The following is a 71,202-nucleotide window of genomic DNA, read 5'->3' as shown; positions in this document are numbered from 1 at the left end:
TCTGTAACCCCCTCCCTCCCCTAAACCCCTCCCTGTCTCTGTAACCCCCTCTCTCCCCTACACCCCTCCGTGGCTCTGTAATTCCCTCGCTCCCCTACACCCCTTCCCGTCTCTGTAACCAACTCTCTCCCTTAAACCCCTCCCCGTCTCTGTAACCTCCTCCCTCCCTGTCTCTGTAACTCCCTCTCTCCCCTACACCCCTCCCCGTCTCTGTAACCCCCTCTCTCCCCTACACCCCTCCCTTTCTCCGTAACCCCCTCTCTCCCATACACCCCTCCCTGTCTCTGTAACCCACTCTCTCCCTTAAACCCCTCCCCGTCTCTGTAACCTCCTCCCTCTCTGTCTCTGTAACTCCCTCTCTCCCCTACACCGCTTCCCGTCTCTGTAACCCATTCTCTCCCTTAAACCCCTCCCCGTCTCTGTAACTTCCTCCCTCCCTGTCTCTGTAACTCCCTCTCTCCCCTACACCCCTCCCCGTCTCTGTAACCCCCTCTCTCCCCTACACCCCTCCCTGTCTCTGTAACCCCCTCCCTCCCCTACACCCCTCCCTGTCTCTGTAACCCCCTCTCTCCCCTACACCCCTCCCCGTCTCTGTAACCCCTTCTCTCCCCTACAGCCTTCCCCGTCTCTGTAACCCACTCTCTCCCCTACACACCTCCCTGTCTCTGTAAACCCCTCCCTCCCCTACACCCCTCCCTGTCTCTGTAACCCCCTCACTCCCCTACACCCCTCCCTGTCTCTATAACCCCCTCTCTCCCCTACACCCCTCCCCATCTCTGTAACCCCCTCTCTCCCCTACTCCCCTCCCCGTCTCTGTAACACCCTCTATCTCCTACACCCCTCGCTGTCTCTGTAACCCCCTCCCTCCCCTACACCCCTCCCTGTCTCTGTAACCCACTCTCTCCCCTACACCCCTCCCCGTCTCTGTAACCCCCTCCCTTCCCTAAACCCCTCCCTGTCTCTGTAACCCCCTCTCTCCCCTACACCCCTCCGTGGCTCTGTAATTCCCTCTCTCCCCTACACCCCTTCCCGTCTCTGTAACCCATTCTCTCCCTTAAACCCCTCCCCGTCTCTGTAACCTCCTCCCTCCCTGTCTCTGTAACTCCCTCTCTCCCCTACACCCCTCCCCGTCTCTGTAACCCCCTCTCTCCCCTACACCCCTCCCTTTCTCTGTAACCCCCTCCCTCCCATACACCCCTCCCTGTCTCTGTAACCCACTCTCTCCCTTAAACCCCTCCCCGTCTCTGTAACCTCCTCCCTCTCTGTCTCTGTAACTCCTTCTCTCCCCTACACCCCTTCCCGTCTCTGTAACCCATTCTTTCCCTTAAACCCCTCCCCGTCTCTGTAACTTCCTCCCTCCCTGTCTCTGTAACCCCCTCCCTCCCCTACACCCCTCCCTGTCTCTGTAACCCCCTCTCTCCCCTACACCCCTCCCTGTCTCTATAACCCCTCTCTCCCCTACACCCCTCCCCGTCTCTGTAACACCCTCTCTCCCCTACACCCCTCGCTGTCACTGTAACTCCCTCCCTCCCCTACACCCCTTCCTGTCTCTGTAACCCACTCTCTCCCCTACACCCCTCCCCATCTCTATATGCCCCTACCTCCCCTTCACCACTCCCTGTCTCTGTAAATCCCTCCCTCCCCATTTCTGTAACCCCCTCACTCCCTGACTCTGTATCCCCCTCTTTCCCCGTCTCTGTAAGCCCCTCCCTCTCCTACTCCTCTCCCTGTCTCTGTAACCCCCTTCCTCCTTGTCTCTGTAACCCCCTCTCTCCCCTATACCCCTCCCTGTCTCTGTAACTCCCTCTCTCCCGTACACCCCTCCCCGTCTATGTAACCCCCTCTCTCCCCTACACCCCTACCTGTCTCTGTAACCCCCTCCATCCCCTACACCCCTCCCTGTCTCTGTAAACCCCTCCCTCCCCTACACCACTCCCTGTCTCTGTAACCCCCTCTCTCCCCTACACCCTTCGCTCTCACTGTAACCCCCTCCCTCCCATACAGCACTCCCCGTCTCTGTAATCCCCTCTCTCCCCTACACCCCTCCCTGTCTCTGTAACCCCCACTCTCCCCTACACACCTCCCCATCTCTGTAACCCCCTCCCTCCCCTTTTCTGTTACCCCCTCACTGCCCGACTCTCTACCCCCCTTTCCCCGTCTCTGTAAGCCCCTCCTTCCCCTACGCCTCTCCCTGTCTCTGTAACCGCCACCCACCCCATCTCGGTAACTCTCTCACTCCCCTACACCATTCCCTGTCTCTATAACCCCTCTCTCCCCTACACCATTCCCTGTCTCTGTAACCCCTCTCTCCCCTACACCCCTCCCCGTCTCTGAAACCCCTCCCTCCCCTACACCTCTCCCTGTCTCTGTAACCCGCTCTGTCCCCTACACCCCTCCCTGTCTCTGTAAACCCCTCTCTCCCCTACACCCCTCCCCGTCTCTGTAACCCGCTCTCTCCCCTACACCCCTCCCTGTCACTGTAACCCCCTCTCTCCCCTCCAGCCCTCCCCTTCTCTGTCACCCCCTCTCTCCCCTACACCCCTCCCTGTCTCTGTAACCCACCGCCTCCCCTACACCTCTCCCTGTCTCTGTAACCCCCTCTCTCCCCTACACCGCTCCCCGTCTCTGTAACACCCTCTCTCCCTTACACCCTTCGCTCTCACTGTAAACCCCTGCATCACCTACACCCCTCCCTGTCACTGTAACCCCCTCTCTCCCCTACACCCCTCCCTGTCTCTGTAAACCCTCCCTCCCCTACACCGCTCCCTGTCTCTGTAACCCCTCTCTCCCCTCCAGCCCTCCGCTTCTCTGTCACCCCCTCTCTCCCCTACACCCCTCCCTGTCTCTGTAACCCACCGCCTCCCCTACACCTCTCCCTGTCTCTGTAACCCCCTCTCTCCCCTACACCGCTCCCCGTCTCTGTAACACCCTCTCTCCCTTACACCCTTCGCTCTCACTGTAAACCCCTCCATCACCTACACCCCTCCCTGTCACTGTAACCCCCTCTCTCCCCTACACCCCTCCCTGTCTCTGTAAACCCCTCCCTCCCCTACACCGCTCCCTGTCTCTGTAACCCCTTTCTCCCCTCCAGCCCTCCCCTTCTCTGTCACCCCCTCTCTCCCCTACACCCCTCCCTGTCTCTGTAACCCACCGCCTCCCCTGCACCTCTCCCTGTCTCTGTAACCCCCTCTCTCCCCTACACCGCTCCCCGTCTCTGTAACACCCTCTCTCCCTTACACCCTTCGCTCTCACTGTAAACCCCTCCATCCCCTACACCCCTCCCTGTCTCTGTAACCCCCTCTCTCCCCTACAGCACTCCCCGTCTCTGTAGTCCCCTCTCTCCCCTACACCCCTCCCTGTCTCTGTAACCCCCACTCTCCCCTACACACCTCCCCATCTCTGTAACCACCTCCCTCCCCTACACTCCTCCCCGTTTCTGTAACCCCCTCCCTCCCCTACACCCCTCCCTGTCTCTGTAACCCCCTCTCTCCCCTACACCCCTCCCCGTCTCTGTAAGCCCCTCCTTCCCCTACGCCTCTCCCTGTCTCTGTAACCGCCACCCACCCCATCTCGGTAACTCTCTCACTCCCCTACACCCCTCCCCGTCTCTGTAACCCCCTCTCTCCCCTACACCATTCCCTGTCTCTGAAACCCCTCCCTCCCCTACACCTCTCCCTGTCTCTGTAACCCGCTCTGTCCCCTACACCCCTCCCTGTCTCTGTAAACCCCTCTCTCCCCTACACCCCTCCCCGTCTCTGTAATCCGCTCTCTCCCCTACACCCCTCCCTGTCACTGTAACCCCCTCTCTCCCCTACACCCCTCCCTGTCTCTGTAACCCCCTCCCTCCCCTACACCGCTCCCTGTCTCTGTAACCCCTCTCTCCCCTCCAGCCCTCCCCTTCTCTGTCACCCCCTCTCTCCCCTACACCCCTCCCTGTCTCTGTAACCCACCGCCTCCCCTACACCTCTCCCTGTCTCTGTAACCCCCTCTCTCCCCTACACCGCTCCACGTCTCTGTAACACCCTCTCTCCCTTACACCCTTCGCTCTCACTGTAAACCCCTCCATCCCCTACACCCCTCCCTGTCTCTGTAACCCCCTCTCTCCCCTACAGCACTCCCCGTCTCTGTAGTCCCCTCTCTCCCCTACACCCCTCCCTGTCTCTGTAACCCCCACTCTCCCCTACACACCTCCCCATCTCTGTAACCACCTCCCTCCCCTACACTCCTCCCCGTTTCTGTAACCCCCTCCCTCCCCTACACCCCTCCCTGTCTCTGTAACCCCCTCTCTCCCCTACACCCCTCCCCGTCTCTGTAAGCCCCTCCTTCCCCTACGCCTCTCCCTGTCTCTGTAACCGCCACCCACCCCATCTCGGTAACTCTCTCACTCCCCTACACCCCTCCCCGTCTCTGTAACCCCCTCTCTCCCCTACACCATTCCCTGTCTCTGAAACCCCTCCCTCCCCTACACCTCTCCCTGTCTCTGTAACCCGCTCTGTCCCCTACACCCCTCCCTGTCTCTGTAAACCCCTCTCTCCCCTACACCCCTCCCCGTCTCTGTAACCCGCTCTCTCCCCTACACCCCTCCCTGTCACTGTAACCCCCTCTCTCCCCTACACCCCTCCGTCTCTGTAAACCCCTCCCTCCCCTACACCGCTCCCTGTCTCTGTAACCCCTCTCTCCCCTCCAGCCCTCCCCTTCTCTGTCACCCCCTCTCTCCCCTACACCCCTCCCTGTCTCTGTAACCCACCGCCTCCCCTACACCTCTCCCTGTCTCTGTAACCCCCTCTCTCCCCTACACCGCTCCCCGTCTCTGTAACACCCTCTCTCCCTTACACCCTTCGCTCTCACTGTAAACCCCTCCATCCCCTACACCCCTCCCTGTCTCTGTAACCCCCTCTCTTCCCTACAGCACTCCCCGTCTCTGTAGTCCCCTCTCTCCCCTACACCCCTCCCTGTCTCTGTAACCCCCACTCTCCCCTACACACGTCCCCATCTCTGTAACCACCTCCCTCCCCTACACTCCTCCCCGTTTCTGTAACCCCCTCCCTCCCCTACACCCCTCCCTGTCTCTGTAACCCCCTCTCTCCCCTACACCCCTCCCTGTCTCTATAACCCCCTCTCTCCCATACACCCCTCCCCGTCTCTGTAACCCCCTCTCTCCCCTACACCCCTCCCCGTCTCTGTAACACCCTCTCTCCCCTACACCCCTCGCTGTCACTGTAACTCCCTCCCTCCCCTACACCCCTTCCTGTCTCTGTAACCCACTCTCTCCCCTACACCTCTCCCCGTCTCTATATGCCCCTACCTCCCCTTCACCACTCCCTGTCTCTGTAAATCCCTCCCTCCCCATTTCTGTAACCCCCTCACTCCCTGACTCTGTATCCCCCTCTTTCCCCGTCTCTGTAAGCCCCTCCCTCTCCTACTCCTCTCCCTGTCTCTGTAACCCCCTTCCTCCTTGTCTCTGTAACCCCCTCTCTCCCCTACACCCCTCCCTGTCTCTGTAACTCCCTCTCTCCCCTACACCCCACCCCATCTATGTAACCCCCTTTCTCCCCTACACCCCTCCCTGTCTCTGTAACCCCCTCCCTCCCCTACACCACTCCCTGTCTCTGTAACCCCCTCTCTCCCCTACACCCTTCGCTCTCACTGTAACCCCCTCCCTCGCCTACACCCCTCCCTGTCTCTGTAACCCCCTCTCTCCCCTACAGCACTCCCCGTCTCTGTAATCCCCTCTCTCCCCTACACCCCTCCCTGTCTCTGTAACCCCCACTCTCCCCTACACACCTCCCCATCTCTGTAACCCCCTCCCTCCCCTTTTCTATTACCCCCTCACTGCCCGACTCTCTACCCCCCGTCTCTGTAAGCCCCTCCTTCCCCTACGCCTCTACCTGTCTCTGTAACCCCCCTCCCTCCCTGTCTCTGTAACCGCCACCCACCCCATCTCGGTAACTCTCTCACTCCCCTACACCCCTCCCCGTCTCTGTAACCTCCTCTCTCCCCGATTCTGTAACCCCCTCACTCCCCGACTCTACACCCCCCTCTTTCCCCGTCTCTGTTAGCCCTCCCTCCCCTAATACTCTCCCTGTCTCTCTAACCCCTCTCCCTCCCTGTCTCTGTAACCCTCTCCTTCCCCATCTCTGTAACTCCCTCTCTCCCCTACACCCCTCCCTGTCTCTGTAACCCCCTCTCTCCCCTACACCCCTCCCCGCCTCTGTCACCCCGCCTTCCCTCCCCAACACCCCGCCCTGTCTCTCTAACCCCCTCTCTCCCCTGCTCCCCTCCCCGTCTCTGTATGCCCCTCCCTCCCCTACTCCTCTCCCTGTCTCTGTAACCCCCTTCCTCCCAGTCTGTGTAACCCCCTCTCTCCCCTACACCCCTCCCTGTCTCTGTAACTCCCTCTCTCCCCTACACCTCTCCCCGTCTCTGTAACCCCCTCTCTCCCCTACACACCTCCCTGTCTCTGTAAACCCCTCCCTCCCCTACACCCCTCCCTGTCTCTGTAACCCCCTCACTCCCCTACACACCTCCCTGTCTCTGTAACCCCCTCTCTCCCCTACACCCCTCCCCGTCTCTGTAACCCCCTCTCTCCCCTACTCCCCTCCCCGTCTCTGTAACACCCTCTATCTCCTACACCCCTCGCTGTCTCTGTAACCCCCTCCCTCCCCTACACCCCTCCCTGTCTCTGTAACCCACTCTCTCCCCTACACCCCTCCCCTTCTCTGTAACCCCCTCCCTCCCCTACACCCCTCCCTGTCTCTGTAACCCCCTCTCTCCCCTACACCCCTCCGTGGCTCTGTAATTCCCTCTCTCCCCTACACCCCTTCCCGTCTCTGTAACCCACTCTCTCCCTTAAACCCCTCCCCATCTCTGTAACCTCCTCCCTCCCTGTCTCTGTAACTCCCTCTCTCCCCTACACCCCTCCCCGTCTCTGTAACCCCCTCTCTCCCCTACACCCCTCCCTTTCTCTGTAACCCCCTCCCTCCCATACACCCCTCCCTGTCTCTGTAACCCACTCTCTCCCTTAAACACCTCCCCGTCTCTGTAACCTCCTCCTTCTCTGTCTCTGTAACTCCCTCTCTCCCCTACACCCCTTCCCGTCTCTGTAACCCATTCTCTCCCTTAAACCCCTCCCCGTCTCTGTAACTTCCTCCCTCCCTGTCTCTGTAACTCCCTCTCTCCCCTACACCCCTCCCCGTCTCTGTAACCCCCTCTCTCCCCTACACCCCTCCCTGTCTCTGTAACTCCCTCTCTCCCCTACACCCCTCCCCATCTCTGCAACCCTCTCTCTCCCCTACACTCCTCCCTGTCTCTGTAACCCCCTCCCTCCCCTACACCCCTCCCTGTCTCTGTAACCCCCTCTCTCCCCTACACCCCTCCCTGTCTCTATAACCCCCTCTCTCCCCTACACCCCTCCCCGTCTCTGTAACCCCCTCTCTCCCCTACTCCCCTCCCCGTCTCTGTAACCCCCTCTCTCCCCTACACCCCTCCCCATCTCTGCAACCCTCTCTCTCCCCTACACCCCTCGCTCTCTCTGTAACCCCCTCCCTCCCCTACACCCCTCCCTGTCTCTGTAACCCACTCTCTCCCCTACACCCCTCCCTGTCTCTGTAACCCCCTTCCTCCCCTACACCCCTCCCCATCTTTGTAAATCCCTCCCTCCCCGTTTCTGTAACCCCCTCACTCCCCAACTCTGTATCCCCCTCTTTCCCCGTCTCTGTAACTCCCTCTCTCCCCTACTCCTCTCCCTGTCTCTGTAACCCCCCTCCCTTCCTGTCTCTGTAACTCCCTCTCTCCCCTACACCCCTCCCCGTCTCTGTAACCCCCCTCTCCCCTAAGCTCCTCTCTATTTCTGTAACCCTCTCCCTCCCCTACATCTTTCCCCATCTCTGTAATCCCCTCCTGTCCCTATACCCCTCCCCGTCTCCCTCCACCGACCCCTGTCTCTGTAACCCACTATATCCACTACACCCCTCCCCATCTCCATAGCCCCTCCGTGTCTCCGAGGCCACACCCGCGTGGTGAGGCCCAGGACCTGGTGCGATGCGTTGCACAGGCAGGTGAACCCACCCAGGCGCCGGCTTCTCTTCCCACATTCTGGCTGCCTGGCATAAATTAGGGAGTGTCTCTCAATCACCAGCAGCCAACAAGCAGGAGCAGACCCTCAGGGGTCCTTCCCGGTGACGCTTGCCCGAACGGAGGGCTCTCGCCTCGTCCTGGCCCCGCAGACTGGGTCACTGTTCCCCAGCCCGGGGCGGGGAGGGTATGCGTGTTTGACACACAGGTCGGGCGCCACAATAACAGTGCGATGCCAATACAGCTTGAGGGGTGATAGGTCGTAGTTCACTTCCGACGCCAGTTGTGTGGAGCTTTCACGGTCTCCCCATGACTATGTGCGTTTCCTCCCACAGTCCAAAGACCAATTAGTAGTTTAGCTGGTCATTGGATACTATCCTGTGATTCATCATCATCATCAGGTGCCATGCCCGGTTTGAGCTTTGACTGCCATGGCCCACACACTCCTGTTTCAGGTCAGGTGGATCAATTCATTGGCATTCACTTCCAATTCTCTGGCTGCTGTCTCCATCATCATTTGTCTTTCTCTTCCTCTTGCGTTCTTCCCTTCAATCTTTCCCATAATTACCGTGCATTCTAACTCCTCTTTCCTAATCACATGTCCAATGAAGTTACGTTGCCTTTTCATGATCTCATACATTATTTCTCTTTTTGTGTTTGCTCTTTTCATGACATCCTCATTAGATATTTGTTTCATCCATGATATTCTTTGCATCCTCCTCAAAAACCACGTCTCTGCCGCTACAATTCGTTTCCTCATGTTACTGGATATTGTCCAACGTTCTGAGCCATATAACATAACTGGATAAACGTAACATTTCAGTGCTCTGAGGTGGGTTGTCATGCCTAGTTTAGTATTGGTCAGTATACTCTTCATTCTCGTAAAGGTGTCTTTTGCCATCCCTATTCTTCTTTTGATGTCCAAGTCGCACCTGCCATCTGATGTCACCCAGCTTCCAAAATAGCAAAAGTTCTGTACTTGTTTTATGTCTTCCCCGTCTTGCGATTAGGCTGGGGTTTAATAAGTGGGTTGTTGAGTGATGCAGGTTACCAGACCAGTAGGGCCTGTTCTGAGTAGTTTTTCTAAATAAACAGGAATATATATAACTGCTGGGAGTAACTGTTGTGTGAAATCAGAGTCTCAGGTTCCGTGAGAGGAGGCAGAAGACACACACTACCTGTAAGGTCCCTAACTCATCGAAAGCAGCCTCACAGGTAGATAGGGTCGTAAAGAAACTGCTGGCACATCGGCCTTTGTAAATCGAAGTGCTGATTACAGGAGCTGGGGTGTTGTGTTGACGTTGTAGGAGACGTTGGTGCGGCCCAGTTTGGAGTATTGTCTTCAGTTTTTGGGTCGCCTGCCTGCAGGGAAGTCGTAAAGAAGGTTGAAAGAGGAGATTTGATAGAGGTTATCCAAAACGACACAAGGTTGAGCTGGGGGGGAACGAGCTGCCTGCGCAAATGGTGCATGCAAGCCCTTCAGCACGTCGAATCCGTGCAGAACTATTTAAACTGTCTACGCACCGGCACCGCAGCTCTCTATACCCCTACCATCCATGTACCTATCCAAAACTTCTCTAAAACATTGAAAACAAGCTCGCATGCACCACTTGCATTGGCAGCTCATTCCACACTCCCACGACCGTCCGAGTGAAGAAGTTTCCTTCATGTTCCCTTTAATGGCTTTCACCCTTAACGCATGACCTCTGGTTGTAGTCCCACCCAACCTCAGTGGAAAAAGCCTGCTTGCATTTACCTTATCTATACCCCTCACAATTTTCTATACCTCTATCAAATCTCCCCTCAATCTTCTGCATTCCAAGGTATAAAGTCCTAACCTATTCAATCTTACTTTATACTTTATTGTCGCCGAACAATTGATACTAGAACGTACACAGCGATATTTGATTCTGTGCTTCCCGCTCCCTGGATTACAAATATTAAATATTAAAAATATTAAAATCTTTCCTTATAACTCAGGTCTCCAAGTCCCGGCAGCATCCTTGTAATTGTTCTCTGTACTCTTTCAAACTTATTTACAATTTTCCTGTAAGTGGGTGACCAAAACCGCACGCAATACTCCAAATTAGGCCTCGTGAACATCTTATACAACTTCAATGTAACATCCCATCTCCTGTACTCAGTACTTTGATTTTAGAAGGCCAATGTGCCAAAAGCTTTCTTTATGAAACCTATGGCACTCTCAATGAATTATGGACCTGTTTTCCCAAATCCTTTTGTTCTACCACACTCCTCAGTGCCCTACCGTTCACTGTGTAAAACCTACCCTGGGGTGGTCTTACCAAACTGCAACACCTCACACTTGTCTGCGTTAAATTCCATCTGCCACTTTTCAGCCCATTTTCCCAGCTGGTCCAGATCTCACTGTAGGCCGTGGTAGTCTTCCTCACTGTTCACTATACCCCCAGTCCTGGTGTCATCCTCCAATCTGCTGATCCATTATCATCCAGATCATTGATATAGATGACAAACTACAGCAGACCCGGCACTGGTCCCTGGGCCACACCACTGGCCACAGGCCTGCAGTCAGAAAACGCAGCCACTCAGTGGCTTCTCCCACAAAGTCCATGTCTAATCCAACCTACGACCTCATCTTGAATCCCAAGCAACTGTACCTCCTTGAGTACCCTCCCATGCAGGACCTTGTCGAATGCCTTGCTAAAGTCCATGTAGACAACGTCGACTTTCCTGGTAATTTCTCAAAGAGCTCCATAAGATTGGTTAGACACAACCTACCAAACACAAAGCCATGTGACTATCCTTAATCAGTCCATGTCTATCCAAATACAGTCCTTTTAGAATGCTTTCTAATAATTTTCCCAATACTGGTGTCAGGCTCATTTGCCTGTAAATTACCGGTTATTTTTAGAGATTTTCTTAAACAGCAGAACAAAACTGGCTATTCTCCAATTCTCTGGTACCTCACCTGCCACTAAGGATGATTTAAATATCTCAGCTAGGGTTCCGGCAAGTTGTACACTTGTCTCCCTCAGGATCCGAGGGAACACTTTGTCATGCCCTGGGGATTTATCCAACTTGATTTGCATCAAGGCAGCAAACGTCTCCTCCTGTGGAATCTTACACGGTCCATGAGGTTGGTGCCACTTGGCCTCACTTCTGTAGACTCTGCGCCCATCTCCTGAGAAAATACAGATGCAAAAACTTTATTTAAGATCTCCTCCATCCCTTTTGGTTCCACACATTGATTACCATCCTGATCTTCCAGAGGACCAATTTTGTCCCTTCTGTAGAAGCCCTTAGGATTCTCACAGAAACATAGAAAACCGACAGCACAATACAGGCCCTTCGGCCCACAAAGCTGTGCTGAAATTACTAGATTTATCTATAGCCCTCTATTTTACTAAGCTCCATGTACCTATCTAAAAGTCTCTTAAAAGACCTTATCATATCCGCCTCCTCCACCATTGCCAGCAGTTCATTCCATACACTTATCACTCTCAGAGTAAAAAACTTACCCCTGACATCTCCTCTGTACTTACTCCCCAGCACCTTAAACCTGTGTCCTCTTGTGGCAACCATCTCAGCCCTGGGAAAAAGCCTCTGACTATCCACATGATTAATGCCTCTCATCATTCTTATACACCTCTATCAGGTCACCTCTCATCCTCTGTCACTCCAAGGAGAAAAGGCTGAGTTCACTCAACCTATTCTCATAAAGCATGCTCCCCAATCCAGGCAACATCCTTGAAATGACAATCAAAAGTGACTCGACTTGACTAAATCTCCTCTGCATCCTCTCTATGGCTTCCACATCCTTCCTGTAGTGAGGTGACCAGAACTGAGCACAGCACTCCAAGTGTGGTCTGACCAGGGTCCTATATAGCTACAACATTACCTCTTGGCTCCTAAATTCAATTCCATGATTGATGAAGGCCAATACATCGTATGCCCTCTTAACCACAGAGTCAACCTGCGCAGCTGATTTGAGTGTCCTATGGACTCGGACCCCAAGATCCCTCTGATCTTCCACACTGCCAAGAGTCTTACCATTAATACTATATTCTGCCATCATATTTGACCTACCAAAATGAACCACTTCACACTTATCTGGGTTGAACTCCATCTGCCACTTCTCAGGCCAGTTTTGCATCCTATCAATGTCCCACTGTAACCTCTGACAGCCGTCCACACTATCCACAACACCTCCAACCTTTTTGTCATCAGCAAATTTACTAAAACATTCCTCCACTTCCTCATCAAGGTCATTTATAAAAATCATGAAGAGTAAGTGTTCCAGAACAGATCCCTGAGGCACACTACTGGTGACCAACCTCCATGCAGAATATGACCCGTCCACAACCACTCTTTGCCTTCTGTGGGCAAGCCAGCTCTGGATCCACAAAGCAATGTCCCCTTGGATTCCATGCCTCCTTACTTTCTCAATAAGCCTTGCATGGAGTACCTTATCAAATGCCTTGCTGAAATCCATATACACTACATCTACTGTTCTTCCTTCATCAATGTGTTTAGTCACATCCTCAAAAAATTCAATCAGGCTCGTAAGGCATGACCTGCCCTTGACAAATCCATGCTGACTACCCCTAATCATATTATACCTCTCCAAATGTTCATAAATCCTGCCTCTCAGGATCTTCTCCATCAACTTACCAACCACTGAGGTAAGACTCACTGGTCTATAATTTCCTGGGCTATCTCTACTCCCTTTCCTGAATAAAGGAACAACATCCGCAAACCTCCAATCCTCCGGAACCTCTCCCGTCCCCCCTGATGATGCAAAAATCATCGCAGAGGCTCAGCAATCTCCTCCCTCACCTCCCACAGTAGCCTGGGGTACATCTCATCCGGTTCCAGCGACTTATCCAACTTGATGCTTTCCAAAAGCTCCAGCACATCCTTTTTCTTAATATCTACATGCTCAAGCTTTTCAGTCTGCTGCAAGTCATCCCTACAATCACCAAGATCCTTTTCCACAGTGAATACTGAAGCAAAGTATTCATTAAGTACCTCTGCTATCTCCTCCAATTCCATACACACTTTTCCACTGTAACATTTGATTGGTCCTATTCTTTCACGTCTTATCCTCTTGCTCTTCACATACTTGTAGAATGCTTTGGGGTTTTCCTTAATCCTGCCCACCAAGGCCTTCTCATGGCCCCTTCTGGCTCTCCTAATTTCCTTCTTAAGCTCCTTCCTATTAACCTTATAATCTTTTAGATCTCTAATATTACCTAGTTCTCTGAACCTTCTGTAAGCTTTTCTTTTCTTCTTGACTAGATTTATTACAGCCTTTGTACACCATGGTTCCTGTACCATACCATAACTTCCCTGTCTCATTGGAACGTACCTATGCAGAACTCCACACAAATATCCCCTGAATATTTGCCACATTTCTTCCGTACTTATCCCTGAGAACATCTGTTTCCAATTTAAGCCTCCATTTTCCTGCCTGATAGCCTCAGAATTCCCCTTACTCCAATTAAACACTTTTCTAACTTGTCTGTTCCTATCTCCCTCCAATGCTATTGTAAAGGAGATAGAATTATGATCACTACCTCCAAAATGCTCTCTGACTGAGAGATCTGACACCTGCCCAGCTTCATTTTCCAATACCAAATCAAGTACAGCCTCTCCTCTTGTAGGCTTATTTACATATTGTGTCAAGAAACCTTCCTGAACACACCTAACAAACCCCACCCCATCTAAACCCCTTGCTCTAGGGAGATGCCAATCGATATTTGGGAAATTAAAATCTCCCATCTTGAAAATTCTGTTATTATTACACATTTCCAGGATCTGTTTCCCTATCTACTCCTTGATATCCCTGTTACTATTGGGCAGCCTATAGAAAACACCCAGTAGAGTCATTGACCCCTTCCTGTTCCTAACCTCCACCCACAGAGACTCAGTAGACAATCCCTCCATGGCATCCACCTTTTCTGCAGCCGTGACACTATCTCTAATCAGCAGTGCCCCACCCCCACCTCTTTTGCCTCCCTCCCTCTCCTTTCTGAAACATCTAAAACCCAGCACTTGAAGTAACCACTCCTGTCCCTGAGTCATCCAAGTCTCTGTAATGGCCATAACATCATAGCTCCAAGTACTGAACTATGCTCTAAGCTCATCTGCTTTGTTCATAATACTCCTTGCGTTCTCCTTCACATTGTCTGCGAGAGCAATCTCATGCCTTTTTTTATCCCTCCTGATTTCTTTCTTAAGTATTCTCTTGCATTTCTTATACTAGTCAGGGACCTCATTTTTTCCTACCTACCTATACCTCCTTTTTTTTTCTTAACCAAGGCCTCAATATCTCTCGAAAACCAAGTTTCCCTACACCTGCTATCCGTGCCTTTTATTCTGACAGGCACATACAAGCCTTCTACTCTCAAAATGTCAGTTTTGAAGCCCTGACACTTACCAAGTACACCTTTGCCAGAAGACAGTCTATCCAATCTACACTTGCCACATCCTTTCTGATACCATCAAAATTGGCCTTTCTCCAATTTAGAATCTCAACCTGTTGACCAGACTCGTCTTTTTGCATATTTATTTTGAAATTAATGGCATTGTGATCACTAGATGCAACAAGTTCCCCTAAAGAAACTTGTGTCACCTGCCCTATCTCATTTCCAAATAGCAGATCAAGTGTCGCACACTCTGTTGTTGGGACGTCTACGTACCAGTTAAGAAAACTTTCCTGAACAGATTTGCCGAACTCTATCCCATCTTTTACAGAATGGGATTCACAGTCAATATGTGGAAAATTAAAATCACCTACTATAACAACCTTATGTTTCTTGCAACAGTCTGCAATCTCTTTATGAACTTGTTCCTCTAAATCCCTCGGACTGTTGGATGGTCTGTAATATAGTGCATTAACATGGTCATACCTTTCTTATTCCTCATTTCCACCCTGAATGATTCACTAGACGACTTTTCCAGTCTGTCCTAACTGAGCACTGCCGTGACATTTTCCCTGACTAGAAATGCCACCTCTCCTCATTTAAACCGCACCCCCCCCCGCTCTGTCACATCTAAGACAATGGAACCTCAGAATACTGAGCTGCCATTACTGTCCCTCTTGTAACCAACTCTCACTAATGGCTACAATATCATATTTCCAGGTGTTGATCCATGCCCTGAGTTCATCTGCCTTTCCTATGATACTTCTTGCATTGAAATATACGCAGCTCGCACCATGCTCAACCTTTTGATTCCTGACTTTGCGTCTCTCTCCACTAACTGCTCTGGCACTCTGGTTCCCATCCCCCTGCAAATCTAGTTTAAACCCCCACGGTGAAGCACTAGCAAACCTTCCCACTAGGATACAAGTCCCCTTCCAGTTCAGGTGCAACCTATCTCTTCTGTACGAGTCCCTCCTTCCCTGGGAGCGAGCCCAATGATCCAGAAATCTGATGCTCTCCCCCTCCTACACCTGCTCCTTAGCCACGTGTTAAACTGTATAATCCCCCTATTTCTGGCCTCACTAGCAGAGGTCACGATCAAATCTGGTTCTCAGGAGCGGGGAGGAAGAATTTCGGTGGGGGCAGGGACCTGAAACTCCTGAGGGTGACTCAGCCTCACGAACGGGGAGATGGAGACGGGCAAAGTGGCGAGGCCTTGTCGCGAGGGCCGGCACGAATTCGATGGGTGAACCGCTCTCCCGCGGGCGTCGGGCTTGCTCCCGGCGCGCACCTGCGGCCGCCTCCCAGTCTCCACGCACCCCGCCGCTCGTTCCACACTCGTCGCCTGCAGCCTATTTAAACCCCAGCTGGCAGCCACAGTCCCTGTCCGCTCATCGAACCAGCCAGCCTCAACCGGCTGCTCCTAGCCTGCGCTCTCCCTGCCAGAGGTTTGCCTCATTTCATGTTGTGTTTAGTTCCTGCCCCCTCTTCCTGCGTGGCCCCCTCGTGGCATGCTATTTTGTGGACAATTTATTAAAGTTGTCGTACGCCGCTGAACCGTCTGTATTGCTCTACTTTTGGGTCAAGTCTTCTCCACATTTCCTGACAGTGGGAGGTACGTGCATTTGAAGTCCACTCCCTGAGAAAGCTGTTTACCCGGTTCTGTGCCTGGCATTCGTCCTGGGAATAAAGAGAGTAAGAACAAAATAAGAATTTGCATGCAAGCTATGCAGATCTTTTGTGCACATCATGGAATGAACCATTGCCCAGCCTTGGTAAGGTCCCAGGCACCTGTTATTGTTGGGGCTGGGTGTGTGTGTGGTGTATATGAGGACACTATCAGCATCTTATCACTTCGTATTGCCCTCTGCTATTGCTCTGGAATTGACGCTGTTGGTAAGTCTGACTTCTCCCTGCAACCTTTGACGCCCTTACTAAACAAGAACCTATCTACCTCCAGTTTAAATATAACCAATGACTTGGCCTCCACAGCCACCTGTAGCAATGAATTCCACAGATTCACCACCCTCTGGCTAAAGAAATTCCTCCTCATCTCTGTTCTAAAGGGACATCCTTGTATTCTGAGGCTGCGGCCCCTGGTCCTAGACTTTCCCACTATAGGAAACCTCCTCCAAACCCTCTCCAATGCCAGCACATCTTTTTTTAGATAAGGGGCCCAGTTTTGCTGACAAAATTCCGAGTGCGGTCTGACCTGCGTCTTATGAAGCCTCAGCATTACACTCTTGCTTTGATGTTCTGGTCCCCTCGAAAGGAATGCAAACATGGCATTTGCCTTCCTTACCATTGACTCAACCTGCAAGTTCACCTTTAGGGAATCCTGCACAAAGACTCCGGGCCCCTTTGCACCTCTGATTTTTGAGTTCGCTCCCCGTTTAGAAGATAATGTATACCTTTATTCCTTCTATCAAAGTGCAGGACCATACATTTCCCTGCACCGTATTCCATCTGCCACTTCTTTGTCCATTCTCCCGATCTGTCCAAGTCTTTCTGCAGACTCCCTGCTTCCTCAACTCTACCTTCCCCCGACCTATCTTCGTTTTGTCCGCAAACTTGACCACAAAGCCATCAATTGCACCATCCAAATCATTGACATATAATGCACAAAGAATCGGTCACAACAGTGACCCCTGCAGAACACCACTAGTCACTGGCAGCCAATCAGAAGAGGCTCCCTTTATTCCCACTCCTTGCCTCCTGCCAATCAGCCAGTGCTCTACCCATGCCTGTAATACCATGGGCTCTGTCTTGTTAAGCAGCCTCATGTAGGACACCTGGTCAGAGGCCTTCTGAAAATCCAAGTACACAACATCCACTGACTCCCCTTTGTCTATTCTGTTTGTCATTTCCTCAAAAAATTCCAGCAGATTTGTCAGGTAAGGTTTCCCCTTGAGGAAACAATGCTGACTTTGGCTTATTTTATCATGTGCCTCCAAGTACACCAAAACCTCATCCTTAATAATGGACTCCAACGTCTTCCCAACCACTGAAGTCAGGCTGACCTTAAATTTCCTTTCTTCGACCTCCCTCCCTTCTGAAAGAGTGAAGTGACACTTGCAATTTTCCAGTCCTCCAGAAACTATTCCAGAATTGTTCCCTCCTGCCAGTCAGCCAATCATCTGCTCAGCACGGAAACAGGCCCAGGCCTAACTGCTCCACGCTGGGCCAGGGTGCCCCACCTAAGCATTTCCCACTTTACCACTTTCTTTACCCTGTACTTGGCCGCGTCTTTTAGCTCCAGTAACCTTAGCTGGGGTGCCGCTGTCGTGGTTGGCGCGCGCAGGGCGCTGGAGTTCAGGTTTCAGTTCCAGCACCCTCCGTAAGCAAACTCGCGCGTTCCGTCTCGTGACCGCGTGGGTTTCCCCCGGTGCTCCCGTCTCCTCCCACAGCCCAAAGACGTACCGGTTAGTAGGTCAAAGAGTGTGGGGTGACTTCAGTGAAGCCCATCGAATGGTGAAAACCCTCGATAGAGCGGGTGTGGAGAGGATGTTTCCCATGGCGGGAGAGTCTACTCTGAGGCTGCGTCCCTTTAGAACGGAGATGAGGAGGAATTTCTTCAGCCAGAGGGTGGGGAATCTGTGGAATTCATTGCCACACGCGGCTGAGGAGACCAAGTCATTGTAATGTTTAAAGCGGAGCTTGATAGATTCTCGATTGGTCGGGGTGGGAAGGGATACGGGGAGAAGGCAGGAGATTGGGACCGAGGGGAAGATGGACCAGCCACCATGAAATGGCAGAGTAGACTCGATGGGCCAAATGGCCAAACTCTGCTCCAATATCTAATGGTGTCTTGGTCAAAATTGCTCAGTGTAAATTGTCCTGTGATTAGGCCAGGATTAAATCAGTGCGTTGCTGGACGGAGAGGCTGAAAGGGTCAGACGGTATTCCACACGGTATCCTTAACTAACTAACTAACTAACTAACTGATTAAATAAATAGATAGATAGATAGATAGATATATAGATACATAGATAGATAGTTAATTAGACAGACATATAGGTAGATGGATAGATAGATAGATATGTACATAGGCAGATAGATAGATAAACAGATAGATAGATAGATAGATAGACAGACAGACAAATAGACAGACAGATGGACAGATAGATACATACATAGGCAGATAGATAGTTAATTAGACGGACAGATAGATACATAGATAAACACCTGCTTCCTCTGGCAGTTTGTTCTGTATAGTGAGCACAATCTGGGTGAAAATATGGCTCCATCTCCTGACAGTGCTTTCAGTGCATTCCAGATCCCTAACGGGACACTCCCTCACATCCTCTCGAACTCCTCACCTGAAAACTCAGACAACCTCAGGTCTGTGCAAGTCCCGAGGCCTAAAGACCTGGCCAGCAAACCCCAGAGAGAAGCCTTAAGGTGGACGCACGACGCCTGCGTGTGTGAGTCCAGGGAGAAGGACTGGAAGCCCAGACGAGGCTCATCCTGGAGTTGGAGACCTGTCGATGTTGGTGCAATGCTGGTGCTGGAATAGGTGGAGACCCTAACGGGCTGCCCCCACCCAGTCGGTAATTGGTTGTTAACGCAAACAACGCAGGTCACTGTATGTTTCAATGTACTTGTGTTACATAAATCTGAATCTGAGACAGACAGAAGCTCACCACACTGTCCCATCACACACTCCCAGGGTCAGACACAGAGTGAAACTCCCTCTGCACCATCCCATCACACACTCCCGGGGTCAGACACAGAGTGAAACTCCCTCTGCACCATCCCATCACACACTCCCGGGGTCAGACACAGAATAAGCTGATCCCGAACGGCACATCAGAGACAGACATGCGAGGGTCGTGTTGGTGTTGTGAGGGGATTCTCCTGTTGATGTTGTGCCGATGACAGATTGACGAGGCTTAATTAAAGAACAAAGAGAACAAGCCAACTGCACTATGCCAGCTGGAATGCTTACAAAGGTCTTCGAGCACAGAAACTGATTTTATTCAACTAGGAATCATGCTCCCAGAACCTGCTGCCTAACCCCGGGTACTTTCCTCTTCGATGTTGTGGGGGGAGGGGTCTGTGTCCACCACCTTCCCCACCCGCCCCCGCCTCCATCTTTGGGCAGAATAAAATCACAATCTCCTTCTCTAAATCAATCAAAGGCCAAAGGCTGACTGGAGGTCAAGATCAAGGCCCAAAGGCCAGTTGGAGGCCCAGGCCTAGGCCTGATGGCTGAACAGAAGAGACGATCTAGGCCTGAAGGCCAATCAGAGGCCCAGATCAAGGCCCAAAGGCCGATAAGAGGTCCAGATCGAGGCCCGAAGGCCAGTCAGCGGTCCATATCAAAGACCACTGACTGATCAGAGGCCTAGATCAAATCCTGAAGGTCGATCGGAAGTCCAGAAGTTGAGGCTCAAAGGCTGGAACCTCAAGTCTGTGAATCTCTGCTGCTCAGCTAGAAAAAACGGGGCCCATTTTGTGTGAATCCACAAATTTGCTGGAGCTGGAAGCCGAAGGTGGCCTGTACAGGGTTAGCGGACTGTTTCTCTGTGTGTGCGGGACAGAGGCCTTGTCTTGCTGTTGTTACTTAGTATGTTCTGCATTCGTTGTGCTCTGTGCTGTTCTGCCGAGCATTTTGGCACCAGAATGTGTTGCGGCCCTTGGCCAGCTGCCCTCCAGCGCGTCCTTGGGTGGGTTGCTTGCTAGCACAAATGGTACATTTCGTTGTCAGTTTTAACGTGCACGCAATAAATTGACCTGAGTCTGAAAATACCAGGGTACAGCGAAAAGCCTGTCCTGGAGACAGATCAGGTCATTACACAGAGCAGTGAGGTAGAACAAGGTAAAACCAATAACTGCCCGCTGTCCCATGGGGGCCTGGTGTACGGGGGCACCCTGGTCCCCTCTTGTACAACCTCCCAAAATCTGGTTTAATATCACTTGCATATGTTATGAGACACGCTGCTCTGCGAGAGCAGAACATAATTTTTTTTAAACTGTACATTATAATTAAAATATATATTTTGAAAAATAAATGAAATAAGGAAACAACATCAGAGTGCGGAATAAAGTTCCGTCGCCACAGCGAGAGCACAGTGCAGGCAGGCAGGGGGTGCGAGATCGCACCGAGGTGGACCGTGAGGTCAGGACTCCATCTTATCGACCTTGGGTGACGTTCGATGTCTGGAGGCAGCGGGGTGGGTGAGCCTGGTGGCACGTGCTGGTGGGGCTCTCGGGTGTCCGGCCCGATGGGAGAGGGGCGGGGCGAGACCGTCCAGGGAGGGTGGCGTCTTGGGAGGGGGTGCGCGGTCCAGGGAACCTTGGTCCCACCCTGAAGTTGTCTCCGTTCTGATCCGGCTGTGAGGGACGGAGGGGTGGTGGGGTCAGAGGGAAAAGTCTGACAGTGGGGGACATCTCTCTGGAGGTTGGTGAGCTAGAGCAAAGCATTCCAGCACTGTACAGGCTCCTTAAACTACTCTAAGATCAATCTAACCCTTCCCTCCTACATAACCCTCCCTTCTTCTATCAGCTCTGCGTCTTTCTAAGAGGCTCTTAAACGTCCCTAATGTATCGTCTCTACCACCACCTCTGGCAGGGCGTTCCTACCACCTTCTGTGTAAGTTAAAACCTACCTCTGGCAACCCTTCTATACTTTCCTCCAAGCACCTTAAAATCGGGCTCCCTCGTATTCACCACTTCTGCCCTGGGGGGAAAAGGAGTCTCTGACCATCCACCCTATTGATGCATCTCACCATCTTGTCAAGTCAACTCTCATCCCGCTTTGCACCAGCGAGTAAAGCTCTAACTCGCTCGGCCTATCCTCATAAAACGTGCTCGCTAATCCAAGACCACATCCTGGTAAATCTCCTCTGAACCTTCTCTAAAGCTCCCACATCCTTCCTATAAGGAGGCGAGCAGAATGGAACACAATACTCCAGGTGTGGCCTGACCAGGGCTTTTGTGGAGCTGCAACATTACCTCACGGTTCCTGGACTGAGTCTGAGCTTTCAGTCAGCCTGTCATCAGATTTCCTCAGGAGTCACACCCCTCAGTGTAGAGGATTAATAAGCTGACAACTCCTTCGCGGAGTCTGGATTGGCACTGCTGCTCGCTCTCTCGCTCTCTCTCCCTCTCGGTACCAGGTATGTGCCAACTTGTGGCTTCTCTGCAACCGGTCACAGAGCGCCTGGCGGACATCGCGGGGTCTGGCGATGGTGGGGTGCTCAGGGCTCTCCGGGGAGGGAGCGCCGCACCGCAGGAGGTGGAGGGTGGTTGGAAAGGGGGGAGGTCGGCTGGGTAGGAAGCTGCAGTGGGTTCCTACCTCGCGAGAAGAGGCAACGGGGAGTGGGGTACGCCGCGCTGTCTCATCGCGGCTGATGGTCTGACCCGCCGATGCAGCTGAGGGAGGCAGGTTGGCTGCATTGAATTTCAACGCGATGGGTAGAGCTGATCCTCCACAGCGCCAGAGATTCTGATTCCACCTCGAATTCCACCTCTCACCATCAGAGTGTGTCTGTCTGTCTGTCTGTCTCACTCTGTGTGTGTTTCTCTCTCTGTCTGTCTCACTGTGTGATTCTCTCTGTCTCACTCTGTGTGTGTGAGTCTCTCTCTCTGTCTCACTCTGTGTGTGTCTCTCTCTCTGTCTCACTCTGTGTGTGTCTCTCTCTCTGTCTCACTCTCTCTCACACTGTGTGAGTGTGACTCTCTCTCTGTCTCACTCTCTCACTCTGTGTGTGAGTGTGTGTGTGTGCCTGTCTCTCTGTATGTGTCTCTCTCTATGTCTCACTCTATCTCACTGTGCGTGTGTGTGTGATTCTCTCTCTGTCTCACTCTGTGTGTCTCTCTCTCTTTGCCTCACCCTCTCTCACTGCGTGTGTGATTCTCTCTCTCTCTCTCTCTCTCTCTCTGTCTGCATGTGTATGTGTCTGTCTCTCTCTGTCTCTCTTTCCCCTTTTCTCTGTCTCTGCAAGCTGAGGGTCAGACCGGGTCAGACCGGGCGATACATTCACGTTGGGTCCACAACACTGAACTCCTCTTCAGCTGGGACCCTGCGGACGCGGGAACCCAGAACGCGACGCACACGATCCCTGTGCGGCGACCAGAGGCTGATCGGCTCTCTTGAGTTCTTCAGTCGCCCTCTGCCCGGACTGGATTCACTCAGACAGCCCCCTGTCCCCCTGCTCCGGGCGGCAATCACTCAAAGTCGGGTCCGTCCGAGCAGGTCGCCGGGGTCCGGGAAGCCGAGAGAACCCCCGCGATTAACCCTCCCTCTTCCATGGATGAGGGTCGGGGGTGGGGGTGGGGGGGGAACCCCAGAGAGCAGCATGAGACCATTTGGCCCATTTCTGTCATCAGGACTGATTTACTATCCCTCTCGACTCCATTCTCCCCGCAACCTTTGAAGCCCTCTCTAATCAAGAATTATCAACCTCCGATTTAAAAATACCCAAAGACTTGGCCTCCACGGCCGCCTGTGGCAGTGAATTCCACAGATTCACCACCCAGTGATGTCTCCATTTTTCCATTGAAAGCTGCAGGACAGAGCACCGCTCCGGGCAGGAAACATTCACACGGCCTGAAAACTGGGCTGCGGGGGTGGCGGGCGCAATTTTAAATGTTTTTCTTTGTAACATGCATACAATGGATATTTTAGAATGAAAATTGGGGGAAAAAACATACTTTTGATTTTATTTATTCATCAAAGGGTATGGTGAAATACAAGCAAGAAATCTTACAGGTTTTGTAAACCCTTTTGTCGCCCGTCTGCATTCCAGCAACAAAGGCTATGTGGGTGGGAGCATTTCAGTTACTGTGCGGCCGTGTACCTGCTCAGTTTAGAGGGAGCAGTGCATCTGGCTAAAGAAATGTCCCCCTTATCTCTGTCCTAAAGGGACGTGCTTCTATTCTGAGGCTGTGCCCTCTGGTCCTCGACTCCCCCCAGATGTTGAAAACATCCTCTCCACATCTGCTCTGTTGAGGCCTTTCAATATTCAATATGTTTCAACAAGATCCCCCCGCTTCCCGCCGAGTCTTCCAAACTTCAGTGAGTACAGGCCCAGACCCATCGATGTTCCTCAAATATCAGCCCCAGTATTCCCGTGAACCTCCTCTGGACCCTCTCCAATGCCAACATATCCTTTCTCAGATAAATAGGCATCCGTTAGTCTCATGAGACCATGGGTTTGCGCCTTGGAAGGTTTCCAGGGCGCAGGCCTGTGCAAGGTTGTATGGAAGACCGGCAGTTGCCCATGCTGTAAGTCTCCCCTCTCCACGGCACCGATGTTGTCCAAGGGAGGGGCATTAGGACCCATGCAGCTTGGCACCGGTGTCGTCACAGAGCAATGTGTGGTTAAGTGCCTTGCTCAAGGACACAACACGCTGCCTCACCCAAGACTCGAACTAGCGACCTTCAGATCACAAGACCAATGCCTTAACCACTTGGTCACTTGCCAACACTTCTGAACCCCAGGGAAATCCACTTAGGAATGCAGGGATGGGTGTGGAGGGGGACTAGAGACCCAACTCCGTGTGCCCCTGACCCTGTGCGACCCCTGCCTTGCGTGTGTGTGGAGTTGGAGTCTCCTCCTCCTGGGTGCTGCCTTTAAAAGATTAGCGATTGGTCAGGTACATATTGAAACATCGCACAAACAGTGAAGAGCACCATTTTGCATCAACAACCAGCACAGTGTGAGGATTACGCTGGGGAGGGGGATGGCAGCCCACGAGAGTCACCACACCTCCAGCTCCACCATTCACTAACGCACATGTCTTCAGACTGTGGGAGGAAACCGCGGCACCCGGAGGAGACCTCCGCGGCCACGGGGGAGGACATGCACAGTCCTCACAGGCGGCAGAGGGGAATTGAACCTGGGTTGCCAGCGCTGCAAAGAGATGCGCTAACCGTGTTGCCACATCCCAGCGGTGTCCGAGGTGCCCAGTGGGTTAAACCATTCCCCTGGTGTGTGGCCGGGAGCTGGAGAGGGCAGTGGAATGGCGGAAAATGTAGGGAAGATGAAAGATGAGATTGCATGGATTGGGTACCCAGTAACATCGGTGGGGATTGGATGGACTGGATGCCCAGTAACATCAGTGGGGATTGGATAGACTGGGTGCCCGGTAACATCACTGGGGATTGGTGTCATAAGGTGGTGGCTGGGAACGGACCCAAGTGCAAGACACAGGCAGGATGAGGCTGAAGTCTTCAGGCTTGAGGCGAGGCTGGAGGCAGGAGGCTGGAGTCTTGAGGTGAGGCGAGGTGAGGCTGGAGGCAGGAGACTAGAGACAAGGCGAGGCTGGAGGCTGGAGGCAGGAGACTAGAGGCGAGGCGAGGCTGGAGGCTGGAGGCAGGAGACTAGAGGTGAGGCGAGGCTGGAGGCTGGAGGCAGGAGACTGGAGGCGAGGCGAGGCTGGAGGCTGGAGGCAGGAGACGAGGCGAGGTGATACTGGAGGCTGGAGGCAGGAGACGAGGTGAGGCTGGAGGCTGGAGGCAGGAGACGAGGCGAGGTGAGGCTGGAGGCTGGAGGCAGGAGATGAGGCGAGGTGAGGCTGGAGGCAGGAGATTTGAGGCGAGACTTGGCTCCTCCTGGGCAGGGCGCGGATCACCACCGAACAGAGGCAAGGGACAGGAAGGGACAGAACCAATCCCAGGTAATGGCAAGACGGCCTGGCTTAGCTGGGCGGAGGCAAGGGACAGGAAAGGAGCTAGGTACAGGGTGGCTCCAGGACCGGACAGCAAGACAAGGCAAGGCTACTGGCAAAGCAGGGCAAGACGAGAACTTCAGGCGAGGCGAGAGTTACTGGTAAGACAAGGCAGGGCATCAGGCAGGAAACAGAAGGCAGAGGAAAGGATACAAGGATTAAGGACAAGAACAATCCAGCCACCACGCCCTGGTCTCTGGAGGTATTTATGCAGCCAGACCCAACGAGCATCAGCTGCCTCAATTAGCTCAACAAGAACAGAAACAGGGTAGATAGGAAAACCTGGAGCAAGAGTCGATAGACCGGACCGTGAACCGGAATATGGACTTCACGGACCAGACTATGACAATTGGATGGACTGATGCCCAGTAACATCAGCGAGGATTGGATGGACTGGGTGCCCGGTAACATCACTGGGGATTGGATGGACTAGGTGCTCGGTAACATCACTGGGGATTGGATGGAATGGGTGCCCGGTAACATCGATGGGGATTGGATGGAATGGGTGCCTGGTAACATCTCTGGGGTTGGATGGACTGGATGCCCAGTAACATCACTGGGGATTGGACGGTTTGGTGCCCGGTAATATCAGTGGGGATTGGATGGACTGGATGCCTGGTAACATCACTGGGGATTGGACGGTCTGGGTGCCCGGTAACATAGAAACATAGAAAATAGGTGCAGGAGTAGGCCATTCGGCCCTTCGAGCCTGCACTGCCATTCAGTATGATCATGGCTGATCATCCAACTCAGAACCCTGTACCTGCCTTCCCTCCATACCCTCTGATCCCTTTAGCCACAAGGTCCATATCTAACTCCCTCTTAAATATAGCCAATGAACTGGCCTCAGCTGTTTCCTGTGGCAGAGAATTCCACAGATTCATCACTCTCTGTGTGAAGAAGTTTTTCCTCATCTCGGTCCTAAAAGGCTTCCCCTTTATCCTCAAACTGTGACCCCTCGTTCTGGATTTCCCCAACATAGGGAACAATCTTCCTGCATCTAGCCTGTCCAATCCCCTTAGGATTTTATACATTTCAATAAGATCCCCCCTCAATCTTCTAAATTCCAGAGAATATAAGCCTAGTCGATCCAGTCTTTCTTCATATGAAAGTCCTGCCATCCCAGGAATCAATCTGGTGAACCTTCTTTGTACTCCCTCTCTGGCAAGAATGTCTTTCCTCAGATTAGGGAATCAAAACTGCACACAATACTCCAGGTGTGGTCTCACCAAGGCCTTGTACAACTGCAGTAGTACCTCCATGCTCCTGTACTCGAATCCTCTCGCTATAAATGCCAGCATACCATTCGCCTTTTTCACCGCCTGCTGTACCTGCATGCCCACTTTCAATGACTGGTGTATAATGACACCCAGGTCTCGTTGCACCTCCCCTTTTCCTAATCGGCCACCGTTCAGATAATAATCTGTTTTCCTGTTCTTGCCACCTAAGTGGATAACTTCACATTTATCCACATTAAATTGCATCTGCCATGAATTTTCCCATTCACCTAACCTATCCAAGTCACCCTGCATCCTCTTAGCATCCTCCTCACAGCTAACACTGCCGCCCAGCTTCATGTCATCCGCAAACTTGGAGATGCTGCATTTAATTCCCTCATCCAAGTCATTAATATATATTGTAAACAACTGGGGTCCCAGCACTGAGCCTTGCGGTACCCCACTAGTCACCGCCTGCCATTCTGAAAAGGTCCCGTTTATTCCCACTCTTTGCTTCCTGTCTGCCAACCAATTCTCTATCCACATCAATACCTTACCCCCAATACCGTGTGCTTTAAGTTTGCACACTAATCTTCTGTGTGGGACCTTGTCAAAAGGCTTTTGAAAATCCAAATATACCACATCCACTGGTTCTCCCCTATCCACTCTACTAGTTACATCCTCAAAAAATTCTATGAGATTCGTCTGACATGATTTTCCTTTCACAAATCCATGCTGACTTTGTCGGATGATTTCACTGCTTTCCAAATGTGCTGTTATCACATCTTTGATAACTGACTCTAGCATTTTCCCCACCACCGATGTCAGGCTAACCGGTCTATAATTCCCCAGTTTCTCTCTCCCTCCTTTTTTAAAAAGTGGGGTTACATTAGCCACCCTCCAATCCTCAGGAACTTATCCAGAATCTAAAGAGTTTTGAAAAATTATCACTAATGCATCCACTATTTCTTGGGCTACTTCCTTAAGCACTCTGGGATGCAGACCATCCGGCCCTGGGGATTTATCCGCCTTTAATCCCTTCAATTTACCTAACACCACTTCCCTACTAACATGTATTTCCCTCAGTTCCTCCATCTCACTAGACCCTCGGTCCCCTACTATTTCCGGAAGATTACTTATGTCCTCCTTAGTGAAGACAGAACCAAAGTAGTTATTCAATTGGTCTGCCATGTCCTTGTTCCCCATAATCAATTCACCTGTTTCTGTCTGTAAGGGACCTACATTTGTCTTTACCAGTCTTTTCCTTTTTACATATCTATAAAAGCTTTTACAGTCAGTTTTTATGTTCCCTGCCAGCTTTCTCTCATAATCTTTTTTCCCCTTCCTAATTAAGCCCTTTGTCCTCCTCTGCTGAACTCTGAATTTCTCCCAGTCCTCAGGTGAGCCGCTTTTTCTGGCTAATTCGTATGTTTCTTTTTTGGAATTGATACTATCCCTAATTTCCCTTGTCAGCCACGGGTGCACTACCTTCCCTGGTTTATTCTTTTGCCAAACTGGGAAACATCGGTGGGGATTGGATGGTCTGGGTGCCCGGTAACATCGATGGGAATTGGACCGTCTGGGTGCCCGGTAACATCGGTGGATTTAGTCTCTCTACCGGCCGTCAATGTGACAGGGATGGAGACACCCGGCACATTCCGGTGAGGCAGAGGGTCAGTAACCTTCATAAGGTGGGGTCAGGAGTCTCCGGGACATGTGCTGTGCCTGGGATTGGGAGAGAGGTAAGGGCGGTGCTGAGGGGTTTACAGACAGGGAGGGTACTGTGGGGGGGCTACAAATATGGGGAGGGGTGTAGGAACTGAGGGCAGTCTCAGAGACAGTGAGGATTGTAGGGGAGATGGGGTTACAGATACAGGGAGGGGTGTAGGGGAGAGAGACAGTTACAAAGACAGGGAGGGGTGTAGGGGAGAGAGGGGGTTACAGAGACGGGGAGGAGTGTAGGGGAGGGAGGGGTGTAGGGGAGAGAAGGGGTTACAGAGACAGGGAGGGGTGTAGGAGAGAGAGGCAGTTACAGAGACAGGGAGGGGTGTAGAGGAGAGAGACGGTTACAGAGACAGGGAGGGGTGTAGGGGAGAGAGGGGGTTACAGAGACGGGGAGGAGTGTAGGGGAGGGAGGGGGGTTACAGAGACAGGGAGGGGTGTAGGGGAGAGAGGGGGTTATAGAGACGGGGAGGAAGGGGGTTACAGAGACAGGGAGGGGTGTAGGGGAGAGAGGGGGTTACAGAGACAGGGAGGGGTGTAGGGGAGAGAGGGGGTTACAGAGACGGGGAGGGGTGTAGGGGAAAGGGGGGGTAACAGAGACAGGGAGGGGTGTAGGGGAGGGGGTTTACAGAGATTGGGAGTGGTGTAGAGAGGGGTTGCCGAGATGGGGTGGGGTGTGGGGAGAGATGGTTACAGAGACGGGGAGGGGTGTTGGGAGAGGTGATTATGGAGACAGGGAGGGGTATGGAGCGAGAGGGGGTACAGGGATGGGGAGGGCTGTATTGACTGCAAGGCATTACCGACAGGGAGAGGGTAACAGATTTGAAGATCTCTTCCCCAGGGACAGCCCCATACTCTGCCTTGGTGTGGAGATTGTCAAAGCCTCCCAAGCCCCACTCTCTCCCCAGCAGCCCGGTCTCCCTGACGGGTTTTAATGGTGGATTTTCTAAGACCACCCCACCCGGACTGCTGACCCAGCTGGGATCTTCCTGTGCATGGGAGGTGGGAAAACAAGGTGATAGCCGTGCGGAAGGGCCGGTGACCTTCCTTACCGTCCACCCAGCCACCTGTACCCCTTACGAAAATACATTCCTTGGCCTTATCACCCCCATGATCTGAGAGAAGTTGTGTAGGTGTGTCGCCATTCCGCCGCGATTGTGGAATCTTCACCCCTGCCTGAACCTGTGTTCCATCCTCCTGCCCTGATACCCTCCCTCTGCGCCCTCCAGCAACCCTTCCTCCTCTCAACAGCGTGTCGGCTGCGATGGACTCCAGCTCTCCCTCCTTCCCGCAGCATCCGCCGTTCAGCGAGGCACCTCATCGCTGCCTTCCTGCGTGAACCTCGCTTCCCACCCCCCGGAATCCAGCTGGTTTGGTCACTGAGATTCACAGTCACGGCTGGTGAAACTGCTATTCCTCAGCCCCAGAAATCCTGGTTCGATCCTCACCTGTGTGTGTGTGTGAGTGTGTGTGTGTGTGTGTGTGTGTGTGTGTGTGTGTGTGTGTGTGTGTGTGTGTGTGAGTGTGTGTGTGTGTGTGTGTGATGTGTGAGTGTGAGTGTGTGTGTGTGTGAGTGTGTGTGTGTGAGTGTGTGTGTGTCTGTGGGGTGTGTGTGTGTGAGTGTGTGGGTGTGAGTGTGTGTGTGTGTGTGTGATGTGTGAGTGTGAGTGTGTGTGTGTGTGAGTGTGTGTGTGTGTGTGTGTGTGACGTGTGAGTGTGAGTGTGTGTGTCAGTGTGTATGTGTGTCTGTGTGTGAGTGTGTGTGTGTGAGTGTGTGTGTGTCTGTGGGGGGTGTGTTTGTGAGTGTGTGGGTGTGAGTGTGTGTGTGTCTGTGTGTGAGTGTGAGTGTGTGTGTGTGTCTGTGTGTGAGTGTGTGTGAGTGTGAGTGTGTGTGAGTGTGTATGTGTGTCTGTGTGTGAGTGTGTGTGTGTGTGTCTGTGGGGGGTGTGTGTGTCTGTGTGTGAGTGTGAGTGTGAGTGTGAGTGTGTGTGTGTGAGTGTGTGTGTGTGAGTGTGATTGTGTGTGTTTGTGTGTGAGTGTGAGTGTGTGTGTGTGAGTGTGTGTGTGTCTGTGGGGGGTGTGTGTGTGAGTGTGTGGGTGTGAGTGTGTGTGTCTGTGTGTGAGTGTGAGTGTGTGTGTGTGAGTGTGTATGTGTGTGTGTGTGTGTGTGTGGTGTGTGTGTGTGTCTGTGGGGGGGTGTGTGTGTCTGTGTGTGAATGTGAGTGTGAGTGTGTGTGTGTGTGTGTGAGTGTGTATGTATGTGTGTGAGTGTGTGTGTGTGTGTGTGTGGTGTGTGTGTGTCTGTGGGGGGTGTGTGTGTCTGTGTGTGAGTGTGAGTGTGTGTGTGAGTGTGAGTGTGTGTGAGTGTGTGTGTGAGTGTGTGTGTGAGTGTGTGTGAGTGTGTGGGTGTGAGTGTGTGTGTGTGAGTGTGTGTGTGTGTGTCTGTGTGTGAGGGTGAGTGTGAGTGTGTGTGTGTCTGTGTGTGAGTGTGTGTGTGTGGTGTGTGTGTCTGTGCGTGAGTGTGTATGTGTGTGTGTGTCTATGCGTGTGCGTGTGAGTGTGTGTGTCTATGTGTGTGCGTGTGAGTGTGTGTGTGTGCCTGTGGTGTGTGTGTATGTGTGTGAGTGTGAGTGTGAGTGTGTGTGTGTGCGTGTGTGTGTCTCTTTCTCTCTCTCTTTATATTTCATATATGCTTTATACTTTATTGTCGCCAAACAACTGACACAAGAGCGTACAATCATCACAGCGATATTTGATTCTGCCCTTCGTGCTCTCTGGATTACAAATCGATAGTAAATATTAAAAATTTAAATTATAAATCATAAATAGAAAATAGAAAAGGGAAAGTTAGGTAGTGCAAAAAAACTCTCTCCCTTCTGTATGTCTCTCTCTCTCCTCTGTATCTGTCTGTCTGTCTCTCCCTGTTCTTCCCAGAAATCCCAGTTCAATCTCGACCTCTGTGTGTGTGTGTCTCTCTCTCTCTCTGTGGTGTGTGTGTGTTTGTCTCTGTCTGTCTGTCTCTCCTCTCTCTCCCCTCTCCCTCCCTATCTGTATCTCTCTCTCTCACTCTTTGCCTCTTGGTCCCTCTATTTATTTGCCTGCCTGCCTGCCTATCTCTCTCTCACTCTCTCTGTGGAGTTTGCAAGCTCGTCCTCTGACATCCCAGTATGCTTGTGAGTGTTGGTACAATCATGTGGACGAGGGGGTGGGGAAAGCTGGTCGGGACATGGGAAGAGTGAATTGGATCAGGACAGGATTAGTGTAGACGTGCCAGCATGCACCCATTGGGCTGAAGGGCCTGTTTCACACTGCGTCAAGTTCTCCCTGGTTGTCTTAAATGTAAGTTCAATTCAACAATAACACTGTGGCCCGGGAGTATGGACAAACTCTCACCAACACTGTCTTGCAAACCATCACCACTACCCCAGGCATCCGGTCATCTGCCCCTTGGCTGGTGGCAATGAATGGCTCCAAGCCCACCAGAACCAGGAATGTTCTCTCCACCCAAATGCCAGGCAGAGGCCATCTCCCTCCAGTGGGGCAGTCACCACCTGCACATACCAAACCCACTGCCCAGTCCGTTTTTCTCTCCAGTCCTTCCAAAAGGTCTCAGCCCGAAATGTCGACTGTACTTTTTTCCAGAGGTGCTGCCTGGCCTGCTGAGTTCCTCCAGCACTTTGTGTGAGTGTTGCTTGGATTTCCAGCATCCGCAAATTTTCTCCTGTTTGTGCCCAGTCTTCCAACCCCACCGTCAACGTTATGAGAAACTGAACCCATTGGGGAGGGAGTCACCCCCGCCCCCCCCTGATATCCCCATCCTTTCATCTACAAGTCATGCCAGTAGTGTGACGGGACACTCCCATGTCCCTGGGTGGAGTTGGTCCATGCACTCCACATCCGCCACATTACCTCTCCCCCGTCTACATGTCAGGAGTGTGAGGGACACTCCCATGTCCCTGGGTGGAGTTGGTCCATGCACTCCACATCTGCCACATTACCTCTCCCCCGTCTACATGTCAGGAGTGTGAGGGACACTCCCATGTCCCTGGGTGGAGTTGGTCCATGCACTCCACATCTGCCACATTACCTCTCCCCCGTCTACATGTCAGGAGTGTGACGAGACACTCCCCACTTGCCTAGGTAGAGTTAGTCCATATACTCCACATCCACTGCATTACCTTCCCCCCATCTACAAGTCAGGAGTGTGACGGGACACTCCCTATGTCCCTGGGTGGAGTTAGTCCATGCACTCCACCACCGCCACATTACCCTGTCCCGCATCTACATCAGGAGTGTGAGGGGACACCCCCCACTGGCCTGGAGTGAGTGTTGCCTTCAACAATCCTCAATGTGCTCAACACCATCCAGGACAGTGGCTTGCTCAAACAGGACTCCACCCAACACTCCCTTCCTCCGTCACCAGCACACAGAGGCTGCCCTGTGCACCGTGTATAAAATGCGTTGCAGTTATTCACTCAGGATACTTTGGTAGTTACTCCTGAACCTCCCACGCTCCCAACAAGGAGGACAAGAAAAGGAAGTGAGACCCCACCCCCCATCCCTCGCAAGGCTTCTTCCTCGTCACCCACACTTCAATGAACGTAGCAACATGTACATCGAAACGTACAGTGAAGGGGGCGTCATTTCACATCAACAGGGAACACAGTCCGAGAATGTCATCACTCTACTGTTCCCTCCACACCGTCCCGTCACACACTCCCTCCACACCGTCCCGTCACACACTCCCTTCCGTCATATCACACACTGACTCCACACCGTCCCGTCACACACTACCTCCACACCGTCCCGTCACACACTCCCTCCACACCGTCCCGTCACACACTCCCTCCACACCATTCCGTCATATCACACACTGACTCCACACCGTCCCGTCACACACTACCTCCACACCGTCCCGTCACACACTCCCTCCACACCGTCCCGTCACACACTCCCGGGGTCAGACACAGTGAAACTCCCTCCACACCGTCCCATCACACACTCCCGGGGTCAGACACAGTGAAACTCCCTCCACACCGTCCCATCACACACTCCCTCCACACCGTCCCGTCACACACTCCCTCCACACCGTCCCATCACACACTCCCTCCACACCGTCCCGTCACACACTCCCTCCACACCGTCCCATCACACACTCCCAAAGTGAGACACAGTGAAACTCCCTCCACACTGTCCCATCACACACTCCCAAAGTGAGACACAGAGTGAAGCTCCCTCCACACTGTCCCATCACACACTTCCGGGGTCAGACACAGAGTGAAACTCCCTCCACACTATTCCATCACACACTCCCAAAGTGAGACACAGAGTGAAGCTCCCTCCACACCGTCCCATCACACACTCCCGGGGTCAGACACAGTGAAACTCCCTCCACACTATTCCATCACACACTCCCAAAGTGAGACACAGAGTGAAACTCCCTCCACACTGTCCCATCACACACTCCCGGGGTCAGACACAGTGAAACTCCCTCCACACTATTCCATCACACACTCCCAAAGTGAGACACAGAGTGAAGCTCCCTCCACACTGTCCCATCACACACTTCCGGGGTCAGACACAGAGTGAAGCTCCCTCCACACTGTCCCATCACACACTTCCGGGGTCAGACACAGAGTGAAACTCCCTCCACACCGTCCCATCACACGCTCCTGGGGTCAGACACAGAGTGAAGCTCCCTCCACACTGTCCCATCACCCACTCCCAGGGTCAGACACAGAGTGAAGCTCCCTCCACACCGTCCCATCACACGCTCCTGGGGTCAGACACAGAGTGAATCTCCCTCCACACCGTCCCATCACACACTCCCGGGGTCAGACACAGAGTGAAACTCCCTGCACACTGTCCCAACACACACTCCCGAGGTCAGACACAGAGTGAAGCTCCCTCCACACCATCCTGACACACTCCCGGGGTCAGACACAGAGTGAAGCTCCCTCCGCATTATCCCATCTACAGACTCCCTCCCTATAGGAATGTGACGAACCGGGCAACAGCTAACTGATTCTCTTCCTCCCTCCCTATAGAATCCCAGGATGAAGACCATGGAGCCCAGCCTGTTGGGCCTGGCCGGCCTCCTGCTGGCCGTGTTGATTCCAGGGGTGGCGTGCGCCAATATCCTGGTGGTGCCAGTGGACGGCAGTCACTGGATCAACATGCGGCTCCTGCTGCAGGAGCTCCACGACCGCGGGCACTCCCTCAGCGTGCTGCACGCCTCCTCCAGCTGGTTCATCCGCGAAGAGCCCGCCCTGTACCGCTCCATCACTGTGCCGGCCGCAAAGAAGCTGGGCATCATGGAGGACAGGCAGATGTTCTCCAAGCTGCTGATGGAGACTCTGGAGGTCTTCCGGAACGGCTACACGCCCATGGCCTTCCTGCGAAATAACCTCAACCTGCGCCGCATAGTCAGAGAGACGCACGAGGCCGTGCAGGGCTTCATCACCCGGCTGTTCGAGGACCAGCAGCTGATGGCCAAAATAAAAGGGGCTGGCTTCCAGCTGGTGATCACCGACCCACTCTACCCCACTGGAGCCATGGTCGCCTGGCACCTGGGCCTCCCCCTGGTCAACAACGCCCGCTTTGTCACCAATGGTGACTGCCACCAGCTGCTGGCACCCTCGCCCATCTCCTACGTGCCGGTGGTGGGGAGCCGTCTGACTGACAGCATGACCTTCGGCCAGCGCCTGTCTAACACCATCCAGTACTTCATTGCCACCGCCCTCATGGGCAAAATAATGGAGAGTGGCTATGAGGAGATGTGCCAGCAGTACCTGGGGCCGAGCACCAACCTGCGGAAGGTGGTACTGGCCGCCGACGTGTGGCTGATGTGGGTGGACTTTGTGCTGGACTTCCCACGGCCCACCCTCCCCAACATGATCTACGTGGGCGGCTTCCAGTGCAAGCCGGCCCAGCCCCTCCCTGCCGAGCTGGAGGCGTTCGTGCAGGGCGCTGGCGATCCCGGCGTGGTGCTGGTCTCACTGGGGACTCTGGTGACCAATCTCCCCGATTGGCTGTCTGAGACCATGGCGACGGCCTTCAGCCGCCTGCCCCAGCGGGTAGTCTGGCGCCACCTGGGTCCTCTGCCCCATGGCCTGGGCAATAACACCCTCGTGGTCAACTGGATGCCCCAGAACGATCTGCTGGGCCACCCCAAGACCGTGGCCTTCGTCTCCCACGGGGGCACTAACGGCCTGTACGAGGCCATCTACCACGGGGTGCCGGTGGTGGGGCTGCCCCTCGTCTTCGACCAGTTCGACAACATGGTCCGGCTGCAGGCCCGAGGGGCCGCGCGGGTGCTGGACACCACCGGCCTGCGGGCCGACGAGCTGGAGGCTGCCGTGCGGGACGTGGCGGGGGGCCCGGGCCTCTCGTACCGCCGTCACATGCATCGCCTGTCCGCCCTGCACCGTGACCAGCTGCAGACCCCGCTGCAGCGCGCCGCCTACTGGGTGGAGTTCGTGCTGAGGCACGGCGGCGCCCCTCACTTGCGGCCTGTTGGCCTCGACCTGCCCTGGCACGTCTACCACGGACTGGACGTGGCAGCGTTCCTGGGCGGGCTGGCCGTCTGCGGGCTCCTCTTGTCCGTCCTGCTGATCAAATGGCTCTGCAGAGCCCTGAGGGGAGACAAGCGGAAGCAGGACTGAGGGAAGGGCGAGCGGGGAGCCACATAGAACAGCCGACAGTACGGGGCAACTCAGAAGATCACCTCTGGCTCTCAGGTGACTTAGGTAAAGGGGGAGGGCGGATAGACTCGGATTTTGTCCTTTAACGTATAGGAAAATGTCAGGTGATCATACAGAAGTCTAGAAATTTATCGGTGGGGGGGCATGGAGATGATGAACGGCCTCAGGGGGTAGGAGAGTGAGGGGTGACTATACTGAAGCATCAACATTGACACATTGGTGGATTCTGGTTAATTGGGACACTTTGGGACCAGTGCATTTTGGCTGCCCAAATTAGCCGAAGTTTCATGGAAATAGTTAAGAATGTATTAAACAGGACAAACTGAGTATCAAATTATGTACTTAAATATGGAAAAAAATGAGAACACTACCAATACTACTACAGCACTGTGTATTAGTTCCTTATAGTTATCAATGAAGAAATTCATCCAATGTACTCAATAAAAAAAATCAATGCAGACATATCAGTGGACTGCCTTCATACAATACTTTCAACGATTACATACTCCAAATCTTCATATTTATTGTAATATTCAAGATGATTGTCACTACTTTCAAATTCTTCGTAGTGCCCAACTTGTTGAAGTAGTGAAATCGTTTCATTTTCACTACCCGGCCATTTCTGCCATCTCCAAGCCCAAATACTTGAAACCGCAGAGAGCTAAACAGCTCCAATTCAGCTTGACGCTTGTTTCTCGCCAATTCTCAGTGACAAAAGTCACTGCTCTTTGAACACAAGCATACCCAACTGATGCTATTTAAAAACTGGATGCTCTAAGCAGAGCATAGCGTCTAACGGCCATGCAAGTGCACGCGACTGATGCTACTTAGAAACTGTTCAGCAAGTCTCCCGTCCCAATGAAGGACCAAGGTGCCCTAAATAAAGGAAAGCAATTTTCTCGATTGGTTTTCATTCCTTAAGAGTTATTCCTAAATAAGCACCCGCTCTGATTAACCAATGGCGTAATGAACCAGAATTTACTGTGTTAGGAATTGCTGTGGTGCTTTGGCGGGGCACAATTAACAATCATAAATAGTATCCAACCTCATAGATAGGGTGAAGGTGCTCGGACTTTTTTTTTTCTCCTCCCCAGAGTTGGGATGAGATCAAAAAACAGAGGGACAGTTTGAAGGTGAGAGGGGAGAAGGTGAGTAGGAACCCGAGGGGGTAATATTGTTGAGAGGGTGGAGTAAGTGGCTGGGGCAGTACCTTGATGTTCAGAGGACCCTCTTGAAGGTACAGTCCTGATGAAGGGACTTGGCGGTTTATTCCCCTCTATTAGACACTGCCTGACGTGCTGAGTTCTGCCGGCATTTTGAGAGCGTTGGAAAGGGCGACGGATAGGAGAAGTTCAGAGGGATACAGGGGACAATGAGATGGGGGACATCCTGGCCAGCATGGAGCAGTCGGGCTGAGGGGCCTGTTACCATACCAACTCCGTGACCAGGACAGGCCGCTCAGCCCATTAAATTTGCAGTGAAAACTGTACTGGATCAAACCAAACTTGTTCCGCCCACATACGATCCACATCCCTCCATATTGGAGCAGTTTTATTGTTCCTGCCATCCACCCCGCCCCCCCCACCCAATCTGCCACTCAAGAGTCGCATGGGAGATAAAGAGGGTCACATCTTCTCCACACCCCTCCCCCAACTCTCTGCTCGACCCACCAACTTCCTCCACATCTCTACCCCTGTCCTCCAGCCCTTCTGTAACGAAGCCCAGCACACCATTTGCCTTCTAAACCACTCACTTCGAAACCACAGATGTTTGCTTTGGGACGCCTGGCATATAAGGGCTCCCCGGGTCCCCTTGTACAGTAACGTGACCCGCCATCTCAGAATCAGGTTTAACAGATGTCATGAAATTTGTTTTGCAGCAGTACAGTGCAATACACAATTAAAAAACAAATTACAATAATATAATTAAATAAGTAGAGCAAAATAAAAACATATTGAGGAAAAGTTCATGGGTTCAATGTCCATTCAGAAATCAGATGGCAGAGGGGAAGAAGCTGTTCCTGAATCATTGTGCGAGTCTTCAGGCTCCTGTACCTCCTCCCTGATGGCAGCAAAGAGAAAGGGGCAGGTCCTGGGCGTTGGGGGTCTTTAATGACAGTGCCGCCATTCTGAGGCATTACCTTTTGAAGATGTCCTGGAAGCTGGAGAAGTCGGTGCCCATGATGGAGCTGGGCTGAGTTTACAACTTCCTGCAGCTTCTTCCGGTCCTGTGCTCCAACACGTACATTTATCTCCCTTAAACGGCACCTGCCGCGGTTTGGCCCACCCATTCTACGTGTCCGTGTCTCCTGCGCTCTCTTTCCTGAATCTGTCCGGTTTTCTGTTGTCGACAGACTTTGGGGGAAATAATATCATAATTGCAGCCCTCGTACCGATCATCAAACATAGAAATTTGTGGTGCCCGTCAGTCCTGAGTCAGTCCATAAGACAGAGGGGCAGAATTAGGCTATTCAGCCCTTCAAGTCTGCTGCGATATTCCATCACAACTGATTTATTATCTCTCTCAACCCCATTCTCCTGCCTTCTCCCCATAACCTTTGACCCCCTACCAAGAAACCATCAACCTCCACTTTAAATGTACCCAATGACTTGGCCTCCACAGCCGTCTATGGCAATGAATTCCACAGATTCACTTCCCTCTGGCTACAGAAATTCCTTCTCATCTTCGTTCTAAATGGACGTCCCTCTACTCTGAGGCTGTGCCCTCTGGACCTAGACTCCCCCACCACAGGGAACATTTCCAAGTCCACTCTATGGAGACCTTTCAAAATTTGATAGGTTTCAATGAAATTCCACCCCTTCCCCATTCTTCTAAACTCCATCAAGTTCACCCCAGAGTCATCAAATGGTCCTCGTACATTAACCCTTTCCCCTGCTGGAAGAACTCTGAAGGATTCGCCGGACAGGAACCGCCAAGGCGTTGGAACATTGAACATGACAGCACAGCCCATGATGTTGTGCTGACCATTACACCTACTCTAAGATCAATCCAATCTTTCCTTTCCACATTCTTCTACCACCCATGTGTCATTACCCCCATCAGGGAACACCATGCACTTACCACACTGTCAAAAAAACCTACATCTGACATCCCCCTTACATTTTCCTTAGAAATATGCCCCCTCATTGCCACCTGGGGAGAAGTCTCCGGCTGTCCATCTGACACTCGCCCCTTATCATTTTGTACACCTGCATCAAGTCACCTCTCCAAAGCGAAAAGCCTGAGCTCAACCTCTCCTCATAACCCAGGCAGCATCCTGGTAAATCTCCTCTGCACCCTCTTGAAAGCTTCCACGCCCTTCCTATAAGGAGACAACCAGACTGAAAAGAGTAACGCCAAGTACCCTGTCACTCGACCAGACGACCTTACAGAACACATCACCTTGCTCACCGAGGCAGAGTGGGGGTAAAACATCACTTGTGCCAGCTGCAGACCTGACTCAGGGAATATAGTCTCAGGGATAACATTATTAGACCCCCTCCTGCACCTCATGAAGTGGCCACTCAGCGCATGTTCGTGGTCTTCTGCTGCTGTAGCCCCTCTGCTGCCAGGTTTGACGTGTTGTGTGTTCAGAGATGCTCCTCAGCACACTTCAGCTGTAACGTGTGGTTATTTGAGCTGCTGTCTGGCCATTTTCCTCTGACCTCTCTCATTAACAAAGCATTTTCACCCACAGTACTGGATTTTTTCTTTGTTTTTTGTTTTGCACCAAATCTCTGTAAACTCTAGAGACTGTTGTGCGTGAAAATCCCGAGAGATCAGCAGCTTCTGAAATACTCAAACCACCCAGCCTGGCACCAACAATCATTCCACAAAGTCTTTTTTTTTTCCAAATCTTTTTATTATTATCCAAAATTAACAAGAGTACATTGAAGTAAGCAACACTTACAATGTCTCAAGAAAAAAAACCCATTATTTTGAAGATTGAAAAAATTTTGGTGACAAAAAAAACCCTACTAAGTAAGAAAAAGCGAGGGGGAAAGAGAAACTCATTGGGTGTTCAACCCCGGAGCCATGCGTCATACAAAAAACTTCTGAAGATAAACATCAAACCACCAGCAAGAAAAAAAAATATACCAGAAATTTACAATTAGATCGTAGAGGAAATCTATCAATTAAATCAAATGACAGTAACGAGCAAGTGAACCCCATTTTTTCCTCAAAATCAAACATAGGTTCAGAAGTTCGACTTCTAATTTTCTCCAAACTAAGACACGGAGTTACTTGGATAAAGACATAAAGTCACTTGGATCCCCTTTCTGAACAGCTGAACATTTTGACCATGTCTGCCTGCTTTTATGCTTCGAGTTGCTGCCACGTGATTGGCTGATGAGATAGTTGTATTAACGAGGTGTAGCTAATTAAGTGACCACTGAGTGTACATTCCCGCCTGCCGGCCACCGGACGGGGTCTGCCTCTCCTTCGCCGTCGCTGGATCCGAATCTCATCATCCCTGCCGCTGCCCTGGAAGCCCGTCCCCCACGCAGACTGCGGCAGCTCAGCCCCACCGACCCCGGGGCAGGAGGTACCAAGCCGGGCATCGGACGCTGATCTCCCCGGTGATACCAGGGTCAGTGGAAGGGTATCTAACCAGGTCACGGCATCGGCCAGCTGTGCACTCATTCAGCCCACTGAGGGTTTGTCTGGAGCAGCGAGGGCTCGTCACTCGCTGCTTCTCAATAAAACTGTGACATTCTCTCTGTGACTGTCAGGGTTTCCTCCGGGTGCTCTGGTTCCCTCCCACAGTCCAAGCATGTATGACTTAGTAGGTTAATGGCTATAATTCAGCAGGTTCGTTGCAGCTGGTCACTGTGCTGTTTCACCGGGGGGGGGTGGGGATTCTTCATGGGTTGAGCCTTCCTACTTCTCACTGCCTCGTCCTCGTCTGCCGTCTCAGAGTTGTACAGCACTGCACCATAGAAACCGGCCCTTTGGCCCATCTAGTCTGTGCTGGGACTGTTACTCTGCCTAGACCCAGACCCCTCCCGTCCATGGACTCATCCAAACGTCCCTTAAATGCTGCGATCGAAATCGCACCCACCACTTCTTCTGGCAGCTCGTTCCACACTCTGAGGGAAGAAGTTTCCCTCTCATGCTCCCCTTAAATACTTCAACTTTCACCCTTAACCTATGACCTCTATCTGGAGTCTTACCCAACCTCAGAGGAAAAGCCTTTTGCACTCACCCTGCTTATACACCTCATAATTTTGCATACACCTCTCAAATCTCCTCTCATTCTCCTTCGCTCCAGGGGATAAAGTCTTAATCTATTCAACCCTCCCCTGTAACTCGGGTCGACCAGTCCGCACTCTTTCAATCTTATAGATATCCTTCCCTAAACTGGGTGACCAGAACTGCACACAATATCCAAATTAGACCTCAGCAACATAGAAACCATAGAAACTACAGCACAGAAACAGGCCTTTTGGCCCTTCTTGGCTGTGCCGAACCATTTTCTGCCTAGTCCCACTGACCTGCACACTGACCATATCCCTCCGTACACCTCCCATCCATGTATCTGTCCAATTTATTCTTAAATGTTAAAAAAGAACCCGCATTTACCACCTCGTCTGGCAGCTCATTCCACACTCCCACCACTCTCTGTGTGAAGAAGCCCCCACTAACGTTCCCTTTAAACTTTTACCCCCTCACCCTTAACCCATGTCATCTGGTTTTTTTATCCCCTTGCCTCAGTGGAAAAAGCCTGCTTGTATTCACTCTATCTATACCCATCATAATTTTATACACCTCTATCAAATCTCCCCTCATTCTTCTACGCTCCAGGGAATAAAGTCCTAACCTATTCAACCTTTCTCTGTAACTGAGTTTCTCAAGTCCAGGCAACATCCTTGTAAACCTTCTCTGCACTCTTTCAACCTTATTTATATCCTTCCTTTAATTTGGTGACCAAAACTGAACACAATACTCCAGATTCGGCCTCACCAATGCCTTATACAATCTCATCATAACATTCCAGCTCTTATACTCAATACTTTGATTAATAAAGGCGAAATGTACCAAAAGCTCTCTTTACGACCCTATCTACCTGTGATACCACTTTTAGGGAATTTTGTATCTGTATTCCCAGATCCCTCTGTTCCACTGCACTCCTCAGTGCCTTACCATTAACCCTGTATGTTCTACCTTGGTTTGTCCTTCCAATGTGCAATACCTCACACTTGTCTGTATTAAACTCCATCTGCCATTTTTCACCCCATTTTTCCAGCTGGTCCAGGTCCCTCTGCAGGCTCTGAAAACCTTCCTCACTGTCTACTACACCTCCAATCTTTGTATCATCAGCAAATTAGCTGATCCAATTTATCACATTATCATCCAGATCAATGATATAGATGACAAATAACAATGGACCCAGTACTGATCCCTGTGGCACACCACTAGTCACAGGCCTCCACTCGGAGAAGCAATTCTCTACTACCACTCTTTGGCTTCTTCCATTGAGCCAATGTCTAATCCAATTTACTACCTCTCCATGTATACCTAGCGACTGAATTTTCCTAACTAACCTCCCATACGGGACCTTGTCAAAGGCCTTACTGAAGTCAATGTAGACAATATCCACTGCCTTCCCTTCATCCACTTTCCTGGTAATCTCCTCGAAAAACTCCAACAGATTGGTCAAACATGACCTACCACACACAAAGCCATGTTGACTCTCCCTAATAAGTCCCTGTCTATGCAAATGCTTGTAGATTCTGTCTCTTAGTACTCCCTCCAATAATTTACCTACTACCGACGTTAAACTTACTGGCCTATCATTTCCCGGATTACTTTTCGATCCCTTTTTAAACAATGGAACAACATGAGCCACTCTCCAATCCTCCGGCACCTCACCTGTAGACAGCGACATTTTAAATATTTCTGCCAGGGCCCCTGCAATTTCAACACTAGTCTCCTTCAAGGTCTGAGGGAACACCCTGTCAGGTCCCGGGGATTTATCCACTTTAATTTTCCTCAAGACAGCAAGGACCTCCTCCTTTTCCATCTGTACAGTTTCCATGATCTCACTACTTGTTTCCCCTAATTCCATAGACTTCATGCCAGTTTCCTTAGTAAATACAGATGCAAAAAACCTATTTAAGATCTCCCCCATTTCCTTTGGTTCCACACATAGCCGACCACTCTGATCTTCAAGAGGACCAATTTTATCCCTTACAATCCTTTTGCTCTTAATATACCTGTAAAAGCTCTTTGGATTATCCTTCACTTTGACTGCCAAGGCAACCTCATGTCTTCTTTTAGCCCTCCTGATTTCTTTCTTAAGTATTTTCTTGCACTTCTTATACTCCTCAAGCACCTGATTTACTCCTTGTTTCCTATACATGTCATACAACTCCCTCTTCTTCTTTATCAGAGTTCCAATATCCCTTGAGAACCAAGGTACCTTATTCCTATTCACTTTGCCTTTAATCCTGACAGGAACATACAAATTCTGCACTCTCAAAATTTCTCCTTTGAAGGTATCCCACCTACCGATCACATCCTTGCCAGGGAACAACCTGTCCCAATCCACGCTTTTTAGATCCTTTCTCATTTCTTCAAATTTGGCCTTCTTCCAGTTAAGAACCTCAACCCTAGGACCAGATCTATCCTTATCCATGATCAAGTTGAAACTAATGGTGTTATGATCACTGGAACCAAAGTGCTCCCCTACACAGACTTCTGTCACTTGTCCTAACTCGTTTCCTAACAGGAGATCCAATATTGCATCCCCTCTAGTTGGTCCCTCTATATATTGATTTAGAAAACTTTCCTGAACACATTTTACAAACTCTAAACCATCTAGACCCCTAACAGTATGGGAGTCCCAATCAATATATGGAAAATTAAAATCCCCTACCACCACAATTTTATGTTTCCTGCAGTTGCCTGCTATCTCCCTGCAGATTTGCTCTTCCAATTCTCGTTGACTATTGAGTGGTCTGTAATACAATCCCACTAATGTGGCCATACCTTTCCTGTTTCTCAGCTCCACCCATAGGGACTCAGTAGACAAGCCCTCTAATCTGTCCTGCCTGAGCACTGCTGTAATATTTTCCCTAACAAGCAATGCTACTCCCCCACCTTTCATTCCTCTGGCTCGATCACATCTGAAACATCGGAACCCTGGAATATTAAGCTGCCAGTCCTGCCCCTCCTGTAGCCAAGTTTCACTAATTGCTACAACATCATAATTCCACGTGTCAATCCACGCCCTCAACTCATCCGCCTTCCCCGCAATACTCCTGGCATTGAAATATTTACACCTCAGAAGATTTTTACCACCACTCACAACCTTTCTATTAGCGGATTTGCTCGAACTTTTAACATCATTTATTTTCACCCCAGCCACACTGTCAGCTCTGGCACTCTGGTTCCCATCCCCCTGCAAATCTAGTTGAAAGCTTCCCCAATAGCACTAACAAACCTCCCTGAAAAGATATTGGTCCCCTTGTAGTTCAAGTGTAACCTGTCTCTCTTGTACAGGTCCCAGCTGCCCCAGAAGAGGTCCCAATTATCCTGAAATCTGAAACCCTGTCCCCTACACCAGTTCCTCAGCCACTTGTTCATCCTCCAGAGCATCCTATTCCTACCCTCACTGGCACCTAGCACAGGTAGCAATCCTGAGATTACCACTCTTGAGGTCCTGCTTTTCAACTTCCTACCAAGCTCTCTATACTCACTCTCCAGGACCTCCTCACTCTTCCTTGTTATGTCATTGGTACCGATGTGCACCACGACATCTGGCTGATCACCCTCCCACTTCAGACTGTCATGCAATCGATCAGAGACATCCTTGACCCTGGCACCCGGGAGGCAACAAACCATCCTGGATTCTCTATCACGACCACAGAACCTCCTATCTGCACCTCTAACTATCGAGTCCCCTATCACTACCGCTCTCCTCTTTTCCCCCCTCCCTTCTGCACTGCAGAGCCAGACTCAGTGCCAGAGATCCGGCTACTGCAGCTTGTCCCAGGTAAGTCATCCCCCCCAACAGTATCCAATGCGGAATACTTGTTGTTGAGGGGAATGGCCACAGGGGAACCCTGCTCTGCCTGCCTTTCCCCCTTCCCTCGCCTGACAGTGACCCAATTTCCTGTCCTCTGCTCCTTTGGTGTAACTACCTCCCTGTAGCTACTATCTACAATCTCCTCATTCTCCCGAATGATCTGCAGGTCATCCAGCTCCTGCTCCAGTTCCCTAACACGGTTTGTTAGGAGCTGCAGTTGGATGCACTTCTTGCAGGTATGGTTGTCAGGGACACCGGAGGGCTCCCTGACTTCCCACATCCTGCAAGAGGAGCATTCCAACATCCTGCCTGGCATTCTCTCTACGCTAGACAATCTGAACAAAAAACTTACCAGAACCTACCCTGGCCTCTGCCTGTTCTCGCCAAAGCCTGTTGAGCCAAAGCCGCCCCACTCTGACTCAGTCCACTCTGACGATGGCCGCTGATTATGGTGGTCTGCTTTTAAACCTTGGCGCGCTACGTCACGCGCCTGCGCAGTGCAGACCCTTCTCCCCGAGCAGTGTTTAAAAAAAAATGACTTTTTCTACCCGATTTCTTCACTCACTTCTTCAGCTGCTTGCTTCGACTGAAACATCTTCGACACCCTCAACATAACATCCCCACTCCTGTACTCATTACACTGATTAATGAAGGCCCATGTGCCAAAAGCTTTCTTTATGGTCCTGTGATGCCACTTTCAATGAATTATGCATCTGTACTCCTTTCTTCTACCGCACTCCTCAGTTCCCTACCGCTCACAGTGTAAGACCTGTCCTGGTTGTTCTTACCGAACTGCAAAACCTCACACTTCTCTGTGTGTGATGGGACGGTGTGGAAGGAGCTTCACTCTGTGTCTGACCCCGGGAGTGTCTGATGGGACGGTGTGGATGGAGCTTCACTCTGTGTCTGACCCCGGGAGTTTGTGATGGGATGGTGGGGAAGGAGCTTCACTCTGTGTCTGATCCCGGGAGTGTGTGATGGGACGGTGTGGAAGGAGTTTCACTCTGTGTCTGACCCCGGGAGTTTGTGATGGAAGGTGTGGAGGGAGTTTCACTCTGTGTCTGACCTCAGGAGTTTGTGATGGGACGGTGTGGAGGGAGCTTCACTCTGTGTCTGACCCCGGGAGTGTGTGATGGGACGGTGTGGAGGGAGCTTCACTCTGTGTCTGACCTCAGGAGTTTGTGATGGGACGGTGTGGAGGGAGCTTCACTCTGTGTCTGACCCCGGGAGTGTGTGATGGGACGGTGTGGAGGGAGCTTCACTCTGTGTCTGACCCTGGGAGTGTGTGATGGGACGGTGTGGAGGGAGTTTCACTCTGTGTCTGACCCTGGGAGTGTGTGATGGGACGGTGTGGAGGGAGTTTCACTCTGTGTCTGACCCTGGGAGTGTGTGATGGGACAGTGTGGAGGCAGCTTCACTCTGTGTGTAAAGAAGACCACATTTTATTTACAAAACCAGTATACAAGAAAACAATTGTACCTCCATATTAACAGACTCCAAACCCTCAGTGAGGTGGTCACCTCATTAATGTTGAATCAAACCACACAGTTAAATCAAACTGAAACAGTGACAGCCAAACCTATGCTCTGAATGTATTTGTAATTGATTCCACACACACAGGGAAATCACCCTTTCTCTCCCCTCATCTCACCCACCCCCACACATACACACACACACACAACGTACAACTTCCTCCCTCATGCTTACGGCTTCCCCCCCACCTCTCTCTCTCTCACACTCACAAGATCTCTCTCACACACACTGAACAGTACCCCCCCTTGCGCGCGCGCGCGCACACACACACACACACACACACACACACACACACACACACACACACACAGAGGTGCCCCTCTCTCTCTCACACACTCAGTGTCTCTCTTTCTCACACACACTGAACAGTCCCCTCCTCTTACACACACACAGACGCGTGACCCCCCCCCCACACAGACACAGACACTCACTCTGCATGGGCACAGACAAGCAACACTCCCCTCCCAAGCACAGATTGGGACAGATCATTGTGTGGGGACACCTCCCAAGTTCCCAGTCAAGCCCCCAGGCTCATTTGCTCCCAACGGGCGCGGGAGGAGGGGGAAATGTGGTGGGTGCAGAGGAGATGCGGGAATCTCCTTCGTTCCTCGGCTACTCGCAGAAATCCTCCAGGCGAATGCGGTGGGGGTCCTGTGGGTGTCGCAGAGCCACCCCATAACGCAGGAGCGCCTCCACATACGGGGGCCAGTACGTCTCGTCCAGTTCCAGGTAGGGGTCATGGGGGCTTCTCATCGTCTGGGTCATCAGGCGCTGCCGGAGGGAAGAAAGAGGAATGACTGTTAGATCACTGACGAGGAAAGGGGGAGAGAGGGGTAGGGCAGAGGGAAGAGAGAGGGGCAGAGGGGTAGGGGAGGGAGGGAGAGGGGCAGGAAGAAGGGGATGGGAAGAGGGAAAAGAGGGGTAGGGGTGAGAGGTGGGGAAGGGGTAGATGGGCAGGGGAGGGGAGAGGGTGGGAGTGGGGGAGAGGAAAGGGGAGGAAAGGGGCATGGAAGATTGGAGGAGTGGCAAGGCAGGGGGAAGAGGGAGGGCAAGCATTGACGGGTCAGAGGAGAGCCGGTGGGGGTTGAGGAGGAAGAGCCATCCCATTGGACGGCCTGGGGTACTCGAGGTTCAGGGTAGCTGCTGGAGCGCCCAGGGCCATCAAGAGTGTGGGGTATGTTCTCAACTCGTCCTTCACACCTGTTCACCCACCCATTCCGTCTTCTCACCTCGAGCATTTCATGGAAGGTGATGAGGTTCGAAACGCTCCCGGTATGGGCGAGTCTCTGCACAGGACAGAAGAACAAGCTGAGTTAATACTCCCACCCTGGGACTGAGACAGCCCATCACCCCTCTGGTGCGGCTCCCCATCCACAGGGAAGCCTCCAAATTCTCCGCTTCTTTCCCACCACATCACAGCGATCCCCAACCTCCTCCCACTGTTAACCTCACTCCTGCCCTCCACCCTGTACTCTCTCCATCTCCTTCTCCTCTCCCCTGATCCCATCTTCCACCTAAATCACCTCTATTCTCCTTCCCTTTCCCGCCCCGTAACCACTCATCGCTGCCCCTTAACCTCTACCCCTTGCCCTCTGGGGGCGTAGCGGTCAGTGTGACGTTTTTACAGGTCAGAGTTCAGAGTTCAATTCCCGCGTCCTCTGTAAGGGGTCTGTACGTTCTCCCTGTGGGTTTCCTCCCCACCGTCCAAAGATATTCCAGATAGTAGGTTAATTGGTCATTATAAATTATTCCGTGATTAGACGAGGGTTAAATTGAGGGTGTCGGGTGATGCGGGCGGCGCAAATGAAAGAGCCGGAAGGGCTGTCTCTCTCAATAAAATAAATCAGCTCAAACTTCTTCCACCTCCAGCTGTGTCACTGAACACCAGCAAAGGATTAGTGAGATGGCAGGAGTGATGAGGTGAGACTGAGGTAGGCACGGGACTGTGCCAGCGACCCAGGTTCAGTTCCTGTCGCTACCTGTAAAGAGCTTGTACGTTCTCTCCGTGACCGCGTGGCTTTCCTCCGACTGTCCAAAGATGTACCGGAGAGAGACAGTGAGCTGTGGGCTTGCTATGTTGGTGCCGGACACTACAGGCTGGCCCCAGCACATCCTCAGATTGTAGTGGTCCTCGTTGACCCCAGATGAAGAATTTCACGATCTTTAGTCATTTATTTATTTAGAGACGCGTGGCACATGGCCAAGTGGTTTAGGCGTCAGTCTAGTGATCTGAAGGTCGCTGGTTCCAGCCTCAGCTGAGCCAGTGTGTTGTGTCCTTGAGCAAGGCACTTAACCACACATCGCTCTGCGACGACACCAGTGCCAAGGTGTATGGGTCCTAATGCCCTTCCCTTGGACAACATCGGTGGCGTGGAGAGGGGAGACTTGCAGCATGGGCAACTGCTGGTCTTCCATGCAACCTTGCCCAGGCCTCAGTCAACATTGAAATCGATGGACAGCCGAAGAAGAAGAGATATTTAGAGACACGTCGCGGAACAGGCGAGCTTCGCTGCCCAACAACCCACCGATTTAACCCTAGCCTAATCACTGGACAATTTACAATGACCAATTAACCTACTAACCGGTACGTCTTTGGACTGTGAGAGGAAACCCACGCGGTCACGGGGAGAACGTACAAACTCCTTACAGGCAGTGGCGGTATTGAACTCGGCAATCCTGAACTGTGATATCACCACGCTAACCGCAGCGCCGTTGTGGTGCCTGACGTTTCGATGTACTCTTCACAAGTAACGCTGATCTTTCTAAAATCTCTCTCTCCGGCCGCGGCCCCTCGAGCCTCCGCCTACCTTCTTTTTGCCGCCGGCCTCTGCCACGCTGGGGGGAGGGTAGTGCGCGTCCAGGAAGCTGCCCAGGGCGTTCAGCAGCCTCTCCTTCAGCACAGTCAGTCTCTCCAGGTCTCTCCTCATCTTCTGCAAGGCACTGGGTATGAGGGTGGCAGTGGGGGGGGGGTCATTGAGATGCCACTATGTTTCCCTCCCCGTCACCCCCTCTCCTCCTCGCTCCCTCCCTCGCCATGTCACTCCTGCCCTGCTGCCCCTTCCTCAGGGTGCTCCACCCTGGCCCCTTTCTCCTCAAAGCCGCTCCCTCCGCCCTTTCTGCCCCTGGATCTAGACCCCCTCCCCGCGAAGCTGCCTGCCCGCTTCCTTTCTCGCAGCACGACATCCCTGAACCTCCCCTCCCTCCCTTTGCCCCTCCAGCCTCCAGCGATGCTCTCCTCCAGCCCCCTGCCCCTCTCCGCCTTCTGGCAGCACTCCCGTCCCGTCGCCCCTCCTGCCTCACCGCCCTGCACCGCAGACCCCCCTTGCCTCACCTGTTCTCCGACAGACTGTGGAAGACAGTTTGACGTTCCTCATCTCGATCCTGCAGCGACTTCACAATCTCCTGCTGCTCTTCCAGCCACTTCTGCTCCCTGCATTGCGGCCACAAGACGAGAGGACACAGGAGCAGAGTGAGGCCATTCGGTCCATCGAGTCTGCTGCTGCCATTCCATCACAGCTGATTTATTATCCCTCTCCACCCCATTCTCCTGCCTTCTCCACGTAACCTTAACACTCTGACTAATCATTAGAGCTTAGGAGGGATGACAGAACCTAACAGTGACTCCTTTGCTCGCATCTTCAGAAAGAGCTCTATTTCTACCTTTAATATCCTTTTCAGGGTTCTTTTGAAGACCCTAACCTGGAGTTACACGCAGGCTTCAGTTCTTTGCCGGAATGGGACCCGTTCTCAGGGTTCCACAACTGGCCGCTATTCGACATGCCAAGGGTTTGGCCTGAGAATCTCGATCGTGTTTGGAAGCCTAAGATATCGGGGCTCTGGTGATGGGCGGATCGAGGGTAAGGCAGGAGACTCGTGTGTCGTCGGGGAAGCCAGAAAATCTTTCACTGTGGGCCCGAAGACCTGAGGTCTTTGCGAACTTTGGACACAGAGCTCAAAAAAAACCCAATGAAACAGATTTTTAAGAACGTAAACAGCGGGTTGTTGTTATGTCTCCAGGCTCACTGTGAAAATGGGGGGACACCTCCCTCTCCCTTGCCAGGGAGAGAGAGAACCTGTGGTTTGTCGAATGTTGGATGAAATGCGAAGCCTTTGGGGTAACTTTGGTCTGTGTCTTTGCTATTGCTTAGCACACGCCTAGGCTCAGTGATGGTACCGATGCGCGTTTTCTTTTCCACTGGTGGGGGGAGGGGGATCGTTGCTTGCTGCCGCTCACGTGCAGGAGGGGGGAGCTGGGGGGGACTTTGGGGTTCTCACGTTTAACTGTCGTTCATTCTTTGGGGCACGTCTCTGCTTTTGTGGACGTTTGCGAAGGAAAAACATCTCAGGATGTATTTTGTATACATTTCTGACATTAAATTTGACCTTTGAATCAAGAACCTATCCACCTGTGCTTTATATTCACCCAAGATGTTGGCCTCCAGAGCTGTCTGTAGCAATGAATTTCCACCTTCTGGCAAAAGAAATTCTTCCTCATCTCTGTTTGAAATGGACAAATTCGATTCTGAGGTTGTGCCTTCTGGTTTTAAACTTGTCCATTGTAGGAAACATCCTCTCTATCGAGTCCTTTCAATATTCGATATATTTCTACAAAATTCCCCATCCCCCATCCTTTTAAACTCCAGTAGGTACAGGGACAGAACCGTCAAATGCTCCTCATATGTTTAAATAGCATCATCCTTCTATTCTGAGGCTGTACCTTCTGGTCCAAGACTCCCCCACTGGAGGAAACACTCTATATCCACTCGATCTCTGACTCCTAACTCTCTCTCTGTCCCTATAATCTAAACAAACCCGAGCCAGGGCTCAGTGGGGGGGGTTCACAGCTCAGTGACATCTTGCAGCAATAAGATTGAGGTTTTGAGATCAAAGACACACGGGTCAGGGTTGGGGAATTGTGGGCATGCGAAATTGGCAGCGGAAAAATGGCGACACTTGCAGGCTGCCCCCACCACAAATCTCGCCGATTTAGTCTGACGTAAATGCATATCACTATGCAAATATAAATAATCTTTTAATTATTTAGAATATAGAAAATGAGTGGCAGTGGGAGTGGGAAATTGCTCTTAAGAGACAAATCAAGAACCTATAAACCTCTGCTTTAAATATACCCAATGACTTGGCCCCCACAGACGGCATTCTATAAGCTCAGACAGGCTCGGTTTGACAGATGGGAGGGTAGCAGAGGTGGGAAGTGCCTGAGAGGGTCAGAGTGGCAGCTGGGATTCGAACCCCGATCAACATACCTCTCCAAGCGCTCTTGCAAGGACTTCTTACGGGCACGAACACAGGACAGAATCATTTCCAGCTGCTGACCAGTCGACTGCAACTGAGAGTGAGTGAGAGTGAGAGAGAGAGAGACAGACAGACAGACACACAGGTACACTCTGTCCAAAGGAGTGAAACACCCTCCACACCGTCCCATCACACACTCGACCAGGCACAGCGTGTAGCTCCTTCTACACCATGTCATCACTTACTCAAAGGATTACACAGAGAATGAAGCTCCCTTAACACTGCCCCATAACAAATTCCCAGGATCTGACACAGAGTGAAGTTCCTGCCACACACGCCCAGCGTCAGACGTAGAGTAAAGCTCCCTCCACACCGTCCCATCACACAGTCCTGGGGTCAGACACAGAGTGAATCTCTCTCCACACAGTCCCATCACACACTCCCAGGGTCAGACACAGAGTGAATCTCCCTCCACACTGTCCCATCACACACTCCCAGGGTCAGACACAGAGTGAATCTCCCTCCACACTGTCCCATCACACACTCCCAGGGTCAGACACAGAGTGAATCTCCCTCCACACCATCCCATCACACACTCCCGGGATCAGACACAGAGAAAAGTTCCTTCCACACCGTCCCATCACACACTCCCAGGGTCAGACACAGAGTGAAACTCCCTCCACACTGTCCCATCACACACTCCCAGGGTCAGACATGGAGTGAAGCTCCTTCCACACCGTCCCATCACACACTCCCAGGGTCAGACACAGAGTGAAGCTCCTTCCACACCGTCCCATCACACACTCCCAGGGTCAAAGAGCTGAGCTCCCACAGCACACTCCCAGGGTCAGACACAGAATGAAACAACTTCCTCACGGTCCCATCACACACAGAGTGAAACTCTCCTGACCGTTCCATCACACACTTCCTATCTGCTGTGACTCTGAATGGACACTTGCAGGTGATATCGCTCCATTTAAAAAGTGGGACAGCACTGCCCTCTGCTGTCTCCACCATGAAAATGCAACTGTGAATCTGGACCCACAGTTTCCTTTTTCAATGTTTCTCTGTGCAGACATTCAACCGATAGAAATAAAGAGCTTGCTGAAATAAAGTGGACTAAACACAGTGAAGCTCCCTCCACACCGTCCCATCACACACTCCCAGGGTCAGACACAGAGTGAAGCTCCCACCACACCATCCCATCACACACTTCCAGGGTCAGACACAGAGTGAATCTCCCACCACACCGTCCCATCACACACTCCCGGGGTCAGACACAGAGTGAAGCTCCCACCACACTGTCCCATCACACACTCCCAGGATCAGACACAGAGTGAAGCTCCCTCCACACAGTCCCATCACACACTCCCGGGGTCAGACACAGAGTGAAGCTCCTTCCACACCGTCCCATCACACACTCCCAGGATCAGACACAGAGTGAAGCTCCCTCCACACAATCCCATCACACACTCCCGGGGTCAAAGAGCTGAGCTCCCACAGCACACTCCCAGGGTCAGACACAGAGTGAAACAATTTCCTCACGGTCCCATCACACACAGAGTGAAACTCTCCTGACCGTTCCATCACACACTTCCTATCTGCTGTGACTCTGAATGGACACTTGCAGGTGATATCGCTCCATTTAAAAAGTGGGACAGCACTGCCCTCTGCTGTCTCCACCATGAAAATGCAACTGTGAATCTGGACCCACAGTTTCCTTTTTCAATGTTTCTCTGTGCAGACATTCAACCGATAGAAATAAAGAGCTTGCTGAAATAAAGTGGACTAAACACAGTGACACTCCCTCCGCACCGTCCCGTCACACACTCCCTCCACACCGTCCCGTCACACACTCCCAGGGTCAGACACAGAGTGAAGCTCCCTCCACACCATCCCATCACACACTCCCAGAGTCAGACACAGAGTGAATCTCCCTCCACACCGTCCCATCACACACTCCCAGGGTCAGACACAGAGTGAATCTCCCTCCACACCGTCCCATCACACACTCCCAGGGTCAGACACAGAGTGAATCTCCCTCCACACCGTCCCATCACACACTCCCAGGGTCAGACACAGAGTGAAGCTCCCTCCACACCGTCCCATCACACACTCCTGGGGTCAGACACAGAGTGAAGTTCCCTCCACACAATCCCATCACACACTCCCAGGGTCAGACACAGAGTGAAGCTCCCTCCACACCGTCCCATCACACACTCCCAGGGTCAGACACAGAGTGAAGCTCCCTCCACACCGTCCCATCACACACTCCCAGGGTCAGACACAGAGTGAAGCTCCCTCCACACCGTCCCATCACACACTCCCAGGGTCAGACACAGAGTGAAGCTCCCTCCACACCGTCCCATCACACACTCCCAGGGTCAGACACAGAGTGAAGCTCCCTCCACACCGTCCCATCACACACTCCTGGGGTCAGACACAGAGTGAAAGCCCGTCCATACCGTCCCATCACACACTCCTAGGTTCGATGGGACGGTAAGCTCCCTCCATGTCCTCCCAGAGTACAGCAAGCTTGGAACAGGGCAAGGAATTTTCCAAAGCAGATTCCTTACCTCTAGCTTTCCCAAGCAGGTGAGCACTTCCTTGTTGACGGGCAGGGCTGTGAAGATATAGAAGGTTTAACTGTTGCCAGCAGAGATGCTGGGACGTTTCGCAGGTAGCGGCTGCCCTAACGTCCTGGGGCAACGCGGGATGGGAAGGAAGTGGAGGAGGCAGTGGGAAAGCACTCACCAGTCCCTGTCCCAGCCTTGGCCTGCAGAGGCCAACAGCACGAAGGGTGAGAGCGCAGCGGAGAGACGGTGGGTGGGCCAGAGGTGACCCGGTCTGACTGAAGTTTTATATGGCCACAGAGATACAAGGTTTGAGAGCACGTACCAGGAGGCTCAAGTACGGCTTGTATCCCAATGCTATGCTTGACTGGACCTCTTCTTTTTTCCCCCCTCTTCTCTATTCCTCGCTCAGACCTCTTACCTCTTCTCACCTGCCTATCACCTCCCCCTGGAGCCCCTGCTCCTTCCTTTTCTCCCATGGGCCACTCATCTCTCCTGTCGGATTCCTTCTCCAGCCAGCTTCTCGCTTCATCCACCGCCACCCCCCCCCCACCCATCTGGCTTCTCCCCCACCTTCTTACCCTGGCTTCCCCACCCTCCCTTTCCAGTCCTGATGAAGGGCTTCGGCCCACAACGTTTATTTCCCTCCATGGATGCTGCCTGACCTACTGAGTTCCTGAGTTGTCTGTGACAAGATGGCCTTATAATCTACCTCGTTGTGATCGTGTACCTTACCTGCACCGCACTTTCTCTGCCGCTGTTACAGTTTATTCTGCATTCTGCTGTTGTTTTACCTCAATGCACTGTGTAATGATCTGATCTGCAGTACTGCGCTGAAGTCTTGGGCGCCTATATATAGCTCGGGTGCTTCAGACTTTTGCACAGAACTGTATTTGTCAACGTGGAGCGGACAGGGGATTTGCAAATCGGGCAGGAACGAAGAACGTTGGGAACGGTGAGGGTAGAGCACCGCGGGAGCGGTGTGGGACGGATCGCAGAGAAGGCGTGCTGGCGCGGGGAGTTGGTGTCTCACGGCTGCGGACACTCCCAGCCCTGAGACACCAGGCAAGGTCATTACAGAATGTCGCTCTGATGCTTCCCACTCCCTTCCCTTCTTCCCAGCCATTATTCTCCCTCTCCCAGCCCCCTTCGCACTCTCAGTCCACGATTGAGACCCATATCAATGGTCCAGGTGTGGGTCAGTGGGACTTGGCAGATTAACACGGAGTAGATGGACCGAAGGGCCTGCTTCTGTGCTGAAACTGCAGGCAAGACAAGCTCTTCAGCGGATGTTAATCCGACAGACGGGAGGGCGAAGGGGAAGGACTCCGGACATACCCCAAGAGGTGTCTCACAGAGAAGAGCTACTGGAGATGGATTCTCTGTGCTGAGAAAGATTTCGGACACATCCCAAGCGGTGTCATGCGGAGGGGAGCTCCCGGACAGAGATTCTCCGCCTTGGCAGTGATTCCGGACACGTCACAATCAGTGTCTTACGGAGGAGAGCTCTCAGAGATGGACCCTCTGCCTCAGGAGAACAAACAGAAGGGGGTTCGGACACACAGAGGGAATGCCGGGAAAGCCCTAGGGGTGAAAGAGGGAGGAAGGGAGTTCGGTGGTCTCTGCTCTTGGGGGGACTCAGCTGAATGGGGAGACACCAGGGTGGTTGGGGCAAGAATGCGAGGAGGGACCGAGGCCACTACTCACGCTTGGGGTGTCTGTTCTTTTGAACGTTCAACTCCGCCAGCAGAACCCTCTCTCGAGCAAACAGCACGGCCAGCTAGCAGGGCGGGGAAGGAGGATAAAGAGAGGCAAAGTCATTGGTGAGGTGGGACGGGGGTGGGGGTGGTGGATGGGGAAAATCTCTTTCCGGCTCAACAGTGTGGGAACAGGCCTCTCGTCCCACGCGTGCTGACCAGGACGCAACGGGAATCTAGTTATTTGTTTAGAGATACCGTGCAGAACAGGCTCTTCCAGCCACATCCCCCCAGCAACCCACTTGTTTAACCCTGACCTAATCATGGAACAATTTACAATGACCAATTAGCCCCCTAACTGTTCCAGTCTTTGGACTGTGGGAGGAAACCGGAGCACCCGGAAGAAACCCATGCAGTTTACGAGGAATATGTACACATTCCTTACAGAATGGCACCGGGTTTGAACTTCGAATCCCGACGCCCTGAGCTGCACCACCCCCCCCGCCACCTAATTGGTTGGTGCTGCCCCAGGATGGTCTGTAGCTCCCGGTTCCTGGGTTTTGAGAGCTCGGGGTCTCTGAACAACAGCGGGCGAGGGCGGGGACGACAGCAGAGAACAGAGATGAGGAGGGATTTCTTTAGTCAGAGGGTGGAGAATCTGTGGAATTCAGGCCAAGTCACTGGGTGTATTTAAGGCAGAGGTTGATAGGTTTTGAATTGGAGAGGGCGTTAAAGGTGACAGGGAGAGTAAAGGAAAGGTACGTCACATCCGGAGTTTCTCCGGTTAGCAGACGATTTCCCTCCACGCCTCTCTGACATAGTGGGGGACCGCGTACGAGGCAAGTCACAGCAGTGGTTTGCCATTGCCTTCTGCCAGGTGAGTTTCTAAAGAGATCACCAGCTCATAACCCAGCACGGATGGAAAGCATGCAGGGGAGCCGGCTGGATTCGAACTCGGGACCTTTCGTCCCAAAGTCCGACACTGATGCCACTACGCCACCAGCCGGGTCACAGGGTGAATGGGGGCAAGAAAATCAAAACCCAGCAGCGATTGAAAGTAAGGGTGCTCACTTGATAGGCCGAATCATCTAATTCTGCTTCTGTAGCTTAAGGACTTGCCTTTCCGATTCAAGCCCCTCCCCACCCCAACGTCAGGAATGAGCAATAAATGGCGCACAGGGTGGGGGTTTATTTGCCCTCCCCCAAGTCTGTCGTGGCACTCACTCACCGGGTTCTCCGAGTCCTGAACCTCCGGCCTCGGGTCGCACAGTGTCAGCTTGTCCTGAAACTGATGACGTGGGAGAGTTAGGGTAACCAAGACCACCGGGAAACTGAAGCACAAACTTCCACAAGTGCTACCACCGCCCCCCCCCCCGCCCCTACCCACCCATCCCTGTCCCATCGGGAAATTCAAAAACAACCTTCTTTCTCCAGGATGGGAACGTGGGGCTAGTATCCATAAGATATAGGACATAAGACGAACCCTTACTAGCCAAGAACCTATCAACCTCTGCTTTAAAATATATCAAACAACTTGGCCTCTACGGGCATCTGTGGCAATGAATTCCACAGATACACCACCCTCTGACTGAAGAAGTTCCTTCTCATCTCAGTTCTAAATGGATGGACTTCCACCCTGAGGTTGTGTCCTCTAGTCCTAGACTCCCCAAATGTAGGAAACATCCTTTCCATATCCACTGTATCTCAGCCTTTCGATATTCGATGAGCTCTCTGCCCTCACCCCGTTCTTCTAAACTCCAGCGAATACAGGCGCAGGACCATCAGTTCTTATTAACCCTTTCATTCCTGGTTCTGCCACCACTGATGCCAGGCATGCAATCTCTGAAGAGCACTGATAATCACCCTTCTTACAAAGACGCTGCCCAGAAGGCAGAAATGGCAAACCACTTCGTAGGAGAATTTGCCAAGGACAAGCACGGTCACGGAAAGGCCATGATCGCCCACGTCTTACGATGCGACACCGAGTATTGGCCTTCACTGGTCAGGGAACTGAGTTGATGAACTGCGAGGTAACACTGCAGCTCTATAAAACCCTGGAGTACTGTGCTCAGTTCTGGTCACCTCATCGTGGGAAGAGGGAGGAGGGCCGGTTTCAGGAAGAGATAGTAAGGCAAGTGGGAAGAGGTGGGTTTGGGCGGATTCTTACCTCACCCAGCTCCCTCCAGGCCTGGTTGCACTCCTCGAGGACCAGTTCCTCTGCCGATGACGAGACAGCCGACTCCGCCATCAGTGGTGGGGGCAGGCAGCTCTGATACAGCGCCGAACGCTTGGCCAGATCTCGCGCCTGCCGGGATTCAACACAAAATGGCGTTGGAGGGGGTGCGGGGAGCTTAGAGCTGGAATGAATCACTCCCTTCTTCTACCCACCAACTCCCGTGGCAAGGCGCTCCCTTGTCACGGTACTCCCTCATCCATCCTCCCTCTGACCCCCACCGCGCTCTTCTCCTCTGCGGTATGGCATTCCCTACCCAGCACAACCCCCCACAGCGCTCCCTCTTGTCCTCCTGCAGCACTCTCTCTTCACCTAAATCCCCGTGCCCCTCTCCCTCCTCACCCAACCTCCCTTCCCTCCTCAAATAAACCCACCTCCTCCTTCTACAGCACTCCTTCATCCTCCGGGGAAGCTCCCTCATTTGACCCCACTGTCCTCGCAGTGCGATGACTCCTGACACCACCCCCCCCCGCCCAGACAGCACTCACTCCTTGCCTGAACACCCCTCTCCCCCGCAGTGCTCCCTCCTCACCTACGCAGCCCCCCACCCCCTGCCGGTCCTCCCATGACGCCCCCTCCTCGACCCCTTCCCATCCTCGCGCAGCGCTCCCTCCCCTCCACCGTGTAGTAGGTAGGGTGAGGGTGTTGAAGGGTCGAAGCGAAGGGAACGAACCTCTCACCTCCTTGAGGAGTTGGTCCTGGAGTTCCTGGGCAAAGAAAAGGGAGAGAGGAGAGGTTGTCACATAGAGCACGCAGTTCCGGTGACCTGAGGTTCTGCAAGGTGGCAAGCCATCTCCCCAACGCACCCCCAGCTAAACGACACACAAAATGCTGGAGGAACTCAGGTCAGGCTGCCCTTCAGCCCATCACATTCATGCTAATCCCGTCTTCCTGCACGTGCTCCATTATTCCTCCATTCATTGCCTGCACCAGAGTGCAGGATGGGCCATGATTCACACAATGCTTCATGGCATCAGCGACCCTGGTTCAATTCCCACCACTGTCCGTAAAGAGCTTGCACGTTCTCCCAGCGACCGCGTGGGTGTCCTCCAGGTGCGCGTCTCCTCCCGCGTACAAGTTAGTAGGTTCATTATTTCATTTGTTTTTTGAGATACAGAGTGGAACAACCTTCGAGCCGTGTTGCACGGTGAACCCTGATTTAACCCTAACCTAATCATGGGACAGTTTACAATCAGCCATCAAGCAACCACTACGTCTTTGGACTGTGGGAGGAAACCAGAGCACCTGGGGAAAATGCACGCACTCACGGGGAGAGCGTGCAGAGACTCCTTGCAGAGGAGGCCGGGATTGAACTCCAAACTCTAGCATGCCCCGAGACAATAAACCCTGTGGTTTATCAGTCTTTGTGTGTGTAGTGTTAGAAATCCTACAACACACACAAAATGCTGGTGAACGCAGCAGGCCAGGCAGCATCTATGGGAACAGGTACAGTCGACGTTTCGGGCCGAGACCCTTCGTCAGGACTAACTGAAAGAAGAGCTAGTAAGAAATTTGAAAGTGGGAGGGGGAGGGTGAGATCTGAAATGATAGGGGAAGACAGGAGGGGGAGGGATGGAGCCAAGAGCTGGACAGGTGATTGGCAAAAGGGATACAAGGCTGGAGAAGGGAGAGGATCATGGGACGGGAGGCCTAGGGAGAAAAAAAGGGGGAGAGGTGCGCCAGAGGATGATGGAGAGCAGGCAAGGGGTTATTGTGACAAGGACAGAGAGAGAGAGAAAAAAGGAAAAAATAATAAATAATAAGGGATAATAAATAACAAATAGGGGATGGGGTGAGAATGGGAGGAGGGGCATTAACGGAAGTTACAGAAGTCAATGTTCATGCCATCAGGTTGGAGGCTACCCAGACGGAATATAAGGTGTTGTTCCTCCAACCTGAGCGTGGCTTCATCTTGAAATCCCACGTCAGTCATGGTAGCATAGAGGTTAGAGCAATGCCATTACGGCTCAGTGCAGAGTTCAAAGTTCAGGGTTCAACTCCGCGTCCTCTGTAAGGAGTCTCTCTCTGTTCTACCCATGGAATGGTTGGGTTTTCTGCAGCTGCTCCGGTTTCGAGATACAGCATGGAAAAAGCTCTTCCTGCCCCACTGCCCAGTAAGCCCTGCTTTAACCTGAACCTGATCATGGGAGGGTTTATAATGAGCCAGTAAGCTACCAACCAGTATGTTTTTGGACTGTGGGAGGAAACCGGAGCACCCGGAGGCAACCCACGCGATCCACGGAGAAATGCTCTTTGCAGAGGAGGCCGGAATTGAACGGCGCACTCTGATGCCCCGGACTGTAATAGTATCGTGCTAGCCACTACGTTACCGTGACACCCCAAAACAAGTGGTGTAATCGAGCAGCGCGGGCTCACTGGATTGGTCAGCCTGTTATCCTTCTGTATCCACAAATAAAAATAAAATACTCCAAAGACAGACATGTGGGCAGGTTAACTGGTGACTGTAAATTATCTCTCGTGTGAAGTGAAAATCAGCAGGATTAAAGTCGGATTAGTGCCACACACAAAAGGCATCACAGTGTTGGCTAGAGAGCAGTAACACAAGCTAGAGCGAGGGAGGGGGAAGGGGTAGGACAAGAGGGAGGGAGGGGGGAAGGACGGAGGGGGGGAAGGACAGAGCGAGGGGGGAAGGACAGAGTGGGGGGGAAGGACAGAGCGAGGGAGGGGGGAGGACGGAGCGAGGGAGCGGGAAGGACGGAGCGAGGGAGCGGGAAGGACGGAGCGAGGGAGCGGGAAGGACGGAGCAAGGGGGGGAAGAGGACGGAGCGAGGGGGGGAAGAGGACGGAGCGAGGGGGCAGGACGGAGGAGGGAGAGGGCAGGACGGAGCGAGGGAGGGGGAGGACGGAGCGAGGGAGGGGGAGGACGGAGCGAGTGGCGGGGAGGACAGAGTGAGGGGTGAAAGGACGGGGGAGGGCAGAGCGAGGGAGGGGGAGGACAGAGCAAGGGGGTGAGGACGGAGCGAGGGAGGGGGAGGGGACAGAGGGGGGGTGAGGGCGGAGCGAGGGGGTGAGGGCGGAGCGAGAGGGGGAAGGACGGAGCGGGGGGAGGACGGAGCGAGGGGGTGAGGACGGAGCGAGGGGGTGAGGACGGAGCGAGGGAGGTGAGGACGGAGCGAGGGGGTGAGGACGGAGCGAGGGGGTGAGGACGGAGCGAGGGGGTGAAGGACGGAGCGAGGGGGGGAAGGACGGAGCGGGGGGGAAGGACGGTGCGAGGGGGGGAAGGTCGGAGCGAGGGGGGGAGGACGGAGCGAGGGGGGGAGGACGGAGCGAGGGGGGGAGGACGGAGCGAGGGGGGGAAGGTCGGAGCGAGGGGGGGAAGGTCGGAGCGAGGGGGGAGGTCGGAGCGGGGGGGAGAACGGAGCGAGGGGGGGACGTTGCAGGGGGGGACGGTGCGGGGGGGGACGGTGCAAGGGGGGGACGGAGCGAGGGGGGGAGGACGGAGCGAGGGGGGAGGACGGAGCGAGGGGTGAGGACGGAGCGAGGGGGGGGAGGACGGAGCGAGGGGGGGAAGGTCGGAGCGAGGGGGGGAAGGTCGGAGCGAGGGGGGAGGTCGGAGCGGGGGGGAGAACGGAGCGAGGGGGGGAAGGTCGGAGCGAGGGGGGAGGTCGGAGCGGGGGGGAGAACGGAGCGAGGGGGGGGACGTTGCAGGGGGGGACGGTGCGGGGGGGACGGTGCAAGGGGGGGACGGAGCGAGGGGGGGAGGACGGAGCGAGGGGGGAGGACGGAGCGAGGGGTGAGGACAGAGCGAGGGGTGAGGACGGAGCGAGGGAGTGAGGACGGAGCGAGGGAGGGGGAGGGGAGCGAGGGAGGGGGAGGGGAGCGAGGGAGGGGGAGGGGAGCGAGGGAGGGGGAGGGGAGCGAGGGAGGGGGAGGGGAGCGAGGGAGGGGGAGGGGAGCGAGGGAGGGGGAGGGGACAGAGCAAGGGTGGGAGGGGACAGAGCAAGGGGGGGAGGGGACAGGCAGAGGAACTGAGGAGTAGATCACAGGCGAGAGAGGGGCAGAGTGAGAGAGAGTGGGACAGTATCATCTATCCATCATTAAGGACCCATCACCCAGGACATGCTCTCTTCTCATTGCTACCATCAGGAAGCAGGTACAAGAGCCTGAAGACCCACCCTCAATGTTTTAGGAACAGTTTCTTCCTGTCCACCATCAGATTTCTGAATGGACATTGAACCCATGAGCACTCCCTCACTACTTATTTAATATCATTTTTAAAATATATAATTCTCATTGTAATTTACAGTTTTTATTACTTTATATCGCAATGCACTGCCCAGTCAGGGCTTGCTCAGACAGTCACTCAAATTTAAATTCAAATTCACTCCCTCAGCCTCACTCTCTAAAATTAAAACTAACTCAGTTTCTCTGAAATTTTGAAACTGAATCCACTCACTTCACCAACAGTTGCCGGGGCACCGACTCCTCGTCGCTTTCTCACTGTTTTTGGATAGCTCCTTATTCCCAGACACACAGTTCCACTTCCTCACTCAGACTCACTGTATGGACAATGAACCCATAAGCACAACCTCCGTGTTTAAAACCAAAAGACACGGGAGCAGAACTAGGCCATTCAGCCCATCGAGTCTACTCCGCCATTTCACCATGGTTGATCCATCTCCCGCTCAGCCCCAATCTCCTGCTTTCTCCCCGTATCCCCTTCACGCCCTGACTAATTAAGAACCTATCAACCTCTGCCTTAAATACACCCAATGACTTGGCCTCCACAGCCGTCTGTAGCAACGAACTCCACAGATTCACCACCCTCCGGCTAAACAAATACCTCCTCCTCTCTGTTCTAAATGGACATTCCTCCACTCTAAGGCTGTGCCCTATGGTCCGAGACTCCTCCACTATAGGAAACATCCACTCTATCTCGGCCTTTCAACATTCGACAGGTTTCAATGAGATCCCCCCTCATTCTTCTAAATTCCAGTGAGTACAGACCCAGAGCCATCAAACACTCCCCATATGTTTACCCTTTCATTTTCAGAATTATTCTGGTGAACCTCCTCTGAACCCTCTCCAATGTCAGCACAGCCTTTCTTAGGCAAGGGGCCCAAAACTGCTCACAATACTCCAAGCGAGACCTCACCAGTGCCTTATACAGCCTCAGAATTACTTCCCTGCATTTATATTCTAGTCCTCGCAAAATGAATGCTAACACTGCATTGCCTTCCTCACCACTGCCTCAACCTTCAGGGAATTCTGCACAAGCCCCTTTGTACCTCAGATTTTTGAATTTTCTCGCCATTTAGAAAATAGTCTATGCTTTTATTCTTTCTACCAAAGTGCATGACCGTACACTTCTCAATACTATATTTCATCTGCCACTTCCTTGCTCATTCTTGTAATCTAAGTCCTTCTGTAGCCTCTTTGCTTCCTCATCACTACCTGCCCCTCCACCTATCTTCATATCATCTGTAAACTTTGCAACAAAACCATCCATTCCATCATCCAAATCACTGAACATAGAACGTAAAAACAATCAGTCCCCACACAGACCCCTGTGGAACACCACTAGCCACCGGCAGCCAACCAGAAAAGGCTCCCTTCATTCCCACTCTTTGCCTCCTGCCAGGCAACCAGTGCTCTATCCACGCCAGTATCTTTCTTGTAATACCAAGGGTATCTTGTTAAGCAGCCTCATGTGCAGCACCTTGTCAAGGGCCTTCTGAAAGTCCAGGTACACAACATTCACCGATTCTCCTGTGTCTACCCTGCTTGTTACTTCATCAAAGAATTCCAACGATTTGTCAGGCAAGACTTTCTCTTGAGGAAACCATGCTAACTACGGCCTATTTTATCATGTGCCTCAAAGTACCCTGAGACCGCATCCTTAATAATCAACTCCAACATCTTCACAACCACTGAAGTCACGCTACATGGCCTATAATTGCCTTTCTTCTACCAACCTTCCTTCTTTTCCTCTCTTTTTGCACGACTTTATTAGTTTCATTTTCTTTTTTATATATACTTACTGTAGTTTATAGTTATTATTATTATGTTTTGCAATGTACTGCTGCCACAGAACCACAACATCTGCCAGGGATGTTAAACTGCATTTCGATTCTGAGGTGGAATGGTGGTGCGGGACTGAGGGGGTGTGCAGGGCCAGAGGTGATCACAGAGACAGGGAGGGGGTGTCACAGGGATGAAAAGGTTGTGGGGTACACGCCCGTATCTGGGGATGTCGGGAAACCTGCTGACCGTGGGGGTCCGATCCTGGGACGCCGAAAACTGAGTTCCTCCCTCCATCGTCTGTACGCTCTCCTAGGGGGAAGAAAAGAACGGTTGTCAATACATGGGGCAGGGTTGGTGGGCATGAGGGAGTGTATTAGGAGAAACAGTGGTGACGTGGACCACTATTTGCCCAACTCAGTCACACACACACACACACGCCCACCATCACCTGGGCAGCATCAAAACCCTTTCTGACAGACACTTCACCTTCCCCCATCGCTCCCATCTCTTCACTCATTCTCCCCATTGCTCAGGGGTCTCACCACCCAGTACACAAGGGGCAGAAATCTCACGCACTCGTACTCAAAGTTCAATGTAAATTTATTACTCTGCAAAACAATTTTTTTTTGAAAAGTTGCTTCCTCAGAATTTTTTTTTAGCTTACGATAGACCGCTTGAAGCTGAACACAAATATAATTTCAGACTACTTGTATCACATAGGAATTTGGAGAAACAAGAAATTAACTTTTATTGAATATAATGCACTTAATTGCACAACGGTGCTGACACTTTGCAATAGATCAACTAAGCTAAAAATGTTTTGTTGATAATTTATTTGGACTTCATGTCTGAGGTTTCTTGCTCGAGTGTCCAACAATAATCAGCCAGCATTGATGGATACCAAGCAACAAACACAAAGTACTGGCAGAACTCAGCAGGCCAGGCAGCATCTATGGAAAAAAGAGTAGTCGGCATCTCAGGCAGAAACCCTTGGTCTTGGCCTGAAACGTCAACTGTACTCTTTTCCGTAGATGCTGCCTGGCCTGCTGAGTTCCTCCAGCATTTTGTGTGTCTTGTTTGGATTTCCAGCAACTACAGATTTTCTCTTGTTTGTTAATGGATTCCAGTTGCCCTGATACGGTTTCTCCTTGACCACAATGTCCTGGTGAAACCTTTCACCATGCTGGTCACTGACAGCGCCAAGATTTGCAGGGAAGAAGTCTAAATGGGAATGCAGAAAATGAATCTTTAGAGGGCTATGGGTAAGCCTAGGTAGTTCTAAGGTAAGGGAAATGTTCCGCACAGCTTTGTTGGCCAAAGGGCCTGTATTGAGCTGTAGGTTTTCTGTTTCTAGCAGTCATAGTCATAGTCATACCTTATTGATCCTGGGGGAAATTGATTTTCATTACAGTTGCACCATAAATAATAAATAGTAATAGAACCATGAATAGTTAAATAGTAATATGTAAATTATGCCAGTAAATTATGAAATAAATCCAGGACCAGCCTATCGGCTCAGGGTGTCTGACCCTCCAAGGGAGGAGTTGTAAAGTTTGATGGCCACAGGCAGGAATGACTTCCTATGACGCTCTGTGCTGCACCTCGGAGGAATGAGTCTCTGGCTGAATGTACTCCTGTGCCCACCCAGTACATTATGTAGTGGATGGGAGACACTGACCAAGATGGCCTGCAACTTAGACAGCATCCTCTTTTCAGACAACACCGTCAGAGAGTCCAGTTCCATCCCCACAACATCACTGGCCTTACGAATGAGTTTGTTGATTCTGTTGGTGTCTGCTACCCTCAGCCTGCTGCCCCAGCACACAACAGCAAACATGATAGCACTGGCCACCACAGACTCGTAGAACATCCTCAGCATCGTCTCGGTCTCCTCAGGAAATAGAGACGGCTCTGACCCTTCTTGTAGACAGCCTCAGTATTCTTAGACCAGTCCAGTTTATTGTCAATTCATATCCCCAGGTATTTGTAATCCTCCACCATGTCCACACTGACCCCCTGGATGGAAACAGGGGTCACCGGTACCTTAGCTCTCCTCAGGTCTACCACCAGCTCCTTAGTCTTTTTCACATTAAGCTGCAGATAATTCTGCTCACACCATGTGACAAAGTTTCCTACCGTAGCCCTGTACTCAGCCTCATCTCCCTTGCTGATGCATCCAACTATGGCACTACGTTGCACTTCATAGTTTTGTATGCTTGTCAACCAGTCGCACATAGTTTGGTGCTCTGTAGATGCCAAGAAAATTTTCAACAACAGCCATGAATGCCTTCCATGCAATTTTCTCCAGTCCCACTAGGAGTTCTTCGAATTGCCTGACTTACAGACCAACAAAAATGCCTTCATTAATCTTGACATCAGTTAGGTGTCTATGTGGGTATTCTTGGTCTCTACACAAAAGTCTCTTATTTATTTAAATTTGTTTGATTAGATCTGTACTTACAGCTTATGGATCAACTTCATCTTAAAATTCAACATGTTTGGATGTGATACAAGGTCAGGCTTTAAGACCGTGTTGTGGTGCAGTAAGGTCGTCTCCTGTTTCACCGTTACTGGTTGAAATGGGTCAATTACCCTGACAGTTGCAGAGGCTAAAGTTGTTAACATACTGGGTTAACTTGAGGGGGCAGAGGTACGATCACCCTGTTAAAAGTGTGCTGGAAGACTGCTGGCAATATCACAAAAGAGTGTTTTTAGTTTTGGGTGGCTGGGTTATCATCACGCTAGGAATAAGGTATTGCTGGATTATGTAGCTTTTGTGGTAAACTGCCATGGTTTTTTCCTGCAAACACGAGGAAATCTGCAGATGCTGGAATTTCAGGCAACACACATAAAAGTTGCTGGTGAACGCAGCAGGCCAGGCAGCATCTCTAGGAAGAGGTACAGTCGACGTTACCGGCCGAGACCCTTCGTCAGGACTAACTGAAGGAAGAGATAGTAAGAGATTTGAAAGTGGGAGGGGGAGGGGGAGATCCAAAATGATAGGAGAAGACAGGAGGGGGAGGGATGGAGCCAAGAGCTGGACAGGTGATTGGCAAAAGTGATATGAGAGGATCATGAGACAGGAGGTCCAGGGAGAAAGAAAAGGGGGAGGGGAGGGAAAAGCCCAGAGAATGGGCAAGGGGTATAGTGAGAGGGACAGAGGGAGAAAAAGGAGAAAAAGAATGTGTGTATATAAATAAATAACAGATGGGGTACTGTCCAGCTCTTGGCTCCAACCCTCCCCCTCCTGTCTTCACCTATCATTTCGGATCTCCCCCTCCCACTTTCAAATCTCTTACTAGCTCTTCTTTCAGTTAGTCCTGACGAAGGGTCTCGGCCTGAAACGTCGACTGTACCTCTTCCTAGAGATGCTGCCTGGCCTGCTGCGTTTACCAGCAACTTTTATGTGTGTTGCATGGTTTTTTCCCCCAATTACTTTAGTTGATTTTAGGTTCCATGATTTAATGAAGTCCAAGGATCCTGATATGCCTGAGTCTATTGATTCATCTATACGTTAAGGAAACTTATGGTGATATGTAAACCAATTTTACTGATGGATCAAAAGATAATTTAACTGGGAACGTTGGTGTGGCTGTTTTTGTGCCTGAATAAAGAAAAGTCTTGTTAACCATTTATACAGCAGAACTAGTTGACATCATTTTGGGCTTACAGTGGGTAGAGGAAACCTGTCCTTGCAAAGTTATAATTTGTTCAGATTCTTCTCGGTTTTGACTACTCTCAGGTCATTCCAGCAGCAGGTCAGATTTATTGCTGGAAGCTCTTCAAACTTTATTTCATATTCAAAGTATTGGTCTACGTATTCTCTCCTTATGGGTCGCAGCACATAGAGGTGTTGGGGGCATGAGCAGGTTGATTGTTTGGCCAAAAGAGCTGTTAAAAGTTGAACTGTGGACACAGGCCTTCCACTTAGCAAATCAGAAGCTAAGGGGATGGTGGGACTAAGAATTGGGGGATTATGGCAAGATTTGTGGAATAATGGGCATAAGAGGAGATACCTTTACAGAATACATAAAACTGTTGGATTAATGGGAGAAGGGGGCAAGACAAGAAGCGAAGGAATTATATTGACTCGACTTAGAATTGGGCATACGATACTTAATTATTCCTTGGATCTTGTTGGAAAACATCACTCTGGGGTGTCTAGGTTTTGTCATCATGAAACAGTTGAACATTTTTTTTACAATGTGAAGCATACAAGGTTGAAACAAAGCAAATGCAGGCTGCACCACTAGCTTCGGGGATTGACAGTTTTCATTTTAAAACTTTAAGTTATTGAAGTGACTTTTATTTAACTCATAATATCATCTTTCATTATTTACAATCTACAGGGCTTTTGGGGGTAATTTAGTTTTCATTTGATGAAGAACTAGTGAGGGTTTTATTTCCCAACTCTCTACACCACACTCCAGTCCAGCTGGTGGCAGGAATACACCTTTAAGTTGGACTGCCAACTGCCATTAAAAGCCAGAAGAATAATTCTGACCTGAATTATGAACTGGAAAACAAGTACAGCTGACTTTTTTTTAAAAAATGGTGCATGATAGGGAAATTTCATGGTGATTTTCATGATCAGCAGCTTAAAATCCGTATTCAGGAAGCAAAATCCTTGCTGTCCAGTGTAATCAAAGTACAGTATATTTACGTCAGCATATACAGTACAACTTGATGGGCTGAACGGCCTAATTCTGCTCCTATGTCCTATGGTCTTCACCCCTGACATTTATTTTCTTGCGGGCATTCACAGTAAATATAAGAATCAATGAAAGACTGCACCAACAGGATAAGCAATGTACTACTAATATTAATTTTATGCAGATGACGTGGCTCAAAATGCTTTACAACAGGATAAAATACAAATATGAAAATAAAATTAAAAAACAGTAAACACGAAATAAAGACAAAAAGTTAAAAGCAAGGTTAGATAAATTAGTTCTGAGCTGATGTGTAAAACGTGCCAATTGAATCTGCGGCCTTAAAAGCTTCAGGTATTGAATGTGCAAAAAAAACCAAACTGTGCAAGTAAGTTAGCCAGCAATAAACATCGAGAACGTGAGATGAAGAGGTTTTGAAAGTGGGTCCATAGCAATTTTCAGGACAACCTCAGACTCAGGACTCAAGGCTCGCTAAAGACTCGGACCCGAGACTCGCCCTGACTTCGCCGCTCCAATTTAAACTTAAATTTACATTTATATTCAAGTTCACTCCGTTTCTCACTGAAATTGAACATTCACTCACTTCACCGACAATTGGCGCCTTTTCTTTCTCCCGTCCTGTCGCCCTCTCGCCGTCGTCCATTCGAGCGGGCCGACATCAGGCGCGTTACCGCCGCCCACTGGCCGGAGGGTCGCCCGACAGCAAAGACTCTCCCCGAATTAACCTCCCTCAGAAAATAACTCATAAAGCCCAAAGCTTTTCAAAAAGCCAAATAGACAATTGGAGTATTGTGAGCAGATTTGGGTCCTCATAGTCATACTTTATTGATCCCGGGGGAAATTGGTTTTCATTACAGTTGCACCATAAATAATAAATAGTAATAAAACCATAAATAGTTAAATAGTAATATGTAAATTATGCCAGTAAATTATGAAATAAGTCCAGGACCAGCCTCTTGGCTCAGGGTGTCTGACCCTCCAAGGGAGGAGTTGCAAAGTTTGATGGCCACAGGCAGGAATGACTTCCTATGATGCTCTGTGTTGCATCTCAGTGGAACGAGTCTCTGGCTGAATTTACTCCTGTGCCCACCCAGTACATTATGTAGTGGATGGGAGACATTGTCCAAGATGGCATGCAACTTAGACAGCATCCTCTTTTCAGACACCACCGTGAGAGAGTCCAGTTCCATCCCCACAACATCACTGGCCTTACGAATGAGTTTGTTGGTTCTGTTGGTGTCTGCTACCATCAACCTGCTGCCCCAGCACACAACAGCAAACATGATAGCACTGGCCACCACAGACTCGTAGAACATCCTCAGCATCGTCCGGCAGATGTTAAAGGACCTCAGTCTCCTCAGGAAATAGAGATGGCTCTGACCCTTCTTGTAGACAACCTCAGTGTTCTTTGACCAGTCCAGTTTATTGTCAATTCGTATCCCCAGGTATTTGTAATCCTCCACCATGTCCACACCGACCCCCTGGATGGAAACAGGGGTTGCCGGTACCTTAGCTCTCCTCAGGTCTACCACCAGCTCCTTAGTCTTTTTCACATTAAGCTGCAGATAACTCTGCTCACACCATGTGACAAAGTTTCCTACCGTAGCCCTGTACTCAGCCTCATCTCCCTTGCTGATACATCCAACTATGGCACAGTCATCCGAAAACTTCTGAAGATGACAAGACTCTGGGCAGTAGTTGAAGACCGAGGTGTAAATGGTGAAGAGAAAGGGAGACAAGACAGTCCCCTGTGGAGCCCCAGTGCTGCTGATCACTCTGTCAGACACACAGTGTTGCAAGCACACGTACTGTGGTCTGCCAGTCAGGTAATCAAGAATCCATGACACCAGGGAAGTATCCACCTGCATCGCTGTCAGCTTCTCCCCCAGCAGAGCAGGGTGGATGGTGTTGAACGCACTGGAGAAGTGAAAAAACATGACCTTCCCAGTGCTCGCTGGCTTGACCAGGTGGGCATAGACACAGTTCAGCAGGTAGACGATGGCATCCTCAACTCCTAGTCGAGGCTGGTAGGTGAACTGGAGGGGATCTAAGTGTGGCCTGACCATAGGCCGGAGCAGCTCCAGAACAAGTCTCTCCAGGGTCTTCATGATGTGGGAGGTCAATGCCACCGGTCTGTAGTCATTGAGGCTGCTGGGGCGTGGCGTCTTCGGCACAGGGACAAGGCAGGATGACTCCCACAGTACAGGAACCCTCCGGAGCCTCAGGCTCAGGTTGAATACATGGCGAAGTACTCCACATAGCTGAGGGGCACAGGCTTTGAGCACCCTGGTACTGACAGGGTGAATGAATGATCCCATTAATGAACCCATCACACTACCTCACAACTTTTTTAAATTTATAGCTTTGCACTGCTTTTATAATTTGATGATTAATAAGATTTATAAATAGAAGTTTGATAGAGCAAAGG

General features: G+C 51.7%; 2 protein-coding genes across 3 annotated transcripts; one reads left to right on the top strand and one right to left on the bottom strand.

Annotated features, from left to right (window-relative positions):
- The first annotated feature begins 21,478 nt into the window (after positions 1–21,478).
- Positions 21,479–36,255, top strand: LOC134338679 (UDP-glucuronosyltransferase 2A2-like). Of its 2 annotated transcripts, none has more exons than XM_063034708.1 (2): positions 21,479–21,598; positions 34,141–36,255. In XM_063034708.1, the coding sequence occupies exon 2, from the start codon at positions 34,150–34,152 to the stop codon at positions 35,755–35,757; it is 1,608 nt and encodes a 535-aa protein (XP_062890778.1). In that variant the 5' UTR covers positions 21,479–21,598; positions 34,141–34,149; the 3' UTR covers positions 35,758–36,255. The 2 variants fall into 2 exon arrangements, with proteins under 2 accessions (XP_062890778.1, XP_062890777.1); XM_063034707.1 differs by lacking the exon at positions 21,479–21,598 and adding an exon at positions 27,856–28,032.
- A 10,008-nt stretch (positions 36,256–46,263) lies between these two features.
- cenpk (centromere protein K) lies at positions 46,264–69,441 on the bottom strand. The gene is made up of 12 exons (XM_063035565.1): positions 69,358–69,441; positions 64,348–64,410; positions 58,797–58,823; positions 58,051–58,188; positions 57,112–57,171; positions 55,894–55,966; positions 54,190–54,236; positions 51,625–51,707; positions 49,692–49,790; positions 49,168–49,300; positions 47,590–47,646; positions 46,264–47,131 (listed from the first exon to the last, which is right to left on the bottom strand). The coding sequence occupies exons 1-12, from the start codon at positions 69,415–69,417 to the stop codon at positions 46,973–46,975; spliced, it is 999 nt and encodes a 332-aa protein (XP_062891635.1). The 5' UTR covers positions 69,418–69,441; the 3' UTR covers positions 46,264–46,972.
- Positions 69,442–71,202: the final 1,761 nt, after the last annotated feature.

Source organism: Mobula hypostoma, chromosome 28 (genome assembly GCF_963921235.1).
Source record: "Mobula hypostoma chromosome 28, sMobHyp1.1, whole genome shotgun sequence".
Classification (NCBI taxonomy): Eukaryota; Metazoa; Chordata; class Chondrichthyes; order Myliobatiformes; family Myliobatidae; genus Mobula; species Mobula hypostoma.
The sequence above is the reverse complement of the archived record's forward strand: the minus strand, read 5'-3'. Positions and strand labels throughout refer to the sequence as shown.

Coding starts and splice junctions, on each gene's coding strand:
- LOC134338679 (XM_063034707.1), top strand. CDS start 27,910: ATGGTCTGGGTGCCCGGTAACATCGATGGGAATTGGACCGTCTGGGTG. Junction 28,033..34,140: donor GAGACACCCGGCACATTCCG/GTGAGGCAGAGG, acceptor CCCTCCCTATAG/AATCCCAGGATGAAGACCAT.
- cenpk (XM_063035565.1), bottom strand. CDS start 69,417: ATGGACGACGGCGAGAGGGCGACAGGACGGGAGAAAGAAAAGGCGCCA. Junction 58,189..58,796: donor AGGACCAACTCCTCAAGGAG/GTGAGAGGTTCG, acceptor GAATCCCGGCAG/GCGCGAGATCTGGCCAAGCG. Junction 49,791..51,624: donor TTGCAAGAGCGCTTGGAGAG/GTATGTTGATCG, acceptor GCCGCAATGCAG/GGAGCAGAAGTGGCTGGAAG.